Source organism: Populus alba, chromosome 2 (assembly GCF_005239225.2).
Source record: "Populus alba chromosome 2, ASM523922v2, whole genome shotgun sequence".
Taxonomy (NCBI): domain Eukaryota; kingdom Viridiplantae; phylum Streptophyta; class Magnoliopsida; order Malpighiales; family Salicaceae; genus Populus; species Populus alba.
Window position 1 is genome coordinate 12,813,411 of NC_133285.1, and position 72,089 is coordinate 12,885,499.

Here is a 72,089-nt window from a genome sequence, read left to right on the forward strand (position 1 = left end):
AGGTTGAAAGATTGTTTTTCCTGTTTGATTTTGTGTTTTTGAACCAATTTAGAGGTATTTTGAATTGATAAATTGGTTTATTGATATTATAAGAGTATTTATTATATGTTTTTAGATAAAAATAAGTTGAAAGATGGATTTTTGGATCCAAAAAACTCAAGCTTGATTTTCAATAACCGGAATGGTGGTAAAAAATAAAAAGGTAGACAATGAGTATTATTCATCTATTTTTTTAATACATATGTGACATAATTATAAAATCATTACTTTTTAAAATTTGCTTTTATGATTATGATCAAGGAAAATTACATTGAGTCTCCTATAGTTTAGTTGTTTTTTTTCACTTTGCCAACATGATTTGGAAAATGATACTGTATATCTCATAATTTATAAGTTGTATAACACATTACATTTGTACAAAACAAATAAACAAAAAAATTAAAATTATTTACAAACTTGCCATTTTATTTTAATTAATAACTAAAAAAACTTTGCTATGTTAAACTAAAGAAATTTTCACTGTTCTTTCCTTTTCCAAACATAAAACTCTAACCACTAACCACTAAACTCGACTATACTTGTCAAAATCTGGCCACCCAAACCTAAAAATGAATTTAGATTATAAAATCAATTTACAAATATAAATTTAAATCTCTTTTCAATTCCTAAAACTTCTTCAATTCATAATTACAAGATATTTTCATCCTCTAAGATGTGGTTGACATTTCTCTAATTTCTTGAAGAAACACCATAATGAGTGTAATTTAAAATTTGTAAATATATTAGACTATTGAGTAATGATGTTTTAGTTTATCATAACAATGCATACTAAATATAAAAATATTTTCAAGAAAAGCTTAGAGTTCATACAAGTTTAAATCTATAGGCATGCAAAATAATAATTTATGACAAACATACTTTCAACAAAAACATAATAATAAAGAACTAGTATGCAAACTAAGCATATATCCAAACTTACAATTGATATTAATTCAAAGCATTAGCATTTATACTAATAATAAAAATATTTATGCATAATATTTTTGTTGAAGCACTTTAAAGTAATGAGGTTTTTGTTATTGTCCTTAAGGTTTTATTACTCCTTATTTTTGCAATTAGAATGTTTGCAGTATGCATCATGTTGATTTAGATGCACTTTTAAACATCTTTAAATCAAAAAATAGAAACTCAAATATCTCAAATATGAAACAAGATGAACCTAAACTATAAATTGAAAGGAAAATCAAAGCTTAAAATGAGAAGAAAACACTAAAATATGAGGTGAGGAAGAGTATGTAAAAATATAAGAAAATTCAAGTTGGAAACTCTTCCTTCACCTCATTTTTATAGTGAATTTTGAAAGCTAAAAGGTTGAAGAATTAATTCTTACTATAATCAATCTTTATTTAGTCACCATAAATCAAGAATTAAATCTATAAAAATCAAGGGTTCTTTGAGTAGGAAAACAAAGAGTTCTTTGAGACTAATTTATCATTCACCTATAATTTATTTAAATCTTGTTAAATAAAATAAATTTCCAACATCAATTATGTTTATACTTGTAACAGTCAATCCTAACAATGTGCCTCGTATTGTATAACCACTATATCAGAAGTACCTCTTTAACAAAATTAAATATGGAGTTATTATAGAAATAAATTTAAGTGTTTCATATTGTACAATCACGGAGTTAGAAATACCACTTTAGCAAGGTTGAGGAAAATTTATAATAAGGAGAATCTTGATGTTGAATTGGAAGCTCTGGATTTGATTACTTAGAATGCAAATGATTCACTTCGATATGCAGAAACAATATTAGACCATTTGAGTTTGCCTAGGAAAAAGATAGCTATTATTAATGATGTTCTAAAAATCCAAGAAACTTAAGAGGGAAGACTTATGTTTTGGGTAATCAGGTTAATCTCTTAGTTCTAACAATCCGACTCATTCTCATTAACTATGATGACTAGCAGCCAATACTTGGAAAATGTCCATATTGGTGGATTTAGAGACTCTCCGATGCTTAAGTATCTTTTTTAAAGAAAAGATAATGGTGTTTTAGGAAAAACTTTGAAAATAAATATGCAGTAAATAATAGAGATTATGAACCTTTTTTCATTAAAAGATTCATAGGATCTTTATAGCCCATAAATCTTATTTTTTTGTGGAGAGAAGGGGCTGGAGTGTTATATTGCCCTAATAGCATTATCAAGGGAAAAATATATTTGACACATGAATTAAAAAGAGATAAATATCCCTTACATATTATGAAAGAGGGATAAATATCTCTTACACGTCATTAATGCGGGATAAGTGGTAGGTCTTTTATAAAAACTTTTACACACCTAGAGGTGTAGAGAGATAAATAGTATTGACATTAGCATTTTATGTTAAGGATCATAATAAAATAAAATGAAGCTTTGTAGCCTAATAATAAGGCTAGAAAGATCATTAGTTTACATCTATCTGAGTTTGGTGAGATGCTAATCCTAGAGATATTGGGTCTAACAGCTCGTCAAACATATATGTACTTGGATTCAACGCGTAGTTAAGCCTATAGATTGTTGGATCTGGTAGTTCAGCAGATCAAGAATTGTCGGGTCTAGCAACTTATTAGCTCCATATGGATGTAGGCTCAACGCGTAGCTGAGCCAAAGGATTGTTGGATCTAGAAGCTTACCAGACTCACATGTACATTGGCTCTACATATAATTAAGCCTAGAGATTGTTGGGTTTGACAGCTCACTACACTCATATGTACGTAGGTCCAACTCATAGCTAAGCCCATGAAGGTTAGGTTATTACTCTTCATTTGATTTTTTTTTAAAACATGGATTTTATATAAAATAACATGTATAAAACACATTGATCCATCAATTGTTCTGTAAATGAATTAGTGAGTTTTGTCTACCAATCTATTCTTTAACATTTTCTCCTTCCATTGTTCCTTTGAATCATTTTCAAATCTTGCTAGGAGTAGACTAATAGGTGAATGGTTTCATTAATCTCATTGTAACGTATACGTCAATTATTTGAAATCAACTTTCAATCTTTTTAGACGGGGGATGTTTCATTGAACAAATTACTTTAAAGTAAATATATTCTTTCATGGATTATGAAAGTCAATATTACGTGTTGTTATGAGATTTTTGAAAATTCTAAAAAAACCTATCAAATTGATTTTCATTAGTTATAGAGTCCTAATTGAGAAGGGAAGGGAGAGAAGGGAGATAAAGAAGAGGAAAAGATTGGAAAAAAAGAAATTGACTTGACATTTATGTATTTGTGTTAAATTATATATAAGGGAAAATTAATCTTTTTATATAATTTTTAATTTTTAAGTTGATAAAAGATGTAAAGTGTAATTTTTATATAGGTAAAGTGAAGAAATGACTAAATTACAAGAGGCTTAATGTAATTTTTTTTTATGATAATTCACCAATATTAATCAATTTAGGATAAACTAATTGCTATAAAAAAGAATCACATTAACAGGATAGAAGATGTTTTGAAGAAAGAGATTTTTTTTTATCTTATATTTTTGATTGAGTCTTTTTAATATTTATATTAATTGCCTTTGATTTTTATTAAATGATGTTGTACATTGCTCAAAAAACTATGTTTTTTAGTTGAGAAAAATAGACTAATAAAAAAAATTATACTAGCAAATTATTTTATTTTGATAGAACTTGAATGATTACTTTTAAAAAAATTATTGACATATACTTTAATAAAAAAAATTAAAATAATTCCTCACGAAACAAAATTATACATGCAAATAGATATTAGCAAATAAATGTTATAATTAAATTGGAAAGCTGAGTGATATATATAATTTTATTTGCTTATATAATTTTTAATTTAATTTATTTTTATTTTAAACACACGCATCAACTTTTCATAATAAAAAGATTTCTTGAAGCTAAAAATCAAGTTGATGATTCTCGTTTTTTTTTTTTTTTTTTTTTGTTGAAAAGTAACTTTTAATCCAACTCCCAGCACAGTGCAAGCTGGCTTGTATCCTCTATTTCTTCTGAAGGTACATCTTTTCTTTTAACGAAGATTAAATCTTCTATTTAAGTTTTCGTGGTCACTTCACAGATTCCCCCCAGTACACTCAAGATTGTAATACACTATTAGATTTTGTATGTACATGAAACTTATGCTTGTGGTAGATTATCTTCAAGTACACTGCTCATCTAGTTTTAGCTTTTAGCAACAACTTCGCAGTGTCCAAGTGCCGTCACTATTAGATGAGGATTCTGTCGACGAAAAAAGAGATAAAATGCAACGCATATCCATACATTTGCCGCGTGTTGCAGAGCACAGAGCTCGCTAAGTTGGGGCTAGACGAACCATGGTATATAAACCATAAAACATGTGACATGAGATGCTATTGCTGGGAGGATGTGCGAAAACAGCAGTTGATCATAAATATCCAACTTCAAGTGATTGAATCTGCCGCCATAAAAGCAACCCAAGTGAACAAAAAAACAAAACAAAAAATGTCCATGCTAAGGATCAGCAGGAGCGCTGCCCTAGCACAAAGTTTTGCCTCCTCAATGGATCGATGACTTCCTTGTGTAGAAAAGCAGATGCATCAACATATAACTTGACAAAAACATCAAAACCGCTGCAGCCTGTAAGGCCTTGTTCGTTAAGAGCAAACTACAATTATGAAATCATAATTCTTGCATTTAACAGAACTCCATTTTTGTACCAATATCAACTCCTTAGGTTTGCATTCAATAAGCCATCTAAAATGAAAAGAATCATCTCAACAACCTAAACCACATGCAGACATCAGGCACGGTAACATTGCTGAAATTCAGAAGTAAACCATTAATTACCAGTTGACAAACAAAATCATTTGCTTAGATCAAAATATTGAAAAGAAACTGAAACCTTTTTAACTTTTTAACTTTCTAAAGACAATGTAATTGTTCAACATGAGAAGACAAGGAAAAAAAAGATATAAAACAACCAATTGCATATTGGCTTATAGATGCACCAGCTTGGATTTGGAAGAAGGCTGATCTGTATTTTCTGCATGAGGTACAGCATTCAAACCCTAAATCCCTTGCTATTCCTTTTACCCCTAGCCTTCTCAAATTTCCTTCCCTTTGACCGTATGTAGGGCTTGGTGTGGCTGTGTGGCACACCAGGAGCTGGTCCAAAGTGTTTCACAGCCTCACGTGCATTCTTGGGACCTCTGAGAAGAACCTGTAAATTGGCCCATGATGCTTAATTCCTCAGTGACAAGGCTTGGCAAATCAAATTCTTGTTAAACCAAAAAGGAACGGACAAAATCATTTGCACATGCAAAATAGAAACATGGAGCTTAAATTGATCAATGGTATCCTACTCAAATAATATACTTAATTAAATAATGCATACCATGGAAGGCATTGAAAACTAGGAGTCTAGGGAAGTGGAAACTATGGACATGTTTCAAAAGAAAGCTCAAGATTAATAAGCATATCCTATCATGTTCCTTCCACTGTTCTTGCATCATCTTATATCATCATAAGAAAAAATAGAGGCAAGAGGAGTAAAAGTGCAACCAGAGCTTAATGCTCAAATAAAAGAGAACCATCTGCACTGTGAACACAGAACCATTTGGTGGTTAGTTTTGTAGGGAACTGACTTCCATAAAGGTGATACGTTACAAGAGAGCCGTATTTCAAACTTCTAGATTATTGAATCGCTTGAAAGCAGCAAATGCTTCTTTACACATACAACTATCATAGATGTATTTTATCTAGTAAATCACAATTCATGTTTGGGATAAACTTCCCACTTCTGACACTACTAGGCTATATCACCCCTTGTCAAATTACAATAAACAGTATAAGAAGCATCTTAGATAAGCCAAACCTTTAGATTAGTCTTCAATCACAATACTGGTTTCAAATAACATGACAATAATAATCAAGCTAGACAATGATTGTGCTAATGAACAAAACTAGGGACCCTCAAGCTTTAATAAAACCTCTGCATTGGAACATCGTATCAGCAGTTTTTAACTCTACAACCTATTTATGTTCACCATTAAATGCCAACAACGTGTTCAAATTACCATTTTTATAGCTACCATATTTGTGGATAAAGACAACCCAAACTGCAATTCTGAATGCAGCCCATTACATAATTGACAAAAGGGAAAAAAGCAGGCATACCGTGTTCTGACCAAGAGGAGCACGAAGAGCGAGTTGGTCAAAAGTCAAGCATTCTCCACCTGCCTTCTCAATCCTAGCACGAGCAGTTTCGGTGAACCTCAAGGCAGTAACCTTGAGAGCAGGGACCTCATAAACCCTGATATCATCAGTTATAGTCCCAACAACAACGGCAATCTTATCTTCCTGATTGACAAAACCAATAATATCATTAATCAATAACAATAGTAATATAAATGAGAATAAAAGAACAATATGATTAACCAATAACAATAGTAATATAGCCCAAACACCAGAAAGATATATGTATATACAGAGAGATGGACCTTGCCCTTCGTGAAAGTGATCAAACGAGAGAGGGAAAGAGGAGGCTTGTTGATCTTGCTCATGAAGAGTCTCTTCAGTATTACCGCATTGAACTTGCTGCCTGTCCTCCTCACCAAAAACCGGTACAACTGTTCACAGATACACCCGCTTATTTATCATTATATATATATATATATATATATATATATATAAGAAACAGAAAGATTAATATAGAGGGAAAGAGAGATTAAAACCCTACCTTGACGAGGAGCTTGAGGTAGATATCATCGGACTTTGGAGCTGTTCTCTTAGTCTTCTTACTCTTTCCACCGGCCTTCAAATCAATACCCTGCAATTACGTATATACAATGGAGTGTGTAAGAGAAGATAAGGTTCTTAGCATTTTTTTCCATCTTTGTTGCCGGTGAAGGAGATAGGCAGATAGATACCATTGTTGTTGTGCTGTTGCTGCTCGACTGCTGGAGTACAGGCAAATCAAGCGTCCTTCAAATGGAAGAGAAGCAGCGAGAGAGGGAGGCTAGGGTTTTAAGACCCTTCGGTAAAAACACACGTTTGGGCCGGGCTCGTTTGTTCATCAAATCCATTCCACGTGGGTCAACGGCGTCGTTTCCGGAAGTTTATTGTTTGACAAAATGACCCTGAAAACATAATGTCGCTTCTTTAAGTATTTCATATTATGCTTCTTTGATTTATTCTTTTACCCACGAAGATTTCTGAATCTTCTCCCTTTCTCTCTAGATGTCAAAATTGGTGAATGGGGACAGTGCATAGAGTTCAGGCCTAGTAGATGCCTTAGCTGCTCCAGGAGAGATGGTTGATATTGCTCGCAACTGGGCCTCTAGATATATACAACTGTAAGAAACCTTGGGTTTATTGTCTATTCAGATCTGACAAATTAGAACCCAAGTGTTTGGCTCCTTGGTAGCTTTCACGTTTAGATACCACAACAAGTATCAGTTGTTTGGTAAATAATAATGAGACTTATCAAAATTTGTGGACGTGTTTGCATGCCACTGAAAGCAGCCCAAGCTGCTTCAACCTGCAAGCAGTGGAGACACTTTCTATTATTCCAACTAGACCGGGTCCAATTCAACATTAAACCAGATCCGATTCAGTTAAAAAATAATATATTATTTTTATTATTATTGTGTTTTATTCAAAAAATTAATGTTTAGCATTATTTAATAACATTATATAAATTAGAAAAAGATCGTTTGATGACGTAACATTTACAAAATTTGATCGCAATCCCAATTTTGTTCCTAATGATATTTTAGTTAATGTTGTTGTGCGCTTACGAAACCAATTAAAACTATAAATAGTTTAATGGAACAATAAAAAATATTTTATATTAAGTATTATTCATTTCATGATATAATAGTAGTAGTTAAATCTACAATATTTAAATTAAAAACTATCAATATTAATATATGTTTTTTTTAATTATTTTATAACCTCAATTTGAAAACCATTCTTATAACCAAACACATTAAAATACTTTTTGTTCAACCTCAATTTCAACTATATTTTAACCAAACATATATTTTTTCAAATCAACCTCAACTAAAAATACTTTTTATAAAACATTTTTTTTTCAAACCACAAACACAACAACTATCACAATACCAGACACAATAGGTTGATGTTCAATTTTGCAAGACTTTAGACAAAAAGGACTCCAAACCTTCGGCACCTTTTGGTTTGCGCTGATGTCATTGAATAGGGTGTGGTGTCTGGTCCTGAAGTAGAACTCTAGAAGGTTCTTTTTTCTTTCTTTCTTCCTATCTTTCTTTTATAACCTTGTTTTCTAGTTTTAATTGTGTTTGGTATTGTGGTAGCTGTTATGGTTGTGGTTTGAGAAAATTTATTTTTATAAAAAGTACTTTTAGTTGAAGTTGATTTGGAAAAATATATGTTTGGTTAAAAACTGTAGTTGAAATTGAGATTGAACAAAAAGTAATTTAATATGTTTGGTTAAAAGAATGCTTTTTAAATTGAGATTATAAAATAATTAAAAAAATATATTGATGGTTTTTAATTTAAATATTGTAGATTTAACTACTGCTATTATATCATAAAATAAATAATATTGATATCAAATATTTTTTATTGTTCAATCAAATTCTGTAAATGTTACGTCATCAAGCAATCTCCTTCTAATTTTTTTAATAAAACACAATAAAAAAAAATTGTACAGCTTGTGTTTTTTTTTTTTATGTTAAAATATTTGTTATCCAACCACAATCACAGTCTATAAAGTCTTTCTATTATTTTTACCATTAATGAAAATGTTAAAACATAGCTACAGGACCATATTTAGTATGCAAAAAAACTTTCCATGTGATACAAACATGCATAGCTTCCATGTGATTTTTCTTATTTTTACTTGATGGTTTTCAAGGGGTTTAAAGACATATACATAATCTATAAGTGATGGCAATAGCCTCAGTATACGCTCTATGATGAGAGCTAGACTGTTTGTGATCAGTGGTGGAAGAAATTGAGGTTCAGAGTTGCTATTGTTTGTGCAAAGCATAATTTTTATGCTTTTGTTGAACCCTTAGTCCAACCACAATTTTTGGTGGGTCCCACCAAAAAAGAACTCAAAAAATACTTAACTAAATGTTTGGCATTATGGCTGATTCTCAACCGCACACGCAGCCACAATGCCAAACATTATCTTAATTCCCTCAAATCTATTTCACCTTTTTCCTTCTTCTTTTTTTTTTTCTAGTTTTCATTCAAATTGATTGCTTAGACATTACGCATTACATGATTGTGCTCTGATGGCAAGAGTCGGAGGCTCTACTGGAACTTCGACAATCATACACTTGCAAGAGTTTGGTTCTCTTTTTTTTTTTTTTTGTGCTCAGAGTGGAACTACGAAGGTTTGAACAAAATAAAAAAATGCTTTATAATCAAATTGAAACAAAAGAAATGCTTTATAATTAAAAGAGTTTGGTTCTTCTTCTTTTTTCTTTGTTTTTGTTCATCGTGCAATAGCTATATTTTATGTGACCAAATTGGGAAAAAAAAAATAATGCTTCATAATCAACAAATAGGTAAAACATTTTTGGCATCTTGTAACTTAATTTACATGTGCAATTTAGTGAAATAATGTTGAATGCACATGCTTTTCCAATACTTTTTTTTTTATTTGACTATGTTTGGATAGGTCCTCTAAAAGAGTCTAAACTCATATTTGAGTAGATAAAAAGTCAACTCTTGATTAATTGGTTTTTTTCCTAGAGTATAGCGTTCAGGTCATATTCTAGTTGTGACTGAAAGTATGTCAAGGATGAGCAATAGTGGTAATTTGAATTTAAACAAATGACCATTGCTAAACACATCGTTTGATAAAATGATTCGCAGAGTTTTATCTATCTCTCCAGTCTTGTATGCACTGTTTTATTTTGTTCAATCTCTTAGTCACTAAAGGATTTTCTTTGTTTGTTGAGGCACAATATCTAAAAGGAATGATCTTGGCTATATAATGTAACAAATTTTGTCAAGATGTTATAAGAATTAAAAAAGATGAATTAAATGTTTTCTTGAAATCCAAGAAATCCCAACATCTTGCCATTATTTGTTAACCATTTTTATTTTTTATTTTTTTATTGTTGCTCTTTGATAGCAATACTTTTATTTCTTTCTTATCCAAGTTATTTCTTTAGTAAAAGTTCACTATACTTTTTGTTAGATCAAATCTAGATTGGAACTCTTAATATTCAAATCACTCAAAATGGTATTAGAACTGATCTTTGGACTTAAAAGATGGCACCTAACATGAGGTTCCAAGATCTTAAAAAGCTGGAGAACTCTTTACAGTCAGCTAATAAAAAGCAATCTCTGAAATATGAACAAGTGATGAAATTATTGGAAAGGTATGGCTAGAAGTTAGAAAACACCAGAACCAATCATAAAATAAAGATTGATGAGTTGAAGAACCTTATCAAATGGATCATCATTCCAACAGAGCTCTTTTCTGCAAAAGTTACAACTATAAATGAGGGGTGTGATTAGTATTTTAAAAGTGTATTTTTATCAAGGTTTTATATTATCATTTTGCACTTGAAGTATCAATAACTCCTTAACTAGAGCATGTTTTATATTAAAAAATTTCTAATAATATAAGATACCTTTAATTTATGATAAATGTTTATCTTAAATGCAAGACTATCACAAAAATCAAAGGATTGATTGATGAGTTTAACTACCGAAATTGAGAAGACAAAGAGATAGCTAAACCTAAAAAAGAGATGTTGGTTTAGTCCAAACTGGAATACCATTCAGTTATTGGATCATAACTGGAGCTGTAGAACTTGTTATTGAAAAGTGTCATTTTCAAGTTCAAATGGTAGCAATAGCAAAGAAGTCGGAATCTGGAATACTGTTTGGTCATTAAGTTAAATCTGGAGACATAGGCCTTTTTGAGTTTAACTACTAAAATTTAAAAGACAAAGAGAGGGCCAAACTTAGAAAAGAGATGTTGGTTCAGTCCAAACTAGAACACTATTTGGTTATTGGGTTATATCTGGAGCTGTAGATCTTGGATTTAGGTCTGCTTTATATGGATGAAAAGCTAAGACATGGGCCTAAAACTTCTATGGGAGTGCAAGATTCAAAAAGGCCATTTTCAAGTTTAAATTATAGCAACAACGGAGAAGTCTGAATATGTCCTACAACCCAGACACTATTTAGTGTTCAGCCCATATCTCGAGTTCTAAAAGTCCAAATGACCTCAATGTTTTTTCCTCTAAAGCTGAGATAATTTTCTAGAACTTTCATGAGTTAAGTCTGTTCAAATTCAGACGTTATCAATGACGTTTTGTTCAGACAAGAAGATAAGGATTGTCACTAGGTCAAGATGTGGCCACCCACTCAACAATTAGTCATCAAATCAATAGTTCCAAATTTTGGCCTATAAAAAGAGGCATTTTCCATGCATTTAGGCATCTTGGTTTACAGATCAAGATCATTTCTTTGCTTGCTTTCTTCCTTTGTAGTTTTTGTTGTAACTCATTTTCGGATCCCCACGAAAAATAAAATTTTAACGAAATAAAGAAAAAAAATATAACATAAATAAATTTTTAAAAAAAAAAACGAACAATGTCGACATTGTTCCTCTCCTCGCGTGCTTTGATTTGAAGCCTCGCGCCCACTAGCTGACCACCTGCCGCGCGCCCTACCGAAACCGAGGGAGCCGCGCCCAATGGCCGACCAACCGCCGCATGCTCTGCTCCCCATGTGCAACAGTAAAAAGCCATGCTCCTTGGCTCTATAAATAGCACCTAAAAACACTGAAGGAGGGGAGGAGAAAAACGGACAGAGAGGGGGGACAAAAGAAAAAAAGACAGAGAGAGAGGGGAATGTAAGAAAAATAAACAGAGAGCAGCTGGGAAGAACACAAGAGAATTAAAAAAAAAAAACAGAGAAAATAGAGAGGGAGAACGTAAGTAACAGAGGAGGAGGAGAGGAGATAACGCAGTGGGAATACAGGAGATTGAAATGCAAGGGAAGGCTGCACGAAGCAACAAAAACAGAAGAGCAAGGAGAAACCGAGCGGCGAAGCAAAGCTCACAGACACCTCCGATCCTGCACAGCAGTTTCATCGCCATCGTCTTCAACATTGCTTCAGCTAGTGAAAATGCTATTTCACTGTTATCAAATACAATTCATGTGAATAGTGAATGTTATTTCACTGTTCACACGAGGTATAATTCACCACCAAGAACAGAGCACTTCCTCTCCACCGCCACCAGCTGCCATTGCCATCTCAGTTAACAAGAGCCCCGTGAAAAGCAGAAGGAAGAAACGAAAACAGAGGAGAACAGAGTTGAAGAGAAAAACGCACAGAAGAAGAGGAAGAAGGGTCGACCACCATCCAGGCCACTTCTCAGGCCGCCACCACCAACATCTCCACAAAGCTGCTGAAGAAAGAGAAGAACCTTGTTGACAGAGGGAGCAAAGGAAATAAAGAGAAGAAGCAGCGCCAAAACAGTAAGGAAGAGGAAGAGGAGCCGCAACAACACCACCGCCAAACCAGCCACTGCCACTGTCAGAACCACTGTGAGCCCTCATTAGCTTCCTCTCCACCGCCACCAACATCACTGTGAGTGTTCGACATCGTCTTCGCTCCTTTCGGTTCCACATCCAGGTAAGCGTTTTGCGTCTCTGTGCATGTGATTTCCTTTAGCATTTTCACTGTGCAAGTGAATTATAATTCACTTGAATAGTGAAATGCAACTGTTTAAGTGAATTATAATTCACTTGAATAGTACCATATGTTACTATGCGTGGTTTTCTTTTGTTACTGTTTATAGTGAATTATAATTCACTTGAACAATACCATTTGTATATGGTACTAAGCATGCACACGTGAGCTTCCACCCAGGACACTGGCTCGGGCTAGTGACCTGGTTAGGCCTGCTGGGTCCAACCCAGCTATATGGGCCGAACGAGGCCCAACCTAAAAAATTTTAATTATTAAAAATAAAAATTCTTCAAAAAAATTATTTTTGAAAAATCAGTGATTTTTCGCAATTTTGTTACTGCATTTTGATCAATATCCGTTTTGTATTTTTATATTGTAAAGATACAAATCCAATATTAAAATACCTGGTTTTTGTCAAGTTTTCAAATAATGTTTTGTTTTCATGCATACGGCCTAATCTCTCCAATATATATATATACATATATATATATAACATCATATTTTCACACTACAAAGGAAATTTCAAAACAATATATGTATGAGCATGCATTTTAGCTTTAATAACCAGTTTATTCAAGCCATGAGAACTAGGCCAATATTTCAAAAATTCTAAAAAAATTATTGTGTTTTCTTTTAGTATTTGGGGTTACGATCTTATACGTAAGACGTATTCTGAATATTAAATTCTTTTGTTAATGTCAGAATTACCCATTAAGATAAGGATCTGCTTACCGAAGAGGACTTTTCTTGAACCATACCAACAACTAGGAAAACACGAAAAAACCTTAGATTTTATCAGACAATAAAACAATGCAGCTTACCTTAGGTAGGGCGTATTTGGGGTGCTAATACCTTCCCTTTACGCAACTAGTCCCCGTGCCCGATCTCTGAAACCAGTTAGGGTTCCTAGTGACCAAAATACTAGGTGGCGACTCCCATTCCATTTTCCACCAACAAAAGACTATTTTCTTATATCCCCACATTTTCCAAATAGAAATATAGATTTACATTGTAGATAAAAAAATGGAATACATGTAATTTTCGCCGTGACGCCGCACACGTGCGACAGAATGGCGACTCCACTGGGGACCTTGTAGACTAAGCTTTGTTTTTGTCTGATTTGTTTGCGTTTTCGTGTGTTTATTTGTTAATATGCCTTTCCTTTTATTTATTTATGTATTTGTTTTTTTTTACGCATATTATTCATGCATTGTATAAAATTGTCTCATGCATCACTTGCTTTTATTTTGAGAAGCACACACAAGCCTTAAGTTAAGTGGGGAATTAGCGATTTGCCCTAAGACTATTGGTCAGGGTTCAAATGTGTGAAACACCCAACTCATATCTGAGTGCCTGCTTGGCAATGGTGGGCATACGTGCCTTAACTGTTCCTTGCAACGCCCCTATACTGTCTTTACGAAGAACGTCACTTGGCAGATATGAGACCCTTCAAGACTAGATAGAAAACCTACCCATTCTCACTTAATAAATAGAGCTTGTCCTTCCTTAGAATGTGTATCTTACTTTCATTTGCATCAAGATTAATAATGTTAAAATCATCGATACAGGTTTGAGATGAAATTATTTTTGTTTTAGTAAGTTGTTATGATAAGAACTTGGTAAAAGGATTACCAAAGTCATGAATCAGCTCTAAAAAAATACACATCATATGTGCATCATATTTTCATCATGCATTTTGTTTTTAAATTATCATATGCATTCCAGATCGTGAAACATAGGTCCCATATCTTAAGTCCACCACACTTGGTCCAGATCAAGGATGGAGAACGAAGAAAGAGCACACTTAGAGTCACATTATCAGACCGAGTTGGAATCCGTAAAAAACAAAGTTGCTCGGCTGACCAACCTACTCGAGCAACTACTAAGAGCTAAGAATGGGGAGGGAACATCAGCACAACCACCTGAAGGAGCGCCAACAGCTCATGTCCCTCAAGCATCTCAAAACCAGGGGGCAAACTCGGCCAATGAACAACATTTTGTGCCTATCACCCCTATCCAGCCAACTCATCCTCCAATCATTGTTGACTTAATAGTGAAGAGAACCCCGGATAATAGGTTTCCCAGTTTGATGGACCATGACAAGCTATTTGCTTTGGAAGAGAGATTAAGGGCAGTTGAGGGTAATGACCGATTTGACCCTATGCGAGCAGCCGAGGTATGTCTGGTACCAAACATTGTGGTGCCCAAGGATTTTAGGATACCCGATTTCATTAAGTACACTAGTTTGGAATGCCTAAACACTTATCTTCGGTCTTACTGCAACAAAATGACAGAGGTAATCCGCGATGATAAACTACTAATTTATTTCTTTCAAGATAGCCTCGCAGGATCCGCGTTGAGTTGGTACATGAGGTTAGATAGTGTCAGGATCAGGAGCTGGAGAGACTTGGTGGTAGCTTTCCTTAATCAGTACAAGTTTAACCTAGAAATCGCTCTGGATCGAACAAGTCTAATGTTAATGGAGAAAAGAAGCCAAGAGTCAATAAGGGCATATGCGCAAAGGTGGAGGGATGAGGCAATGCATGTCCAACTCCCTTTAATAGAAACAAAGATGGTGAATTTGTTTGCCAATACCTTCAAGGCACCATATTATGAGCATTTAATGGGTAGCTCAACTCAGCATTTCTATGATGCTGTACGCATAGCGGAAAGAATAGAGCAAGGGATTAAAGCTGGACGCATAATTGAGCCATTGGAGATAAAAGGTTTTATTGGAAGAAAAATGGAAGGTCCCGTTAACAACTTTGAAGATGGGTCCAATGACAAGATAGTGGATTCATATAACCCACAAATACCTACCCCTCATGTTGCCCAAATAAACTTTAACAAACCTTTTTCCCCTAATCGAGCAAATAACCAGTCAAATAACCAAAACAACCACCAAAGACCAAACACAAGATACATTTCAGAACAACTACCGCCATTACCCATGCCTTTGAAGGACATGTATGTCAAACTACTTAGCATTGGACAAATAGCTCCTATCCCAACAATACCACTACAACCATTATTCCCTATCTGGTACAAGCCCTAGTTGACTTGCGAGTACCATGCTAGTATTTTCGGGCATGGTCTTGAAACGTGCTATGCTTTCAAGAAAAGGTTGTTGGAGCTCATCAAGATAGGATGGGTGTCATTTGAAAACGCACCCAATATCAATTCAAATCCATTGCCTGGTCATGACGAAAGTAATAGGGGATAAAGGGTTGGAAAACCTTGGTCAAGAATTGTCAATAATGAAGAAGGTGAGACCGAAGGAGATGATAAGGAAACACAAGTGGGGAAGGAAGATGAAGCATTGCCACGATTGACTTTCCACACCCTAGAAGAAGTCTCCACCAAGACCTTCGTGTGCAAGTTGGCTCAGGGTGAGAAGTTTCAGAACGGGGTGACCTAAGAAGTTCCCATAGTTTTCTGAATGTAAAACAACTTTATTTGCCTTAGCATGCTTTTGTCATTGCTTTTATTTGCTTTTATTTACTTTAGTTGACAATCAAGGCTCATGATGTCAGCCAGATTTTGTGTTTGTCTTTAAGCCCATTTTTTCTATAAATGATGAGATTATGCACTTTTTAAACAAGGTTGAGTGGTTACAAAGAAAGTATCATAAATCGATCAAAGATGAAATTTAAGAAAAGTTAACCCTAAAGTACAACCTTACCTCTAGATAGCATAATGAATTGATAAATCTCTTGTAAATTTATTTCAAGATAAAAATAGAGTTTATCAATCCTAACAATGTGCATTTTGAAATAAGAAAAATTCATCGTTAGCGGTCCTGTTTTGAGCCATAATGAATTCCTTCTTTAAAAAAAAAAAAAAAATCTGAACTAGGATCACACTCCACACTGGGGGCAATAAAAGATATTTCATGAAAAGTTTTACATGTTTTCAAAACGGGATGAGAGCCTGTAGATTTGAAAAAGATAAAGCATTTGACAAAAGCATGACAAAGAGGCAATGACAAGTCATACATTCTGAGAAAAAAAGGCTACTTATAAAAAATCGAAGACTTCTTCTCCAAGATATGATAGGTAAAAAGAGGCAACACGAGAAATTAATCCAACATACGACTCCAAAAGCAAGCTCATGTTAAGAGAGAGTTTCATGAACTAGAAAAAGATGATAGGGCCTATGTTTCAAAACCAGGTACGAATGCATTCATGGCATCTAATCATAAATCATTGCATTATTTTTGAATCGTTACAGGAGGAATCCTTAATGTAATCCAACAAAATTATAGACAAAGAAAGAATCATTGAGTTGATGATAGCAAAGAATCACGGTTTTGATTCTGGAACAACGAGAAGAACTTATTAGGAAATTTTCAAAATTAAAAAAAAAAAAAAAAAGAGAGAAAATGAAAGTTTTAAACCTTGCCATCAGGAAGAACGACATCGATATCAGCTTTGGTAATAAGGAATCGCCAGATGGGATTCCAGGTTGACCGATTTACAAAATAGATTTTTTGGTTTTTAATTAAAGGGGTTCGCCAGAAGGGATCTTATATTTTCAGCTTTGGTCAAAGGAGGTCGCCAGAAGGGACCTCATATTTCAGCTTTGGTTAAAAGGAATCGCCAGATGGGATTCCAAGTTGATTAAGCTACAATTATAGATTTTATAGATCGCCAGAAGGGATCTCGTATTTCGCTATTTGTCAAGGGAGGTCGCCGGATGGGACCTTATATTTCATGTTGGTTAAAAGGAATCGCCAGATGGGATTCCAAGTTGATTAAAGGAGATCACCAGAAGGGATCTCGTATTTCGATATTAGTCAAAAGAGGTCGCCAGATGGGACCTCATATTTCATGTTAGTTAAAAGGAATCGCTAGATGGGATTCCAAGTTGATTAAAGGAGATCGCCAAAAGGGATCTCGTATTTCGATATTGGTCAAAAAAGGTCGCCAGATGAGACCTCATATTTCATGTTGGTTAAATGGAATCGCCAGATGGGATTCCAAGTTGATTAGTTAAAGGAAATCGCTAGAAGGGATCTCGTATTTCAATATTGGTCAAAAGAGGTCGCCAGATGGGACCTCATATTTCATGTTGGTTAAAAGGAGTCGCTAGATGGGATTCCAAGTTGATTGGTTAAATGAGATCGCCAGAAGGGATCTCGTATTTCAATATTGGTCAAAAGAGGTTGCCAGATGGGACCTCATATTTCATATTGGTTAAAAGGAATCGCCAGATGGGGTTCCAAGTTGATTAAAGGAGATCGCCATAAGGGATCTCGTATTTCGATATTTGTCAAAAGAGGTCGCCAGATGGGACCTCATATTTCATGTTGGTTAAAAGGAATCGCCAGATGGGATTCCAAGTTGATTGCTTAAAGGAGATCGTCAGAAGGGATCTTGTATTTTGATATTGGTTAAAAGAGGTCGCCAGATGGGACCTCATATTTCATGTTGGTTAAAAAGGAATCGCCAGATGAGATTCCAAGTTGATTGGTTAAAGGAGATTGCCAAAAGGGATCTCGTATTTCGATATTGGTCAAAAGAGATCGCCAGATGGGACCTCATATTTCATGTTGGTTAAAAGGAATCGCCAGATGGGATTCCAAGTTGATTAAAGGAGGTCGCCAGAAGGGATCTCGTATTTCAATATTGGTCAAAAAAGGTCGCCATAAGGAACCTCATATTTTATTTTGGTTAAAGAGAATCGCCAGATGGGATTCCAAGTTGAGTAAGCTACAATTATAGATTTTGGTTTAAAGAGATCGCCATAAGGGATCTCATATGGAATTCCACGCTAATCAAACTGAAGTTAGAATTCAAAGCATCGCCATATAGGGATCTCGAGATGACTAAGTTTTGATCATAGTTTTTTTTGGGCTGAGGAGGATTGCTGTAAAGAAAAAGTTTCAGATCGATCCAGCTTCGATCAAGCTTCGACCAAGATCAATTTTGGGAGTTCATTTTTGGTTTATCTTTATAAAACTTACTGCGCAAAACCCCTACTCCGTAAGCATTATAAGAGGGGGCATCTGTTGTAACCCATTTTCGGGCCCCCACAAAAAATAAAATTTTAACGAAATAAAGAAAAAATAATAATAATATAAAAAATAAATAAAAAAAATTTTAAAAAAAATTATTTTGAAAAATCAGTGATTTTCCGCAATTTTGTTACTGTATTTTGATCAATATCCGTTTGTATTTTTATATTGTAAAGATACAAATCCAATATTAAAATACCCGGTTTTTGTCAAGTTTTCAAAAAAATATTTTGTTTTTATGCATACGGCATAGTCTCTCCAATATATATATATATAAATATTATAACATCATATTTTCACACAACAAAGGAAATTTCAAAACAATATATGTATTAGCATGCATTTTGGCTTTAATAACCAGTTTACTCAAGCCATGAGAACTAGGCCAATATTTCAAAAATTCTTAAAAAAATTAAGATAAGGATCTGCTTACCGAGAAGGACTTTTCTTGAACCATACCAACAACTAGGAAAACACAAAAAGACCTTAGATTTTATCAGACAATAAAACAATGTAGCTTACCTTAGGTAGGGCGTATTTGGGGTGCTAATACCTTCCCTTTACGTAACTAGTCCCCGTACTCGATCTCTGAGACCAGTTAGGGTTCCTAGTGACCAAAATACTAGGTGGCGACTCCCATTTCATTTTCCACCAACCAAAGACAATATTTTCTTGTATCCCCACATTTTCCAAATAGAAATATAGATTTACATTGTAGATAAAAAAAAATGGAATACATGTAATTTTCGCCGCGACGCCGCACACGTGCGACAGTTTTAATGTTCTAGTTTTATTTCATGTTATAATTTCATTAATATCTTATTTATGCCTTTCATTTCCTTTACTATACTTATATAATTATGCTCTCATCTTGTTTATTTATGTTTTTTTTCTTCATAATGTTTAGCTAAGTTTAATATGTTAAGGTGAAAATGTTTCACTAATGGTGTTAGGATATGTATAATATAAACTCAACATGGATTTCAATACTTACATCCAAGAAAGTTTGCTATTAACATGTCTTATCATTTTTATCTTAGTAATTCTTAATACCTTACTTGTTAAATGGTTAATCTAGATTTGTGTTGTATAACACTTGATATAATAAATGCTTGATCTTTTATAGTCTTCGGCCGACATCGTTGTTATGAGAGGAACTTGATTTGTTATTAATATAAGTTCACATCATGATTTCCTGATAATATTTAAAAGTATGGTGTTACTAAAATAAGATAAGTAATATGATCATGTTAAAAATTTATAATGACTATTAATGATAAATCATCCGATTGAAACATCTTTTGTGTCACAGTTTCCAGTTGAGTAATAAAAAGAGTTTATACTATACTTATTTCTAATACCATTAATGGATTCTCTAACATTGGCAACTTTTTTTTTATCATTGTTTAATCCTCACATTAATCTCCCATCTCAAAGATCTCTCTAACTCTTTGTTAATTTATATATATTATTTATAATTTATATAGTTGACCTCCCGTGGATCGACCCTGGTCTTGCCGGGTTATTTATTACTATGACACTCTTGCACTTAAAATAAGACATCAACTGTTTGATCATGTCAATGGTCCAACTTGAGATTCGAGAAGATGTCATCCACCTTAGAGGGTGGAAAAGCTTGACTAGAAGACCTAAGAAATATGTAAACTAGACTTGTAAGAGCAAGACCGCTATATGGAGAAGGAATAATCTCTATATTAGAATCTAAAGGAATAAGGAATCTTCTTCTCTTCCAATGAGAAGCAACCTCTAGAATGATCAAGATTAGCGTTGGCACCCCGAGATCCCTTGATATGGGAGAGTGAGACCCCTTTATTTCCTCTTAACAAACCTTATCAACATAAAAATCAGTTATATGGATGTCTTCAAGAACATCCTCAGCTTAGACTTGGATTATAAGAATCTTGTTAATATTCATTTGAATGAAAGACCTAACCATTTGTCTTGCTCTAATGATTGACTTTCTTCAGAAGAGGAGTCATTACTAGGAGATGACATAGACACATGACTAGGCATAGACAGGGTAAACATACTAAATTTGAATCTAATAGTTCTAGGTAAAGACCTTACACAAAGAAACAATTAGGGAATAAAAGGTATTGAAATCAAAAACCACATGAAAACAAAATTATCTAAAACATTGTATAACCCTTTGGCCATACAATTGATGTTATATTTAGTATAAAGATTATCCAACCTGGTGCAAACCCTCTCCTCCTTTGAGCCTAAGAATGGTTTTTCATTTACACCCGCTGGGGGTGTCCTCCAATAATGGGAACAGTCCTAGATTGGGTTATACCTATCTTGAGGTCTGGCTAAGCCAATATACCTTATTATTACCCGTTGCGCCCTTTATTTTTTAAAACAAGAGGACTTTCCCCTCATGGTATTTTTCATCATTCCTTTTTGCTTATTAATGAAAGTAAAAAACCAAGGGAATGAAGGCTCCATTTCAGTGCTACTGATCAAGGTATAACACTCTCTAAATACCCCAATCGAAGGCTACTTGTTCAAAATCCTCAATAATTTTTCAAATAAGGATAAAATATTCCATCCATTGGGATGAATTTGAGCAAAACTATGGTTGTAGTACCTTGGAACATCCTTTATAAATCTTTGTAAAGAAAACAAGTATCCAAATTCATATAGACATACGAGAGTTGTAATAACAATATTACCCCTACCATATCTACTAGTGACCTAAAAAAATGATCATCAACTTAAGGGACAATCATAGTATAATTTCTTAGCTGACTAGCATTAGCTAGGGATACTTGGTCCCAAGTCACTAAACTCTATGTGTTGTGCATAATAGTCCTAAGTAGTCTTAGTTGTCCCATCAAGTTTGAAACCTCCTAGAGAACATTCTTATCATTTCTTCTAGTAGAAAAAGGCTGGGCACATCCCTCTTAGATTTAAGGCCATTTTTATGGCCGAAGATCTTCAACTAGTGGCTTCAGTTTGAGGCCTAAAACTGAAATCACCTTCAAGAGATATATTTTCTTTTTTTATTTTCTAAAGGTCATAATGGTAAAAGAAAGAAAAGATTGAAAAAGGTTTTACAAAAGCACAGGGAAAGAAGATTTGATTTACCTAGTTAATGAATTCCTTTATACTGACAAATTGCTATTTTCTTGTAAAATATTGGAAATACCTAAGTTAGGAAATCCTAGAAAAAGGTTTAAGAAAAGTACAAGAAGAGGAAAACATAGGAATGCAAGACAAATAACACCTCATCTATAACCCTAGGAAGGCTAAAAGCCTGCAAAATTTATTGTGCGTCGTTAGGTGGTCTTCCCAAAAACCTTTTTCTTTTCCTTAGAAATATTTTTGAATTTACAAAGTCTTATTGCCTCTTCCTAAAGTAAGACAAGACTTCTACTAACTCATTGTCTCCCTCAAAAATCTCTTAAGCCTTTAATGCAAGATTACACATTAAATAGTTGAGGGGGCAACTATGAGTTAACTTTTGGTTAAAATTTTTATTTATAAAAATCTTTTTAAATAAAATAAGTATGGCAAACATATCAGACCCAAAGTATTTGGGTTGGGAGTCAACCAAGCCCAAGGTAATGTGAGTCTAGAGAACATGCAAGACCTAAAAATCTTGGATTTGGCAGTCACCCAAGCCTTAGATAACATAGGTCTGATGAGCATGTCAAATCTAAAGAACTTAAACTTGACCATCGACCAAGTCCAAGGTAATGTGAGTTTGAAAAATATGTTAGACCCAAAGAACATAGACTTGACTATCAGTCAAGTTTAAGGTAACTTGAGTTTAATAAATATGTCAGACTCAAAGAACTCAGACTTGGTAGTCAGCCAAGTCCAAGGAAACATGAGTCTAATGAACATGCCAGAGCTAAAGAACTTGGACTTGGTAGTCAGCCAAGTCCAAGGAAACGTGGGCCTGACAAACATGTCAGACCCAAAAAACTTGGATATTACCCAGTTCTAAGGCTATATGTTTGACCATATACAATCATCTACAATATAAGTATTAAAGATATGATAAACCGCCATGTCTTTCCATCTAAAATAATCATTCATATTAAGGTAATAATTTACCTATACTTATAGGTGTATACAAGTTCTCTTAAAAGACCTACCATACTTATTATTTCGTTAATAATATGTAAAAGATATTTGTCTCTCATTAATGTCACCGAAAACAAAGGACTTTTCAATTTTTTTCTTCTTTGAAAACGACAAGGTTCAAAGGGTATAAAATACTCCTTGAACCATCTAGGTAAAAGGTTCATAATTTTTTCCATCTCTTAAGATAAATATACATATATTTTAGAGCATTAATCAACTTAAAACTAAAAAAAATAAACATCTTTGTTCATTAAATTTAAGGCTTTTTTAAATCATTTATTGCCTTAAGTCATTTTATACATATCTCATAAATATACTAACTTTATTATCAGATGGTCTTTAAGTTCTCTGATTGAGACTATTTTTGTAGGTATTCAAGCTTCCACTATAAGTCAGGAGTTTGTTAGATGTAAAAGAACTAAGAAATCCAATCACAAACACTAAAAATAACTTTTTAGTTACCTATCTTAGATTTTTGTACATCATCAGAAGCTTTTTGGTCATTTTACAAGAAAAAATAGCATATCCTTTCCAGGACGACGATCATCTTGCATGTCCGTCATTCCCTCACCAGATACTATCCAGTGAACTCATCTTTTGAACGAAGCCAGAATAGTTTTTTCTTGTTTCTAGAAATTCTGCAGTGAAGAAATCATGGATGTTTTGCTTGTCTAAAATGATTGTGGTATACTTCTAAATAGTGGCAACCTAGACTTGCTTCATCAAACACACATTTTATCGCTGTTCATCCTCCGCTGAGCACATCATTTCACATGTGTTTGTATTATTCTTTCAGTTTCCTGATTTCGAAATCCTTGGCAGCTATAAAATTATGCGTGGCTGTGCTCGAGTTCCATGGCAGCCTCCTTGTTTTCTTCTCATTCTTCCATTCTTCTGATGTGCCCAATTCTAGATTAATTGATCGGATGAAGAAGATGATCGTGGCTGATGAAACAAAGTTGACAATAATACGCCATCTTCATTATTTCGTGTGAGTGTGACTAAAGTTGTATGCTTAAAAAATTTCATTAAATATAGTTGATTTACGGCATTGTGAGCAAGTAAACTACTAACATTGACAGCATCATTTGTACCTTTTCTTTGTTTATTGCTAGATAGCATCAGTTCATGCCTGGTTTATTTGTGGGCCAGTTCTTTCGTATCTTTTAGTTTGCTTAATTGCTTGCCAAACTGGTCTTCTCCTTTTCCCTTTTTTTTTTTTTTTTAATAACAAATAGTATATGCGCGCACCGTACATCTGATCACAAATGAAACTAAAATATGAATATTTCTTGCTACGAGTGTGTTAGGTAATAGCACTATCAAATTTATATTAAAAAGTTGACAATTAGTGTTTTGTATTTTTTGTTTTTGGTTTTTTTTTTTAGTTTTGTCTGTTCTGATAATTATACTTTATAATTTTTTTTTATTTCTTTATTGAGTTATATACTAGATTTATAGATTTATTTTTATTTTTATTTTTTTTCCGATTACAATCTTCAATGCTAAATTTGTTGGAAATGGAGTTTTATAATTTATTTTGATTTCATGATCCAAGTCGCATGTTTAATATATTAACCTGAATTGACTTAAATTGTTTTATTTTAGATTATGTTTTCTAAATTTTTTTGATTTTATTCTTTAACATTGAGTTAGTTAGAAATTGAATTTCGTGATATTTGTTTTATTGCCAAATGAGACTATTTTGATTTCATAACCTAGATCACGGATATGTTAGATTAACTTAAGTTGACCATGTTTATTTTTTTTTTTGTTCTTTTCTAATTAAGTATTTTTTTTTAATTGGGCTTCATAATTTTTTATTTTATTTTCTTTCTATGAAGTTATATTGATCTCATGACACAAGTCATGAATTTAATGGATTGACTTGGGTTAATTCTGTTAATTTTTTTGGGTCATTTTTTAATTGAATATTTTTTAAAATTTCACCCTACAACAACTCAATTGTTTTTTTTTTTTTTCAAATTTACCTTTCAATATTATGTTGTTTGAGAATTAAGCTTTATAATTTTTTTAAAATTTTGTTTTCAGTTAAGTTATCTCGGTCTCATGAATTTATTTTTTTCTCATGATTTCAACTTCTAAAATTAAATTTGTTAGAAATTGAGTTTTATAATTTCATGAGCTAGGTCGTTTAACAAGTTAGCCAATGTTTACTTAAGCTAGTTTTTTATTGTTTTTTAATGGATTTTTTTTCAATTTCATCCTAAAACATTAGGTTGGTTTGAAATTAGGCTTCATATTTTTTTATGATTTACTTTTTATGAGGTTATCCTGACTCATGACTCAAGTTGCAGGTTTAACAAGTTAATCCGGGTTTACTCGAGTAGTTTTTTTATGTTTTTTTTTAATTTAATATTTTTTTCAATTTTATTTTTCAACATTGAGTTTATTAGAAACTTGATATTAAAATTTATTTTGATTTGTTTTCTATAAGATTATCACGATCTCGTGATTTGATCACATATTTAATAAGTTAATTCAAGTCAATCTAATATGTCATAATCTTAATATTTTAAAAAATCATGAAATATATCATCATATTAATATTTTAAAATGATGTTGTTCAATACATATTATATTTTGAATTTGTGGATAAATTTTTTTTATTAGAAAACACAATAGGTGTCAATAATCCAGTACGAACTAAATCTACTAAAAAGTTTATAACATGACATGAATCTATCGAATGAGTCTATTGCTTACTAGGTGAACGTGAATTGAGAGCATATTATATTTGAAGTTTGCATTATTGAAATTTCCGGTTATCGTAACAAATTCGTAATAATAACCTTGCATTGGTCAGCATTCCCTTTTAATTTTGAACATGGTTCTGCACGGATTTTGGTAAGTTTTTGCCAATGCTATACTTCCCCCATTTTTTTATGACTTCGTAATATACACTTTAGTATCCTTTGGCTACTAAATAAGATTACAGAATATATATGGTGTATCATTAACAAAAACTAAAGTATGGAGGTTAAATACTATAGAATTTTTTACAATTTATCATCTTATACTGAATTGCAGATTGTAGTAGTTTTTTTCTTTTTCAAATTTATCTCTAAACTTTTTTCTTGCATGATTAGGCCATTTTAAGCCTAGAAATTAGCGTCCAATTACATATATTTTTTTGGAAGGAAGAGTTGAATTAAAAGAAAGAGAATTGAAGTGAAAAAAACATGTAAAATAAGTGGTAATTTTAAATTTTGTGTTAAAAATTTATTTTAGTCCCCTATCGCTTTTAGCTTTTAAGTAACTGGTTCCTTTAATTTTCAAAAATTTAATTTTAATACCAAAGTTTATTTCCTTTTTTTTCAGTTCTTTTCTAGTTAGAAAAGATAAAGAGAATTGTCGAATTCTAACGTAAAAAGAAAGTTATTGCTCATGACAATCCTTAACATTAAAATGGTTGATTTTGATGCCAATGGGTTGCATTTAATGAGGAGAGTTTAACCTAAGATTTTTTTTCATTCTCCTTACCTAGAGAGATAGATCTTACTACATGAATGATTTTGGGTTTAAGTTGATTTCAAGTTTTTGAAATGTTTTTTGGGCTTTTGGAAGCCATAAACAAGTTTATCAAGATATTTAGGGTATTTTCTTGATGTTTTGGTTTGAAAATAAATCGCAAAATTGTTTTGAAATTGAAAAACTAAAAAGTTGATTTTCTGGCGACCAAGGGTTTTTAGATTCTACAAAAAAAAAGACGATGCGTTGTCTGTTGTCTTTTATGAAAAAAAAATAAAATTAGATAGATGACATGTCGTCTGATCCTTCGAGGGAAAAAAAAAGGTTGAGCCTATATGTGCAAGCTAGGTTGTTTTCTTTAATGTCCAAGCCCAAGCAACTAGGATTGTTTTTTTTTTTTTTTTTGTTATTTTATATTTGGTTTAAAAATCTTTGATAAAATAAATCATTAAACCCAATTGAGTCTATTAGTCAAGTCTTAAGTTTAACAGGTTAATTTATCATGTTCAAATTATTGTTTTTTTTGATGCTTTTTTTACCCCTCAATTTAAAAAAATATAATTTTACTATTTGTTATGGATGATTTTTTTTTTATTTAACTCAAACCTAAAATAATGTATTTTCACCTTTTTTATTTAAGTTAAACCTATCATGATTTTTTTTAATTTTTTAAAAAATATGTTTCTTATAAAAAAAATTATCATGCATCTTATTATAATATAATTAAATGAAAAAATATCTTGGATAAAACAATTATTAAATACAATAACATCCATGACTTTTTCCGCAAGTTTACTTGGTTGACTCGAGTTTACTTTATTTTTTTTTAATTAATTTTTTTTTAATTTCATCCTTTAATATTGAATTAATTTGAAATTAAGCATTTCGATATTTTTCAAGATTATTCCTATAAGTTTTGCAGGTCAGTCCAATTTAATCCAAGTGGATCAAGTGTTTTTCTATCTCAATATTATTTAACTCATACGTGTTTGGGAGTCTGGTTGCAGTTGCTTTTCAAAGTGTTTTTTACTCATAAAAATATACAATAATATTTTTTTTATTTTTTTAAAATAATTTTTGAGATCAGTATATCAAAATGATTTAAAAATATAAAAAACATATTAAGTTAAAGAAAAAAAAATTAAATTTTTAAAAAACACTTTTGAAACACAATACACGCTAATATATATATATATATATATATATATATATATATATTTTTTTGCAGCTAATTGTTTTTATTACAACCGCAGTGTATGGTAGGCCAACAAACTATTGTTCACTAATTATGAAAGTTAAAAGGTAACAGCGAATAGGTCAAAAATTGAATAGGGTTTGTTTTGAAATATTTTTGTAAATTGATTTAAATTATAATTTATTTTTTTGACTTAAAAATATTAAATATTTTTAGTATAAATAAATTTTGATTTAAATCAAAATATTAATAAAAACATTTAGTCACAATTTTGTTTTAATCAAAAGTTTTTATTAACTATAACTTATACTATTTTAAACTAGCAAGTGAATTTTTTTTAAAATAGTTGAAAAAATAATTTTCAAACCAATACAATTTTTTTTAGATTAACGCAAATGTTCGAATCAGCTTACGCATACCTTGAGTAATCCTACAAGCTCTGAAGTTAACGACTATGTAAATTTTCAATGGCCCTGAGATTTATGAGATTCAAACTGATGATCTTTAGGAAACAAACTCAAAATCTAACCAGTTGAGCTATACCCTTCAAAATTTTAAATTAATACAATTTCACTAGCTACATAGGTGAGACTTGTGCAACCCAAATATATATATATATATATATATATATATATATATATATATATATATATATATATCTATTTCTTTCTCGCTAACTCTTTTTTTTATTTAGTCCCTCAACATTTCACTTTAGTCAATTTTAATTTTATTATTATTGATATTTAATATATTGTTTTTGCAAAAAGAAGAAGAAGAAATTAACTACATTTAATATTTACTTTTGCCCAACTTAAATAAGAATAAGTTTAATCCATAAAATAATCACAATAATAAAACTAGGAATAACTAAACATAAAATGAGAGAAGAAAGTAGAAGGACAGGCTGGAAGTCTGGACCAATAATTAAAGCAAGAGAGATAACGATATACTTATAAATATTAGAAAATTCATGGACACCAAAAAAACACCATCTCTGGAGCTTCCAGACACATGCGTTAGCGAGTCAAATTTTTATTATTTCATGTGCATGTGTTACCGTGGCAGAAAAAAGAAAAAAAAAAAACAGCTTGTCATGCATATGAGACCGCGTGAATGAGTATGCCGTGTTAGTTTAGAAATTTCTTTTCTGAACCATGCTATTTTTTTTTTAAAATCCAATTGTGCTAGAATAGAAAAGTAAAAAAACACTAGCTAGATAACACTAAAATATTGAGTTAAAGGAGAGATTTCAAGATAATTCTCGTATTTCATACCGCCTCAGCCCGGACCGCCGCCGTCATATCTCCAAAATCAGAAAGGTCAAACAAAAACAAGTCTTCCAGTGAATGAAATGACTAGATTACCCCTTCTCCTTTCATTTTTACCAGTTGTCAAACTAGTCAAACCAAAAGGATGGCCATCATTTATAATCTGTCCAAATAACCGTTCCTAATCAAATCCTCTCTGATTCCCTTCTCCGATTATTAGTTGCTATGCTCTCCGCAAAGGTTCGCCGTAAAATAGCTCCGGCGAACGGAGACACTGACAACTCCGCCGACAAACAAGACCAGCTCCTCCTCTCCGCCGCCATCTGCAACGGCGAAGACCTCGGTCCTTCCGTCCGCAAAGCATTCGCTTCTGGTAAGCCGGAGACACTCCTCCACAATCTTCGCCACTTCGCTCGTTCTAAAGAATCTGAAATCGAAGAAGTCTGCAAAGCTCATTACCAAGACTTCATCTTAGCCGTTGATGACCTCCGATCTCTCCTTTCCGATGTCGATTCACTCAAATCCGCACTCTCCGATTCCAACTCCAAGCTGCAGTTCGTCGCTGGGCCCCTCTTAACCTCCCTCGACTCCTACCTCGAAGCTCAAACGGTATCGCATAATGTAAACTTAGCTCTCAGTTTGATTTTCTCATGTATCAAGCTATTAGAGCTTTGTTCCCGAAGTAATTACCATTTATCTCGCGGGAATTTTTACATGGCGTTGAAGTGTGTGGATTCGATTGAGACTGATTTTTTAGATAAAACGCCGTCGTCTACGTTGAAGAGAATGTTAGAGAAGAAGATCCCGGATATTAGATCGCATATAGAGAGGAAAGTTAGTAAGGAGTTTGGTGATTGGTTAGTGGAGATTCGTGTGGTGAGTCGGAACTTGGGGCAATTGGCTATTGGTCAAGCTTCTGCGGCGAGGCAGAGAGAGGAGGACTTGAGAATTAAGCAGAGGCAAGCTGAAGAACAGAGTAGGCTTAGTTTGAGAGATTGTGTTTATGCTTTGCAAGAGGAGGAGGAGGAAGATGGGCTTAGTGGTGTGATGGGTGATGATGGTAAAGATGGGTATGGTAATGGTGGTGGTAATGGATTGTTGGGGTTTGATTTGACACCCCTTTATAGGGCTTATCATATACATCAGACCTTAGGACTTGAAGATCGGTTTAAGCAGTACTATTTTGAGAATAGGAAGCTTCAATTGACTTCAGATTTTCAGGTGTCCTCGATGACCCCATTTCTTGAATCGCATCAGACTTTCTTTGCGCAAATTGCGGGGTTTTTTATTGTGGAAGATCATATCTTGAGGACTGGAGGGGATTTGATTTCGAGAATGAAAGTTGAGAATTTGTGGGAAACTGCTGTTAGTAAGATGTGTTCTGTGTTGGAGGATCAGTTTTCTAGAATGCAAACTGCAAATCATCTCTTGTTGATTAAGGATTATGTGAGTTTGCTTGGAGTAACTTTGCGGAGATATGGGTATCCTGTTGATGCCTTGTTAGATGTGTTGAGCAAGCACAGGGATAAGTATCATGAGCTATTGTTGTCTGATTGTCGTAAGCAGATTGCAGAAGCACTTGCTGCTGATACGTTTGAGCAGATGTTGATGAAGAAAGAGTATGAATATTCTATGAATGTGCTTTCGTTTCAATTACAGACGTCGGACATTGTACCTGCATTTCCTTATGTTGCACCTTTTTCATCCACTGTGCCTGATTGTTGCCGAATTGTACGGTCTTTTATTGAAGATTCTGTGAGTTTTATGTCGTATGGTGGGCAGCTGGAATTCTTTGATGTTGTAAAGAAATATTTGGACCGGTTTCTGAGTGAGGTTTTGGATGAAGCTTTATTGAAGCTTATTAGTACATCAGTTCATGGCGTATCCCAGGCGATGCAGGTTGCAGCAAACATGGCTGTGCTAGAACGTGCTTGTGATTTCTTCTTTCGTCATGCTGCACAACTTTCAGGAATTCCCTTGAGAATGGCAGAGAGGGGTAGGCGACAGTTTCCACTAAACAATGCTCGTGATGCAGCAGAAGAAATGCTATCTGGGCTGCTTAAACAGAAGGTTGACGGTTTTATGACCTTGATTGAGAATGTGAACTGGATGGCTGATGAGCCCACGCAAAGTGGCAATGAATATGTGAATGAAGTCATGATATATTTGGAAACTTTGGTTTCTACTGCTCAACAGATTTTGCCAGCTCCTGTTCTGAAAAGAGTTGTGCACGATGTTCTTTCTCACATTTCAGAGATGATTGTTGGGGCTTTACTTGGGGACTCAGTTAAGAGGTTTAATGTCAATGCTATCATGGGGATTGATGTAGATATCCGATTATTGGAATCTTTTGCTGATAATCAAGCTGCTTTGTTCTCTGAAGGGGATGCCAATCAGTTGAAAACAGCACTTGCTGAGGCAAGGCAACTGATTAATTTGCTTTTGAGCAATCATCCTGAGAATTTTCTGAATCCTGTGATCAGGGGGAGGAGTTATAATACATTGGACTATAGGAAAGTAATGACAATATCAGAGAAGTTGAGGGATCCTTCAGATCGGCTATTTGGAACATTCGGGAGCAGGGGAGCCAGGCAGAATCCAAAGAAGAAATCTCTGGATACATTGATTAAAAGACTCAAGGATGTCAGTTGATTTGTATGTATGGTCCTTTCTTTTTACTGTCCTTTTACCATTGCTGCATTTATTTGCTTCCAATATTTTTCTTCTCATTGTATTATTAGTTTCAAAAATTATATTTCTGTACTTATCATTCTCAAAGATATGCATCAGATTGTTTGATTGAATTCTTTTGAGTTGAATTATGAAAATGAGGGTTGGTACTCATCGTGCCATGTACCCTTGGATAGATCTAAAGGCGAAATTTCTCCTTACCTCTTCTCCTGCCCTCTTGTTCAGGAAGTGGAGATAAAAAAATCTACCCTCCACCCCACTTGTATCAGGGAAGAAGGGGAGAACAAACAAACAAGAAAAAGCACACACTTGCAACTATTTTTTAGTGCATCAAGATGGATGGCATCTTACAGGAGTTGGAGCCACTGTTTGCTGTTGGGATGCCTCTTTAACTCTTAACTTTACTTTGGTCACGATAGACCGTTTCTGTTAGATAACCTTGATTTTAGTTGGCTTAAAATATACCATTCATAATAAAGCTCCTGACTTTTTGCATCTTTTGCATATCTTGTCAACTCTATTCCAAGCCTGTCTCTACTTCTAAGGCACGACATAGCTGTGCAATCCTTGCACAGCTATGTCGTGCCTTAGAAGTAGAGACAGGCTTGGACATAAACTATTCTAATGACCAATTTTCCAAACCAAGATTTTGGATGAACAACATAAGGGAATTTTGAAGCCCGAGTAGAACGAGTTGGGGAAGCTTTAATTGTCCATCTCTTGTCTGATATGACTGTTAGTTTAATATTTGAAGTTAATGGGATGGTTACATGAGATATTATTATATTTATATATTTATTATTAATAAAGATTTAATTTATTTTTAATATTCATATGATATTAAATTAATGAATCTAATATTTGATTTATAAATCTAAGATTAAAGATAAAGTTTATGAGACAAATAATTTGCAAAAAAAATTATAAAATTGTTATAATTATGAAATTTTTATTCCATCAAAGCATTATTTCTATAATGTTCATGATTGATGCTTCTTAAATATTGAATATTATGCTTTCTTTTTTTTTAATAAAAGGAACCAATTGTTCTCATAAGCTAAGGTATAAAGGATTAGAACTAATATGTAAGTGTTTGTAATAAGACATGTACATTGAACTGACTCATATGAGAATTTTATATAAAGATATCACATGTGTTTATGGAAAGACTCACGTGATGGTTATGTAAATGATCCTTATATTTGAAATCATTAAGTTATCTTATATAAAGAGTGTTATGTTTTGATCATGTTACATGTTATATTGGTAAAGCTAACAAATGGACAAGCATTGGATATAACATAAACTACATGAATGTATTTGAGTAATCAAAAGATAATATTAGAAAAAAAAAAAATATTTTACATGTCTTCAAATAATATTGATTATTAAATCCTAATACGCAATGTGAAATTAGATTTAAAGAGAATTTCAAATCTTATTCAAAAAATCAATTACTATAATGTTGCGAACAAATATGATTTAACATGGCAGACAAGCTCCATGCTAAAACGTCTAAATCAGAATATTATTGATGAAGGGACAATAATTACATTGAAAAACTAGTAACTAAAAGGTTAAGTCAAATCACTTATGACTTTTCTAATATTTAGGAGATCATGACATGATGCTAAATGATATGTTTGATCTTCAAATATAAATTAATCAATTATTGAATTGATAATAAATTAAAAATTTTTATTTATTTAATTATATTTATTTATAATTATAATTTTTATTTCGGGCCAACATATTAGATTCGTCATATACATTAAGAATCATTAGTCAGAAATTAAATTGGAATAATTAATTAAGTGTGACTTGATTTAAAATAATTTTAGAAATTAAGTATTAAAATGTATTTAATTTAAGGATTATAATTCTAGTTCTAGAATAATCAAGTAGGAACTTGGTTGATTTCATTTCTTAAAATTATCCTTAAATAACATATGGATATTATATCAGGGAAAAATAAATATTTTTCTATCTATATGGTTTTTAGATTTTCTATAAATATAAAATTATGCCTCTTATTTTTTAAGAGGTTGTCTGTTACATATAGAAAAACTCATAAGTTACAAAATAAAAAGCTAACACTCTATAAAGATAACACTTTTAGGCATAATAATCTCTCTCTTTGAAATAGGAATTTAGAAAATTTCTCACTGGTGATTCATGTAAACTATTGGAGGCTGGACAACTAGATGACTTGTGGTTTGTGACAACGTAGTCTATAAAGAATTATTTAAAGTTGTAAAAAATCATATCTTCAAGTAATAAATCAATTTGCTTTATATTAGGTTATCAAAAATCTCAAATAAATGTCTTAGCAATTGGATGGTGCTTAATTTTATAAGCGTATATTTTTTTTACTATATCATTAAATAAAAAATAGTTTTTAAACTCAGTGGAGTCCATGATCTAGGTTGTAGGTTTAGCGTGTTAAGAAGGTCAATCCAATATATTGTTATCTCGATATTAAAAAAAAAAAAAAAACATCAACTTAATTTTTTTAAAAAAATCAATCCATATTTTTACTAGTTGTTTGGGTTGTCTTTGGTCACATCAAGTCAACTGAGTCACATAAGAGTAACTCTCATGCAGATTAATTTTAAACCTAGGTTAGGTAAGGATTCAACTCAGGAGGTTTCAAGGTTGACCCGTTGGGTTGAGTTTAATAACAATGTCAAATATTTTCTTTTTTAAAAAAATCCATCTTCCATTATTTTATTTCGATTGAATCTTTTTTTTTTGTTCTTTTGTTTTGCGATTTTATGGTTTAATATTTAATTGATTTTCATAATTTGTTTAAGTTTGCTTTCTATGAGGTTATCATAATCTCAAACAAACAACTCAACATTTGGTTGGTGCTTAATTTCACAAGCATATGTTTTTATCATCATACCTTTAAGTAAAAATAGTTAAAAAAAAAAATATAAAGTTGTTAGACTTAGTAAAGTCTATGATTCGGGTAGCGGGTTTGGGGCTTTAAGCCTCAAAACTAGGGTCGATCTAATCGGTTGTTGTCTTAATATTAAAAATTATATATCATCTTGAAATTTTTTTAAAGTCAAACTATGTTTTTTACCGGTCATCCAGTTGACTTTGGATCCTCCAAATCAATCAAGTTATGTTAAGGCAACTACTATATAGGTTAGTTTTAAACCTAAAGTAGGTAATGAGTTGGGTCAATAGAATTTTAAGTTGACCCATTGGGTTAGGTTTAATAACAATGCCAAAGATAATGTTTGGTTATTGTCTCGGAATAGAAGAGATAAAGACAATGAAGATAGATGAGAAAAAAAAAAAAAAACATATAAATTTGTGTTTGGTAGTGATATATAAAACATAATGACTATTTTTGTATCTTGTTTGATTGATAGTGGATAGGATAAAATAAAATAAGAAAAAAAAACTAATTTACCCTTAATATATATCATTATCAAACATACATATTTTTAGAAGAAAAAAAATAGATTTTTTTTTTTTTACTTTAGTTTACATTATGTATTGAAATTAATAATAATATAACCCTAGTTATAAAACTTGTATTGGCCTGTCGAGTTGCCCCAAGATCTAGATAACTCGAGGACTTGACTAGTTTGGATATAAAAAGAGAGAGAGAGAGAGAGAGAGAGAGAGAGAGAAAGGTTGACCTAACCTAATTCTGAATAAAAATCTAGGTCAATCCATGACCCACTTAAAACCCGAGTAAAGAATTGATTAACTTTTTTTTCTAGAAAAATATTTTTAGTCAAAACAACATCATTTTAATCATTAAAAAAAAAAACAATTGGGGTTAACCTGGGTCGACACTTCCAACTCGTGACTTGGGCCTTGTTCATGGCTAACTCTTAGGTAGAGTTTTAAAACTATAATAATAATCAATTTTATTCTTTCATGTCTTAGTTATACAATTTTAGAATTAAAAGTTTTTTACATTAATATTTTACTGATAAAAATAATAAATATTGTTTCTAGAGACATCATTTTGTATCTCTTGTTTTGAAAGAAAAGAAATTCAATCTAAAATTATTACAGTGATATATTTATTTTTTATATCTTTACTTATATTTCATCAACAAAACATATTTTTATCCTCACCATCTCAATTTCATCTACTCCAAACAGTAACCAAACTTTACCAAATAGCTCATTGCTATCTAGACAATTTTATTATTTTCAAAGAATTTTTATTTGACATGTAATGCAGCACAAGACAAAAACTAATATTATACTATACATTAAAAAACTTGGGATGGAAATATTGTCATATAAATAATGAACCACCTCAAGTTTTTTCTTTTTATATGCACCCTTTTTTTTTTTTTTCTTAATTGGGTTTCAAACTATTTTTACCTCCTGAAATATTTTTTTTTATCCTTCTTTTTTTGTTGGGTCCTATAGTTATTTTTTCATTCACATATTGGTTCTTTTTTCTTCCAATTTAACAATTGTAGTTTGGTTTCACAAAATTAATCCTCGACAAACCATGAAACGGTGTTTGAAATCATAAACATGTGAGGCAATGCGAGAAGAAAGAGATATTAAAATAATGGAAATGCAACATAGGAGTTAAGACGCAATTCACTGTGAGATGCAACAGTTACCTACAATGTTTTTTTTTTTTTTAATATTTTTTTCACTTGACTTTTTTATTTTTAGTTTAATTTTTCACATTAAGTTATATTGGGGTTGGAATTGATGTTTTATTTTAGTTTGTTTTATATGGGGCTTTTATGATGTTAAGAATAGGTTTTGATGTTGAGTTAATGCTCTGTTTGATCAAATAAAATTTTTTTTTTTTTTATTCAAACCAATTACAACTTTAGGGATCCATTTTAGAATTTTTTTTCTAGTTAGTTTAACTTTATATTCTTTATTTCTTTTAGTTAGACTTTTAACGGATTTTGATTTTTTGAAAATCCTAGCCATCAATTTCACATAATATAGATCATTAATAAGAAATATTAAAAATAAAAATAAATCCCCAACTAACGAGAATATAGTGGAGGCATGTACAAGATCAAATGAAAAATGTTTCAAGAAAGAAATTTACTTTTGATTGAAGGATAAGATAATTTTAAAATATTCATTAATATCAAATAAAAAAAATACAAAATATCTAGTTAATTTATCAAATAAAAATTCTTTTATTTTTTTGTTAGAAATCATATATTATTTTTAAGATAGTATTTGGTTACTATTCCAGAATAAAAAAGATGAAAACAATGGAATAAAATAAAATAGAAAAACAAAGTCAGAATTATGTTTGGTAGTAGTATACCAGACAAAATAACTCTCTCTATATCAAGTTTGGTTGCTGATGGACAAGACAAAATAAAAAATATATTTTTTTTATTTTATCTTTAATATGTATTTCTATCAAACATACAAATTTAAAAAATAATTAGATTTTTTTTTCACAATAGTGTATATCGAGTGTTAAATTAATAATAGTATAATAATGCTAGTTATTAAACCTAGAATAACCCGACAGGTTGTCTTAGGACCCAGCCAACCCACAATCTAGATTAGTCCGATTTAAGAAAAAATAAAGAAATTATTGATCCGATTTAACTTGGAAAAAATCACGAGTCAACCCGGGGTAAGACTCGATTGTAACTTGGATAAAAAACCTGTTGACTTTTATTAAAATAATTTTGATAAAAAAAAAATATCATTTTAATTATTTTTTTAAAAAAAAAAATTAGAGGATAACCCAATTTGACCCAGATCAACTCGACTAGCCCATGATCCATGCCTTATCCTATGTCAACCGTTGGGTTAAGTTTTAAAAATATAATAATAACCACTTTATTTATAAATATTTTAGTTGAATAATTTTAAAATTAAAAGTTTTTTATAATGATAATTTAAGAATAAAAAATAATAAATATTATTTGACATTTACTATTTATGCATTATGTTTTAGAAATACAGAAATTAACTTTAAATGCTCACAAAGACATTTATTTTTATATCTCTTTACAAATAAATAAGTTTCTATTCCTACTATCTTCATCTCTATAATTCCAAGACAATAACCAAATATTACCTAAAAATTCTCGATAAACATCTTGCATATATCTGTCTATTACAGAACCAGGAGTTAGATTAACATACTAGATGTATGCTTTCTAATTTTAAAAAAAATAGAAAATCCCTTCAACTTCATATCATCATCCAACCAACAATTGCCCAAGTTCTCCATAAATTTCATGAGATGCTCTTGGACATCCCCTTGCCATTGAAAACCTTGAGCTTGGGACTAACATGGCTCTCATGGCAATGATACAGAGGTTTGTTGTTTAACTCACTTGTAGAATTTGCTAGATTTCACTCAAAGAACTTCTCCATGTCCACGATTATTAATTGTTTGGTAATGCTCCAATCGCAATTTTACACTAGTGTCTCACCATTAACAGTGGCACAGTCAATAGGTAGAAGTAGCTCATTGATGCTTCTTGTGATGAGAAAACCCATGGACAGTGGAGCATGGCTCCACTGTTCTGACCGGACCAGTCCGGTTCAATGTTAAAAATATATTGAACCAGGTCTGACCCAACAAAATAAAAAAAATATTTTTTTATTTTTAATTGTATTTTATTTGAAAAACTAGTGTTAAACATTATTCAATAACTACATAAATTTGACGGAGATGCTTGATGACACCGCATTTACAGAAATTGATTGCAATCTTAATTTTGTTCCTAATTATATTTTACTTGATGTTGTTGCGATCTTAAGAAATTTATGAAAAATATAGTCATTATCGGATGTATTTCATACGTGATGGAATTATAGATAGTTTAACGGAACAATAAAAAATATTTTATATAAAATATTATTTATTTCATGATGTAATAGCAATAGTTTAAAACTACAATATTTAAATTAAAAACCATCAATATTAATATATATTTTTTAAAATTATTTTATAACCTTAAATTTCAAAAGCATTATTAATCAAACACAATAAACTATTTTTTGTTCAATTTTAATTTCAACCACAATTTTAATTAAATATATATTTTTTCAAATCAATATCAACTAAAAATATTTTTTATAAAATATTTTTTTTAAACTAAAATTATAATGGTTATCAATACTAAATACACTCTTAATCTGATGATTTGTTGATCACCGGAAACACTCGCATGATGGGCTGTTTGGTGATCATGGATGGCTGCACGACGTGGAGGGATGTCCTTCTCGTCATTCAGCTGCCCGTCTAGTGTTAGGTAATTATCCTAGAGGACCTAGAAGACTTCTTGTTGTAGCTTTGCCTTAGCGTCTTGAAAAACTTTGATATCCGCCACAACATGAAGACTTGGCTATGAGACAGGGCAGTAAGAATTTGAGTTGAGGGTCAAGACAGGTCACCTCTTGGAAGTATACTTCTTGTTATTTATTTCAAAATGCAGCGTTGTCACCTTAGCGTCTTGGGCGAAGTCCTCGCATCACTGTGAACGAATGTGCTGGTTGTAAGGCACTTAGCAATCTTCTTTAGAGGCATTGGAATGTGTTATTATTCTTTCATAGTCATTGGCTTCCCAAAAAAAAGTCGCTAAATTATGTGTGAGGGTATTTGAGCATAGATGATTCCATGTTAATATTTGAAATCAGTAAATTTTTTTTAAAAAAATAACTAGGTAAAATTCTCAATCACAAAACACTAAAGCATGAAATTAAAAAAAAAAATTAATTAAAAAATAACCAAAACAAAATAAAAAAATTGAATAAAAGTTGACACAAATATATATTGAAATGAATGTTGAGTATGGATGACAATGAGTATATGTGTTTTGAATTTATTGATATTCCTATCCTATTCGTTACCCATTGAATAAAAAATATAGATATCCATAAATTATGGATCAAATTTAGGTACCATGACTATTATTTATTATTCAATAAAAAAATTAAATTATATATATGAAGCGTGTGTATTAAATTATAATTTTATATCAATATTAAGATATTAATATATCATATTGCATTAAAAAAATAAAAATGTTCAACAAATATATCTATATAATATATTTGTATAATATTAATATATATTTTGGCTTAGATTTGAGTGGGTTCCAAGTATGTTTTAATAATATTCATATCTATTCATTACTTCATTGAGAAAGGTAACATTCAAAAAACATCAACCTAGTTTGAGGCGGGTTAAAGCGGTATCTATTGATTTCAGATTAAATTGCAATCCTTAATATTGAGGGATATGAATTGAAAAGAAAAATAGAATTAGGAAAAGGCTAAAAATGAAATAAATAGCAATTGAAAGAATGAAAACTAAATTTAAAATAAAAACTAAATGAAATTAAATAATGAAAGGATAAAATTAAAAAAAATAACTTACAATAGAAAAAAAAAATAGATAAAAAAGGAGCATATGGTATAAACAAACAAAATTAAAGAAGCATGTGTACTTTGCCTAAGAGATGAGAGAGAAAAGGAGGGAGGAGAAAAAAAGTCTATCGGAGCCACACCATTTGTCCTCCGTTGTCATGCGCACCATCATTGGAAGGCTTTCAATACATCACTTCAAACACTAGCGTAGAATGTGATGTTTAATGGTAGGAGGAGCTTGCATGCGCAGCCTTGAAAGCACATATTCCTCCCACCTGTTAATGTATGCGATGCAACGCCAATAATCTTTTCTTTTAAAATATATTTTATATATCAAAAGACTCAATCACCTTAACTCTAATTGAAAATTACGAAAAGGCCAAAGGAAAATGACAAAAAACCCTTTGACCCAAGTAAAAGAAAAAAAATTGTAATGGTATTTAGTAATTACATTTTAAAAAAAAATTAAAAACCAAAAATGCCCCTTGCCCCTATATTATATTTTTTTTGTTTTTATTTTTAAATGGTATATTAGTAATTTAACTTTTCAATAAAAATATAAAAAGATTAATTGACCCAAACAAATTGGTAATGCTAATTGAACTCCGTGGAAATATTATTTTGCCCCCAAAACTTGATCCTTTCCTTGCAAATATGGCAGGCAAAATACACGGTATAATGTAATAATCCATATTTCATTGAGTCTTGCTCCAAAGTGAAAAGCTAAAAAGGTTTATTTTTTATATATTATTTTTTTAATCTCCAGACAAATTAATAATGACAATTGAACCATGAAAAGACCATTTTAGCTCTTAAACTCAGTCATTTCGTTACAGATTGAGTCTTTCTCTCTGCGGTTGCTATGTTAATCTTTCTAATACATAAAAAAAAAACTAGATATGAAAACTGGCCTTGTCATAACAACCACGTCCATCTATACGCAGTACGAAACTTATGCCAAGCAAAGCTCATCATCATTCTGTAGTCCTGTGATTTTGATTGTCACAAACCATAAGATAATTGCTAATAAAAATTGATTTGTTCGTGACTTGTATAACTTCAGTGGAAAATTCATGCAAAAGGCCAAGGAAGATTTATTAATAGCCCAAGTCCAGAGGAAAAACATGCCTACACAGTCTACTTTTAAACACATGTCAAAATATGGAAGTAATATTGAATTGATTAAATTTAAAAGTAAATCAAGTATATACAAAAAAATGTTTGTATTAAAATTATATGATAAATGATGCTAAATCACCTCCACTCTAAGATTAAACATGGATGTAGGTCTCTCGAAAGAAAAAAAATGTTAACCAAAACGGGAAAAGTTTGATGCAAACCTCACCACCATCCTTTGCATCTATTTTGGATTCCAGTTTTTATTGGATTTATATTAACATTATAATGCAAAAAATAAATTTAAAAAATATATATATATATATAAAAAAAAAAAAAACACTACCTCCTTTGTTCGAGGATGGCCTTTAGTTAAAAGTAGATCACGGGTGTCCCCCCAAAATATTTTATCGCCACGAGTGCAAACTAGTATTCTCTTCCCCTTGGCTCATTTTGAAGAAGTAAAGGCCATTTCCAGCTCCACAAATTTGACAAAAAGACTTGCAGATCCAGATAGGAGTAAGAAATGGGTTTGCCTTTCCATTCAAGATCCATCTCTTCAATGGCCGTTCTGTGGGCAACTTTCTTTTTTCTAGCCCTCTCAACTTCTGCAGTCGTCAATGCAGACGACGCGCCGACAGTATACGAAGTGCTCCAAGAACACGACTTTCCGATCGGCCTTCTTCCCGGAGGAGTAACGAGCTACGAATTGGACGAATCCACAGGTAAGTTCACAGTCCATCTTAATAGCTCTTGCTCTTACAAAATCGATTCATATGAGCTCAAGTACAAGTCGACGATTGAGGGCGTGATAGCCAAAGACAAGCTCTCAAAATTAAGTGGGATCCAAGTTAAGGTGCTCATTTTGTGGCTGAGTATTGCTGAAGTGATCCGTGATGTAGATGAGCTCCAATTTTCTGTGGGGATTACTTCTTTTGATTTTCCTGTTAGAAATTTTGATGAATGCCCGGCTTGTGGATGTGGCTTTGATTGTAAAGATGTCAACTTGAGGAAAATAACTTCTTCTTCTTCTTCTTACTGATAAATGGCATCGAGAAGCGTGTTGCACATGGATGTGCTGTCTGTAATAAGCAATGACCTGACTTCCTCTGATAGCACTCTACCACAAATAAATTAATGAATGCTTTATCTTTCAGGAGAGGGGGTTGGATTGAAAGATAGAACCTAGATTGAAAAATATGGGTAATATAAATAGTGCTTTCAAATTTATTTATGAAATATATTTTAATTTTTATGTTTTTTTTGTTGTAAGGTGACCGATCACTTTAGTTTAAAAAAAAATGATATTTTGATATTAAATTTTATTTTTTTTATTTTTTTATTTTCCATTTATTTTTTTAATGAAGAGAAAGGGGAGTTGTTAGATTCCTATGAAGAGAGAAAAATCTCTTTTTTAAAGATAATTTTGACCTTCAAACAAGTTAAAATTAGTCGTAATGGATTATACTAAATAAAAGAAGTTTTATGATGGATATTTTAAGCTTTAATGTAGCCTAAAAAACTAAATCTAGGTTAGGGATGTAATATTTTTTTTCCAGTTTGATTTAGTGGTTTGGGTTATTTTGAAGGCTTAATGGGTAAATAGGTTTGTGTTTTTGTGTTCTAATTATGTATGTAAGGTGTTTTATGGTTGAAATGCATTTAAAAACAAGTTTTTTTGGGTAAAAAACCTTGTAGACTTAATTTTCCAACTATTATAGTGGTGATCAGAGTCTGAGATGACAGTCATCTACTACAGTGGGTGACATGTTGCCTATCTCTTTTTTTTTTTTTTGTAAAGGTAAGGCCATGCATGTGGGCCCAAACTTTTTCTTTTTTAGCAATTATTTTTTTTTGAATTAATACCTTTTATGTCTTTTTTTAAAATGTTTTTTTTAATTAATACCTCTCCTATGTCGTTTTTTTTTTTTAAATAATGATTAATTTTTAATTATATGGGATGTCTTTAACTTTTCATGAGATTAGTATCATTATCATCATCTATTATTATTATTATTATTATTATTGGTTTTGGTAGTGATGGTAATAGTAATATTAAAACTTTGAAAAAAAAAAAGCTAAGAAAAAAAAAATCAAAAGAAAAGGATTTAAATTGAAAAAATATTATATATGAAAAAATTAGGAATGAATAATTAAATTGAAAAAAAATTAATAAAAAAAATCACAAAAAATCAAAACCAAAAAAATTAAATCTGAAACACCAATAAGGCATATGTGTTAATTTAAGTGTATAAAAACAAAGGAAGAGACTTAAAATGCCCCTACTTGATAGTGTTAGGTTTTTTTTTATTATTTTTATTTGAGTTATTTTTTTATTTATTTTACTGTTAATTAAAATCTAGAAAAGATAAAAAAAAAATCCCATAAATTTATAATTAATTAATTGGATGAAAAAAATAAAAAAATCCCAATTTTTTTTTTAAAGCCATAAATGTCATTTGAGTATTTCAATTAATAATAAAATATATTTATTGCAACTATTAATATTTTTTATAAGGCTTCTTTTGCATGGAACATCAATTATTTATAAATTTTGTAGATATTACAGGATCGTTTGAAGTATAATAAGAATTGTTTTTTAAAGTGTTTTTTGATCATAAATATATTAAAATAATATTTTTTATTTTTAAAAAATATTTTTGACATCAACATATCAAAATAATATAAAAATAAAAAAATTAATTTAAAATAAAATAAAAATTTAATTTTTTTAAATACTTTTGAAATGTAAAATCAAAGCTCTCATAAATCTCTTGAATTACTTTATTTTTTGTGAGAAAATCAGTAATTACATGGATGGTTCTCGAATTGCGGAATAAAGACCTTTTTCTGTCTTCATTTGATTTAGCACCACACTACCATATATAATTAATAATTGTTTTTGTGAATGATCGAAAAGAAATGCATGAAAATACGACAGGCTCGTGGTTACGAGAGAAAACAGAAACAAAAACAGTGACAAAACATATCTACGTCCTCGGCTGGTGACACATGTAAGAGCTGTGTCCTTTTTTTTCTTCTTAAAATTAAAATAATAAGCATAACGTGCTCTCTCGAACAAACAAACAAGCACGTGGACACCAAACTATATAGCCACAACCTAACAGTAAAAAAGAACCCCGAAACGGCGTCGCAACTCGTAGTCTTCACAGCCAAACGTCATCGTATTCCCCTCTCAATTCCCTTGGACGATTATCCTCCTACCTAGCAGCAATAGCAACCAAATAAATACAAGAATCCCAGTCAAACCAACCACTTCCCAGCAGAAATCAAGCATCTTCATCTCAAATTCAAGAAGAAATACTCCTCCTCTTCCCATGTCTATCAACGCCAATTTTACCTTCTTCTTCGTCCTCCTATCATCGCTCGCCATCTCATCCTTCACCGACAATCTCCCAACTACTTACGAAGTCCTCTCCGGATACAACTTCCCGATCGGTATTCTTCCGAAAGGAGCCACAGGCTACGATCTGGACAAAGCCACTGGCAGATTCCGCGCCTATCTGAACGGTTCGTGCAGTTTCTCTTTGGAAGGTTCGTATCAGCTTAAGTACAAGTCCACAGTCAGTGGTTACATAAGCGAGAACAAGCTGACGGATTTGAGCGGAGTAAGTGTGAAGGTTTTGTTTTTTTGGTTAGATATTGTTGAGGTTGTTAGAAAAGGAGATGAGCTTGAATTTTCTGTCGGAATTACTTCTGCCAGTTTTGCAATTGATAATTTCTACGAGTGTCCACAATGTGGGTGTGGGTTTAATTGCAACAATGTTGAGCGAGCAACCAAGCTTAGATCCGGCTCCGGTCCTTTTGTTTCCTCTTTTTAGGGATTTATGTATCTGTTGATTAAATGGGTATTGAATAACGGAATGGTTTTCTTTTCTTTTAGTTGGAATTGGGATCGGAATTGAAATGTCAATTTTTCCAAGAATAAAAAATGGAAATTGTTGTATATATATTTATGCTGATTTGTGTGATGGGATTATAGGAAAAGATTGCTATATGCTAATGGTAATTGTGTGGTTTGTGGTTTAATGTTTGGCCTTGAATGCACTTCGTGTTTAATCAAAGAAATCAACTAATAGGATCTTGGCTGTCAATAAATAATCAGAACCTGCGATTTGTTATGTTTACACTCTGGGTCGAGGGGTTGTTGAGTGAGGGATTTATACCATTTTCACGTGTTTATGCTATGTGGACACTTAATTTGAACTTTATTAGAGGACAGTTCTGTGGTGTGGAAGAAGGAAGTATGGTTACCCTTCACCACAATAGCGGAAGTGATAAATATTTGACAAATTGTCCATGCAGAGGCAATGCCACCAGCTTATCGTAATGTTGGGATGCGTTGGCATATCCTTCGGTGGTAGCTATAGCATGGTACATCTTCAAATGTGATCATGGAGCATCCATGTTTTAGGTGGATATACGAGGAGCACCATAGCTGGAGCAGTACATTACTTCTCCAAGGCTGTGTTTTTCTGAAGGATGGATGGATGGATGGATGGATGGGTTGCTATCCATCTAGTTTTTGGGCTAACAAGATTAGAGTTAATCCACCTAAACTGAGAGCGTTGGAAATTACAAAAGAGAAGAAAGATGTGAGTCAATTTCTTCTAATTACAAGGATAAAAAATCACAAATGAGGAAGGATCCTTCAATGTATCCTTAATCTCCGTCTTTCTTGCCAATCCCTAATTCTCTCAATCCTTCTATTTTTATCCCTTTTTCTCTCAATTCCTCCTAACAAACACACCCATAACAGGTCTCTAACTCGAGAAATATCAATTTAGATGACTCATGTGGTGCTCTGGTACCAACTGAACCAGTTCTGCATAAGTTGAATGCCTGGGTTCCATTATTATTTGGAAGGGACTTTGTGGTGGCTTGGTTGCTGTGGGAGTAGTGTCCTCCAATTTCATCTCGTTTCATGCAAAGCATGTTATCCACCAAGATGAATTTAACATGGTCCACTCAGCAATTAGCATAGCGTAACTTGCTTAGGGTTTCAGCACGTGTCTTTAGATTTTGATAGATACTTTTAGCTGTCAACAAATTGGAGATGGTGGCACAATTTGTAATTTTTTTTAAAGAAATGGTGGTAGAAGCTACCAAATCATTCAGAAATTTCCAACCGATACGGAAAGCCAGTCTTGATACAAGGCAGAACCGTCGCTGCGTCGAGACATTTTGCAACAAATCACCCTTTCCTCGTTATGTCAGCTTCAGAACTCTTTCTTTTCCTTCTTTTAAAAGTAAAAATTAACTTTTGAAAGAAGTTATTTGGAACTCCCTATTATACGTGTTCAGTTTCTAACCAATATTCCAGAGAAGGTTCTCCTGGAAAGCTTGCATCTCTTCATTTTAAGAAATTATGAACTGTTGGATTTTGTTTTGCCTTTACATGTCAAAGCTCAATTGTCGTCGTCGTCTTCTTCTTCTTCTTCCTTTTCCTTCCTGATTGGAACCTTGTCTTTTCTTACTTGAATATTAGCACTATTATTTTGCCCATGAGTATAAGAACTCACAGTACCCCTTTTGAAGCCATAGCTACAGCCAATTGTACTGCAGTCCTGGCATTTGGCCGTGGCATTTCTAACTTTTGTCGCTTGAGATGCAAAGAAACCCTGGCCGTTAATCTTCTTCACAAGTACATGTAACTTGCTATAGTCTGTGAGGTCAAGAATCTGTTTTCGCTATTTGCAACATGATGTTACAGTACGCAATGATAAATTCCTGAAACAAAGGCTAAAGGCATCAGAAAAAATCTAATTTCACTGAGAAGATTAAGTGTTCTGATGATATCCTACCAGGTTCAAGCAAATACAGACAGTAACTTGGTTGAATGTGATGGGACACCAAACCGGAAACATTATTTACGCACGGGAATGATCATAGACGATGGAGGATAGCCCAAACAATTGAAAGATCGGGCTTTAACTTATGTTTTGGGTTTAATTTATATGAACTTTTAGATGAGTTTTATTAATTTGTCTTTATTTGTTGGGCTTGATTTAATTATTGTTAAGTATTTTATTTAGTGGGCTATAAGCCCAATCGCTTATTGTAGTTAGGGTTTTAGTATTAATACCCTATTTTTCTAAATGTTATGGGACTTTTGATGATTAATAAAAATTTACAGATTTTGCATATCTACAATCACCTTTCTTCCTCTTCTTTAACTTCTTTCTTTCTCTAAAGCTTCTTTCTTTTCTTGCTTTAATTCTTATTATTTATTGTCTCGCATCAAATTTGGTATCAAAGCACGACTTTTAATTGTTCTTACAATTAAATGATCTATGTGTTTATGTTTAACCCTAGATTAATCTGGAAAAAAAAAATCGTTACTGTTCAAAAAAAAAAAAAGGTTCCCTGTTCAGAAACCCACTGTTCACTGTTCAAAATCATTGTTCATCATCGAAACTGTATGCATCAACACTGATCGGAAACTCTGCCTCAATGCCAGTCACACCAAGACCCATGGTGGCAGATTCTCCTACAGAAGGCCGCTCCCTACACCAGCAGCGCCTCCACAAAACCATAGCAGCAAAGGCAGCACCTCAGCCAGTGTCGTCCTCTTCAGCGCTAACGACCGCCCACAGTACCATCATCGCACCCCACCATTAGCGACCGACAGAGTCGGACAGTAGAATCGACCGGCAGTGACCACCATTTTCAACAAACTGCAGTGGTCCTCGCCTTCGGCAGCCACGCATGCGCCGCCAGCAACAACACCGAAGGAGACAGAGAAGAAGGAAACAGCAGCTTGCAAGGAAAATTAATTAACCCTGCCACGTCAGCGCCACATCACCTGCCACATCACCATTCAGAGACATCATCTAGCCACATTATCGACACGTCACCTGCCACGACATCATGTCGAGGCAGCAACTGTGTCAGCAGCCACGTCAGCAGATTATGCCACGTCATCTTTCATTGCCACATCACCTGGTCAGAAATTATTTTACCCATTGAATATCATCATCTCTGCATGCTCCACCATATCATCCAATCTTCCACGTCAGCGGCAGCGAGTTCTGGCTTCCTCCATTATATATAGTTAGTGAATCAGTCTTGCTTTTGATTTATTGAATTTTACCTTTTCTGGTTTTGCAATTTTCATTTAAAGGTATCATTAATATTACTTTTGTGCCAAAAAAAAATCTCACCTAGCATTTTTAATTGTTAATTTATTCATCAATCTCTTTCGTCAGTGATAGCTAATATCTTATTCTATTTGATAATTATGAGTTTTTGCTTGCGACATCTTTTTTGATTAATCATTTACACTTAAGAATCTAGTATTACATGCTTATAATTTTATTAGTGTAATTTGTTTTTGATTAATCTCCACAATTTTTTTAAAAGAAAGATAAAAAAAAAATTAGCTTTATTTTTGTATTGTGATTTTACATGCAAGAACCATTTGTGATCTCAATTCCATTTATAAGTTAGTGTTGCATGCATTTATATCACGATCATCTAGTGTCCAAGCTTAAGTTTACATTTACTGTAGACTCAACCTTTAGTGATACTCTTATGACCATTTAAAGGGAATTACAAACTTAGGTGATCAACATGTTTAAGAGAATTGAGCCCCAAGAGAGTTTTCGAATAAGACACTCAAAGACTAATGAATATCATAAGAACAATCATTATGGACAAGTTCACTCTGAGCGCTACCAGTATGACTATCATTTAGGTTACTCTAAACACGATGACTTTGATGAGCGAGTATTAAGTATTAACAAAATAGAAGCCCTCACTTTTGACGGTCGTTATGACCCTTGGATATTTGATATGTGGATTTGTGATATGGATAGATTCTTTGAGTAGCATAACTTGTCTGATAATAGGAAAGTTAGATTTGCTAAGATGAAATTGATTGATGAAGCCAAAATTTATTGGATAGATGTTGATAAATTGTTTTTAGAGATGAGAGGTAAACCTTCCTATAACTAATTGGATTAAAATGAAACAAAAACTTCAGGAGAAGTACCTACCCCAGTCTTATAGGAATAAACTCTTAGATCAATGGAACAATCTAAGACAAGAGAATAAGTCTATCAATGAGTATATAACGCAGTTTAACAATTACATGATTAGATGTGCCATAAGAGAGAATGAAACCATGACTTTGTGTAGATTTTGTAAAGGCTTAAATGATGATCTTAGAAGAGAAGTTGTATCTCAAGGTGTATCTACCCTCAACCAAGCTTATACCTTAGTTCAAGATTACAAATTGGTCACGAAGAATCAGAGGTTGAATCGTCAGGGCTCTTATAGTATCCCTACTATGTCCCAATTCAGAGTAGTGATTTCTTTGTTAGTGCTCCACCCCATAGACCTAATCCTAGTAGCGCCAACTTTGTAAGAAAGATAGGGGCAAATGAGTTGTCAATGAAGCGTCTAAGGTGAGTTCAAAGGTTAAGTGTATCAATTGTTTAGGTTTTGGTCATATCTCTTTATATTGCACCTCGAAACCCTTAGTCATCCAAAAACATAAGGATATAGGTAAAGAGGAATATTGTAATATTGAAGTGTATGAGCCTAATCTTGAGGATTTTAATGACTTAGATGATGAGGATGTGCAAGAAGAGGGACCTAACACAATGAGTCCCCATGAGCTTGAAAACGAGGTTAAGAATGAGTCTGATAGGTCTGTTTTAATGGTAAAGAAAGTTTTAGGAAACTCTTCAGTGGAATCGCCTATAGAGATAAGTATGGTCTTAGAAGAGTCTCATGATATTAGTCCTCCTAAATTACTTGATTCCTCACCCCATATGCTTGATGTCCAGCACATCATAAGTTTAGAGCAACATGTTGAACTTCTTAACCTCTTACCACATGCACGTGATGAGAAAGATGAAGATAATCCTAGGTTACTTGATTGTGTCCATACCATATCTACACAGGTTTCAGACAATGCTTGTCTCATTCCACACCCTCAATCATTTAGTGTTCATAGTTACAAACTTGAGGAGCCGATAGAATACCTTCCCATATCTCCTCACGATAGGATGTCTAAGTTAGCTAAGTCGTTATTCATAATTTGCATATTGAGATCATAAAACAAATTCAAGCAAGTAATGAACAATACAAATTTCGAGCTGATTTGCTTAAATATCATGATGCACTTAATGTTGGAGATTATTTCATGATACAGATTAGACCTGAACGGTGTCCTTTGGAAATCGATCATAAATTGCAAGTAAGTAGTGCTAGACCATTCAAAGTGTTGAAAATGATTAAATCAAATAATTATGTCATTAAATTGTCATTAAACTTTGATATTAACTCTACTTTGAACATGAAAGACCTCAGTATTTATAAAATACAGCCTACCCCTGATGCTCCTTTTGATACCCCTACCTCATTATCCATATCTTTGGCACAAAAGGAACATATTAATGCTACTTTAAATGCACAAATTGTTTTTACCAGGGATGGTGAACTTCAGCAAATCCTAGTATATGGACTCGACGACCAGATTCAGACTATACTTGGATTATCAGAGAGACATCACAACAACTTGGTCCTTATCTTTGAGAGCATTATCGGAACTGCCTTGACCTCTACTCGATGGGGTCGAGTTCTTCCAACCCCGGGAGAATTGATGGGGACACCAAACCGGAAACATTATTTATGCATGTGAATGATCATAGACGATGGAGGATAACCCAAACAATTGAGAGATTGAGCTTTAACTTATGTTTTGGGTTTAATTTATATGAACTTTTAGATGAGTTTTATTAATTTGTCTTAATTTGTTAGGCTTGATTTAACTATTGTTAAGTATTTTATTTAGTGGGCTATAAGCCTAATCGCTTATTCTAGTTAGGGTTTTAGTATCAATACCCTACTTTTCTAAATGTTATGGGACTTTTGATGATTAATGAAAATTTCCAAATTTTGCATATCTCCAATCCCCTTTCTTCCTCTTCTTTAGCTTCTTTCTTTCTCTAAAGCTTCTTTCTTTTCTTGCTTTAATTCTTATTATTTATTGTCCCGCATCAGAATGGTTCAAGCTAAGTGTGTGTGTGTGTGTGTTGTGTGTGTATATATATATATATATATAATATATTATATATATATATATATATATATATATATTATAAGTTAATGATGTGTCATCTGATACAACAAACGATACATTGCCTCCTTCCTAGTTTCAAGCCATCTCAAGCGACTTGAAAACCAATAGATAGGCGGATTTTTAATTTTGGATTAAAAAAACTCATTTTCTACTAATTTTTCATATAAAACAACTAAAAAACATTTTAAAAGCCTTAATAAACTCATTTATGGTCTAAAAATAGCAAGAAATGGTTAAAATCATAAAAACAACCCGAAACCAAAAAACATTTCAAAGCCTAGTCTTTTTTTTTTTTTTGACAAGATGAAGGCTGAAAAACACCATCATCAAACTCCTATTGTTGAATGAGCCTTTTAGACCATGCTTAGCCATTTTGGTCGCTGGAATCGTGACAAACAATAACTTTCTCTCTCTTCATTATATTTCAATGACTTTCTCTCATGTATTTTAAACCCAATGACTGAAATATAAACAAAATGAAATTTTGTATCAAAATAAAAATTATCGTAGATTCAGGATTGATCATGTATTTTTCTATGTTTTACAATCCAATTCCTCATCTTTTTTAATTCAGTATTTCTACAATACTTTCAAATTTAATTTCATCTAATTAGATCATTAAAGGATTCAATAAAAAAAAAATTAGAAGATGATTTAAAAAATAAAATAAAAGGGTTGGACAACTCTTAATTGTTCATTGAATGAGGAAGGAGCTAGTAAACCAATTCTTTTATTTTTTTTTATTTTATATAATATGTAGGATATAATTGAAATTAACAAAAAGTGTGGAGAATACTTTTTTCAAGAAAATTCATTACCTTGGAAAAGGTTCTTTTTCAAGGTAGCACGGTAGAAGAAACAGGGAAAATAACACAATTCAAAATTTATTTGGCAAAATAGTATCATTTAGTGAGTCGTAAAAGTTATTTCCAACTCTTTTGAAAAACTTAGTTAAAGGAATTTCAAAAGCTATTTTAAATTAAAAAATAAATCAAACTCTATTCTTATATAATAAGAATGTGTTTGTCTTTATGGTAATTATTGTGGTTGTGGTTTGATAAAAGTAATTTTGAAAACATCACTTTTACTATGGTTGATTTATATAAAATGTGTGTTTGGTTAAAATTGTTGTTTGCAGTTTTTTTGTCCAAAAACCTATCATATTATGTTTGGTTAAAATTGTGGTTAAAAGGACATAAATTTATTTCTTATGTTTTAAATAGCAAAAATAACAAATTTTAGAAACAATGAGCGACATAAAAAGAAATTGTTTATTTAAAAAAACTATTATTGCCCCATCAAACTTGCTACACTGCCATCACAAACATAATGTATATATGAAGCCCTCTGGTGCCTACGTGTTTGTGATTGTGGAACCACATCGGTTAAAATATCATTATAAACAAAATGAGGATGGCAATCAAACTCATCAAATGCAACATCTTGGATGGACTTTCTTTGAATGTAATTATAAAGGCACATTTAAAGGAAGCGGAAAAACATAAATTTTTCAGGTGGCCTAATTCTCATGGGTGGCCTGCCTAGGTTGAAAAATTCTCAAAAATGAAAAATTTTCAAAAGCAATTTCAATCTTTGGTCATTTCAAGTTGGCCTTCCACTTGAAGGATTCCGCCAGAAGTTTCTCTTATGGAATTTGCAAAACTCATTGTCCATTGTCTCAAAGTTTAGATGATATGCATGCATCTTTACCTAATTTGAAATATAGCCCCCCATTTCTTCTTAATCTTTTTATTGTTTGATTGATGAGGACTTGCTACCTCTGATTTGGGTCATCTTTGTCATTTAGCTTCTAGCCCAATGGAGTTGGCCCATGTAAGTCTATTTCCAGATTTGTTTACACAACTCAGCCTTTGTGGTGCCCATCGTGACCCACTTGCTTACTAAAGATTTTCTGACTCATCAAATAATTTGAGAGGACCACTCATTTCTCCTTGTTTCATTGCTAGAAACATTCGGTGTCACTTTGTGAAAGGATCAAGCTGTCTTTTGTAAACCAAAATGCCTCTTTGTCTGGTTGAAGGAAATTACCATCTCCTTTTCTAGAATTTTTCCTTCTAAACACAATGTTGCCCCCTTGTATTGGTCATTTGCCCTAAGTGTGCTTTGTTAGCGACTTAGACAAATAATGGTTTTAAGAGGCCATTCTCTCATTTCTCTCCTTTTTGATTTTGGTGAAGGAGTATGGGTTTAGAATAAATCTTGAAATCTTGATCTTGCATTTTGAAAACAAAAATTATTTCGATGTGAGTCTAAAACAATTTGCTTTTAAAATCTTGCAACTCCTTTGGTTATTTTCTTTCTTGGAAAAGAGATTATTTGCTCTTATGTTTGGAAATGAGGTCTTCGGTGGAAATATGTCATGAGATGACCTTTTGTTTTTATAGTTTTTCAAAGTGAAGGGCTCGAGAAAAAACTCGAGGTTTTGTTTGAGGAAAAAAAACTTGTCTCCTTTTTAACATTCATTTTTTTCAGCATGAATAATAATGAGTAGTTTATTCTTGATGTCATGAATCTCATGAAAAAGTATTCTTTGCATTTTGAGAGCATTGTTTATTGTTCCAGGTTGCTTGTTTGCTTGCTTGATTATAAATGACTTCTATAGGCACGTAACATAGGCTGTGGTTTTTTGCTATGAAGAAAATGATTCATAAGGCTCAAAGAGTGTTTCATGGTTTCAAAGACTTAGCATCACTATCAACAGTTTGACTTTTGACATCATTCATATTTTCTTTTGCCACTCTTCTTTGATTTGCTACTTTTGTTTTTTTGCTTTGCTAGGGCATGCTCGTTTTATCTTGGATGTTACTTTTTCTAGTGAGTTGGGTATGCCCCTTGGCATTTGAGTTTCTTGAGCTCTTATGCCTTTTTGGCTTTCTCACAGGTTTTTTTTTTGTTTTTCTTATTGAAATTTTCTCATGCCCCCCAATGTGGGGTGTGATCCTAGTCGGGATTTTTTTTTCATGAAAGAAAAATTATTCAGGCTCGAAAAAAGATCGTAAGGGATGTACTTATTTTAAAACGTGAAAGGAATAACAAAGATGACCTTTCCTCATTTGAAGTGCAAACAATTAAGATCAATAAACTTTGACCTTATCCAATATGATGGTTTGGTCTTTGCAAAGATGCATTTCATGAATCATGAGCAATGAGTTGCATTTCATACCATTATTTATACATTTAAAAAAACATGATTCAAGAGTCATAGGTAAGGGTGTTTATTCACTTCTTTTTTTCTTTTGGTTTATAATTTAGTCACCTCAATGATAGAGTTGTTTGATTCACTTGTCATTCTACAAGTAAGATGTCAAAAATATCATTTTTGAATAAACATCAAATTATTTTTGAAATCAAAATACCAGATCAATTTTTCAAAACTCCAATAGAGAGATTGATTTTGGTAAAAGAGATGAATTGCATCTATGAGATCACGTGAAGCTTCAAAAGTGTATTCGTGAGTTCTTATAAGAAAGCTCTCTAAAGAAAATGAATAATGCTTGGTCGTAAACATGATTAAATGACAAACTTGTTATTTCATTGAAACTTTGAAAAAGAAGTTCAACAATAAAGAACTTATGCTAACATCTTGAGCCATGAATACTACCATTGTAACACATAAAGGGGCTGGAATCTTTCAATCATTCATTCTCCTCAACAAAAGCATCTTTTCAACAATCAATTAAACTCATATATAGTTCATTCTTGACCTAATATCACCATAGCTTTATCTTCAAGATAGTTGATTTCTGGGAGTTGGTGTGAAGAAATTAGTTATAGGGATGATAAGTGACTTGGCAACCACCTTCAATGTCCTTCTATTTTCCAGCCAAAACTGTTATTCTTAATTAGGTCAGCAATCTTACCTATCCTAATGGCTTGTTCAATCCTCTTAGCTATGACAACCAGGTCAGTGAAATGTTGTGTAGAGCTTCTAACCAAGTATTCAAAGTACGGGGTTTTAAAGGTGTTGGAAAATAAACTAATCATCTCTTTTTCCAACATGGGAGGGTTAACTTGTGCAGCTACCTCACTCCATCTTCTAGCGTATTTCCTTATGGACTTCTTGTTGTCCTTCTCCATAGCTTGCAAGCTTAACCGATTAGGGCCCGCATCTATATTGAATTTATATTGCCTCATGAAGGCATCAACTAAATCCTTCCATTTTTTAACCTTAGTATTGTCCAACCGCATATACCAAGTGAGGGTAGCGTCACTCAAGCTGTCTTGAAAGAAATGATTTAGCAGTTTTTCATCATCAACCACCTCAGTCATTTTGTTGCAGTATGGCTTGAGATGAGTTACAGGGCATTGGGTTCCTATATATTTAATGAATTCTAGCACCCTAAACTTCTTAGCAATGACTATGTTAGGCACCAAACACATATTGACAACTTTCATCAAGTCACACAAATAGTTTCCCTCAACTTCCCTTATCCTCTCTTCTAGGGTAGTCCATTTTTCCAAACCCTCTTCTTTCACCATCTTGCCCTTTCGAGATTCTTTCTTTGTAGAATCAATGGTAGATGAAATTTTTGCGGGGTATACTGGCTGGAAATGCATATTTTGTTGAAATTCATATGACAACCTGTTTGCCCCCAGATTATGTGGATTGAAATGAGTTACATGCATATCTTCAGGATGAGCTATAAGTGTTGCTTTTCCGGATTTATCTCTCCAGGCTTGCTTGAGTAGACTAGTAAGCCTTGCGACTTCTTCTTTAAGATTGCCTATCTCTTTTTGATGTTAGGCTTCCAATTGGGTTTTTTCTTCATTTTCCATTTGTCTTTTTTCTCGAACAAGTGTTATAGATGAGTTTCAATGGGAAACCTATATTTCAACCTGCTAAATGCAAATCATGCAATTTATGCAAAAAATGTTGAATAAAAAAAATGCATATGAAATGCAAACTTGCCCCTTCACGGGTAGAAAGATCCTAATTGTTGAGTGCATCAAGGGGTTGGTCATTATCTAGTTTCAAAAGGTCTCTCGCATGCTTAGTGATTGTCTTTAAAAGATCGATATGAGGCTTACAAGTAGTGTGAATATAGATGCCCTAAGTAATATCAGTTTAACATATCAACCACTTTTAAGTAAACAATCAAACGAGAGTTGGATGGTTTCACAAGTCTTACCTAGGCTAAAGCTATTGGGGTACCGTTACTCCCTCAATTAAATTAATTTCAAGCTTAATTAAGTCTTAAAACTTATCAATTCTCCAATTAAACCCTTGATTGGATTAATTAAATTAATTTTAAGCTCAAATAAGTCTCAAAACTTCCAAACATGTTGCCTTCAACCCAAATTTTAGTTTTCTTCATTTATTTCATTATTTTTTTCATCATCTTTTTTTTTTTCATTATCATTTTTCAGTAAATAATAATAATAATAAAAAAAGATAAAAAATTGGGTTATGACACCTTTCTTCTTCTTTTTGTATCACTTGTTTTTGTACATTGTTGAACTTCTTTTCTTTTTCCACAACCACTACTAGGATTGCTATTATTATTGGCAAAGTTAACATCAACAACCATATTATTGACATCCTTTATAAAATTTAGTAAAGTATCCTCCTCTGAATCACCACTACCTTTCTCTATATTTAAATCCTAAGTAGTAGCATTCCTTCTCTTTTCACCTATACCATCATCATAAGAATTCCAACCCTGTGATGGAGCCCAAGCATATTAATTGATAGGCACAATGTTTGTAAACATGATATCATATTTACAACACAATGCGGGATCGATACCAGAATGCCTAAACTTTCGAGCTCCTTTTATCTTCTACAACAAGGAAAAATAAAGATATAAATGAATCATAATAATTGTAATAACAAATAATAAAACAGTTTATAGTAATTGTACACATTTTGAAACAAAAATAGACCTTGATTTTATATTTTCACCACACGTCAGTTGCTAAAATTGTTCTAAGTTCAGGACTCTAGCCTACTCTTGTTTCGAAAATCAACTTTTTTTATATTCTCTAATCTTTTTTTTTATTCCATCCCACTTATTCTTTAATTGTGCTTACGTTAATGCTAAAATATTTCCATCCAACTTTGTTGAAATGTATGTTTGGTAGCATACCTTGCTCAATTGCTTTGATAATGTCACAAAATGTGTTCGACACCTCTCTGGTCCAACAAGCCTTATCTTGTAATTGAGAAACTTCCATGTTCTTAGTTAAATTTTTTTTTCTAACATACAATTAATAAGTTAATTTCCTAGATGCAATGTAATAAAAGACGATAACAACACAAAAGTTTGTGTGAATGCTGTAGCAGTTTTAGTCTGTGAAGGTAACAATTACTAATGGCTACTTGACAAGATACGGTGTTTGATATAGTTAATGATACGAATTTAACATTAATAATAAATAAAATGATCTTATCGCACTTGTTGCAACAAAGAAATAACACACGTGGATTGAATCAAGTTTCTAAAAACAACAATTAAAAGAAACCTATGCAAGTGTATAAAAGAGAGTTACAGAAAAAGAATACGAAATCATAAAGGAAAGAATTAAGTCCAGTAATTCATGAGGATGTTGAATTATCCCATATAATTGAGCACACCCACACACTAACCATAATATTATAAATAAAATCTACAATATAGATGTCACTAATAAGTTACAAGAAATCCTACAATGTCAAAAACATTTTTTGGGAAGTCATTTTATGCATATATGTTAATTTCATATGTTTATAGCTTGAGACATAAAAACATCAAACATTAATAAATTGCAGAGTTACAGACAACATTGTTAAAATATCCTAATGATGAACGACATCTAATATTTACTTTGCAATGAGGTGATATAAATGATAATGTTATTACTGGAATTAAAATGCTTATGCATATAAAATAATCCAATTTGTTGGTAAGAACATATATTGACATATGCAGTGACCATGCAGTAAGAACATATATAAAAATATGTCTTTAATCTTTGCCCAATTATAGTTAAACTTCAAAACATTTAATTAAAAAAATAACAACAAAGATCATGAGTCTTGTAGTGTAGGATATACCGAAACAGTGTGAATCGAGGGTTTGTTGTGCTTTTCAGGAATAAAAGATGTTAGATCTATGGTTCCTGAAACAAAACAGAACACATAAATTTAGAAGAAGAAAAAGAAGAAGAAGGGAATGATTTTATTGATATTGGAAACTTTAATTACATGAAGTTTTTTAAATATCTTCTAAGGAAAATTACCTTGAACATCATCATCAATTTTAGCGTGTCTTCAACCATTTCTAGGTTATAAAGAAGCATGAAACCACGAAAAGAATAAAAGACGACAGCAGATCTAGTGTATTATTTGAGTTCAGGATGAGATTTAGGTTGGAGATGGGTAATTCTTAGTCTGAATGATTTGTTAATAAACAATAGTACATTTCTTAAGATTGTACGATCCGATCAGTGAGAAAGTGAGAGTGTGTGAGGTTTGTGAGATTGGAATGAAAGGCAAGAACACTAGAAAGAAAGGAAAGGCACACTAGAGAGAAGGCCAGGAAGATGGATGAGAGAGAAGACACGTGAAGAGTGAAACACGGTTCTTTTCAACAATAGAAAATTCAATAGTTTAATTGTGTTGGTGTATCTGTGCAATTAAAGTTGTGTTCAGTAAAAAAAAAACGTCACGGTTGCTCTTGCTTAACCTATGGTTGCAACATAGAAATTGTGGGCCCCACTAGTTGAAAAGTGTGGTTCAGCGGCTAACCAAACAATTTTAATTTGTGGTTTTAACTGGATGTGAAAGTTACCACATAAACAAACACTATGTGTGTGTTTTATTCATACAACCTCTTCAAATAAAAAGAGTTATGTTTTTAGTATGAGATTAAATGATTTAAAACAAGATAGATTTTCTTTTTAATTCTAACTACTTTTAACGTAAAATAACATAAGATAGATAAGTTTTAAAAAATCAAAATAACTTAAAAATTTTTGTTGAGTTTGTATAAGAATAGGACATTTATTATTGTATAAAAATCAAGTTTAATTTATTTTTTTAATTTAAAATTTAAAGTAGATATCAAAATTTCTTCTACCATTTTTTAAGGGAGTCGTGTGAGTTGTAGATGTTAATGGCAACTTGTTAAATTTTGTTATTTTTTCTAAATAAGTTTTAAATTGTTTCGAAAGAAAAAGAAAAGAAAAACTCTGAAAATGACGGTCAAACACGTTTTCCAGCTTGTTCTTGCATAGGAGAAAATTTTTGAGAACATGACAAAGCTGTCTTCCAAGTCAGTGTTTTGTAGCGGAAAGATAGGCAAAAGGGTTTTCGTTGATTCATTTTGTAAAACCTTTAAAATATGTGAACACGAACTATGTTTTCCACGTGTTTTTGTATATTTGAAGCAAATTACTTTATTTTCTATAGCATTGCGAGCATCCTAAACCACTCTTAAGGAGCATGTAAAGTACAATGGTATAATTATTTGTTTTTATATTTTAAAAGTATTTTTAAAAATAATTAAAAGTTTTTATTTATTTTTATTTATTTTAAATTAATTTTTTTAAATTATTTTTGATATATCAATATTAAAAATAAACTTTTATAAAATAAAAAATATATATTATTTTAATATATTTTCATAAAAAAACATTTTAAAAAATAATTACTATTATAGTAAGATATAAGAAATAGATTGGAAAGTATAATCTAGTAGATAGTTTAGTAGTAAGAGCTTGGGATCAAGAGGTTTGCTTCTCTTGTAGTCTCAAGTTCGAGCTCTGTAGTTACTAATATAATAACAACTAGAGGTTTATATGGTCGTTAATTTCAGGGTTCGTTGGATTAGTCGAGATATATACAAACTGATCCAGATATCTATTTTAATAATAATAAATAAATAAAAAAAAGAATTAGATTGTAAAGGAGTGAAATTAATTTCTGACGCAATCATTCATCCCACTGAAGGCCACAAGAATCTTAGCGATTCTAATTTCAATTGAGTGTCGATTCTGTCAAATGTCTCGGTTTGCAAGGAAGCCAATATTATAGGGAGAACCCGCCACATAGTCAATCTCACGTGAGCTGTGACGACTCCAAAATGCATGCACTTCGATCTTCTTGTTCGTATTCGAATAATAAATCAATGTTTTAAAGACTGCCTGATCAAAGTGTGATGAAACCTACAGAAAAGTTGTGCATGTCACAATCACAACATGACGGGTTTTATTTTTCTACTTGCCCGACTCCACATTCCACCGCATCTAGACAACTCAAAAGACGAACTTTGCCTTCTCACCATCCATTATCGATTTTTATTATAAAAATTAGTGAAATAGCACCCGTGAAAAAAAGAAGTTAGGATCTAATACAATTCACTTTATCGATTCATAGATAGTATCTATGATTTAATAATTATATTTTTTTATCTGATTCAATAATTGTAAATATTAATTATGATATTTCAATCCCAAATATTATACTTAACTCAACTAAGAAACTCATCTTGAAACAGTTTCTTCTGTCATTACTCCTTAAGGAAAAAAAAAAAAAAAACAATTCGTACAATTCACGTAAACAGCACACATTTTCAATTATAAATAACAAAATTAGACAAACAATTAAACATAACATAATATTTTATTAAAGTTAAACTAATTATATATCTATTCATAATTCTCATAATATATAATAACATGTAACTATATTTTTATAGAGTTAGTTGATTGAAACTATGGATAAAATTACAAGAAAATCAAAAGTTTAGGGTTAATTAAGAGTTAAATTGAACAAATTCACAGCTAATGACCTTTTTGAAAAATGCGTTAAACTTTGGGGAGTTAATTCTTTTGAAAACAATGGTGAAATTGAAGAAAATTAAAAGTATAATGGTCAATTAAAGGTTAATTTATATAAATCCAAAACCAAGAACCAAAATGAAAAAAAGACGTTGAAATTTGGGGTTGATATTGAAACTTGGCAAGGTAAAATTGCATAAAATTAAAAGTTTAAAGTTACTTAGGGGTGTGATTAAAATAAATCAAAAGCCTAAAGACTAAATTGACCTTTAGTCAAATCCCTAATTAAAACCCTAAGTAGTCAAAATGGTGCCATTTTATTTAAATAAAACGTTGTGTTTTGATCAAAATAGCTTTGTTTTGACTAGCTGAAACAAACAAAAAAATAGAGAAAGCCAAATGACATGTCATATAGTTATTGTTCATCATCTTTTGCCTTTTGTACTAGAAAAGTTGCTCGAGTGGCTGCTTTTTTAAAGTATTTAATGCTTCATCTCTCTACCAAACTAAACAAGTCATATATACTTATGATGGCCTGACATTGTATCACTTCCCAGCGTAATTCTCACCGGGTGATTGCCCCTATCGCCACCATTACATCGCCCCAAAGAGGCCAACCAAATAAGCCTTTAGCAGTCCAAATTTCACAAATTATGATGACAACTTTGAGCTAATGGATGAGATCCTTCCTTCTTAAATCAAGGCCTAAGATTGGCTCCCGATAAATACAAGAAATCTCTCTTCCACCCTCCATAAATAGGAGTGGATTTTAGGCATTGAGAAGCAAGAACTTTGAGTGCAAAGTGGGCTAAGAATTAGCCTCTCCTTAGTTTTTTTTTTTGCCATTACTGCTCTCATCTCCCTCCATCGCAGCCTTAGCCACTACAACCTCACCAATGTCAATCTTCTCCACCAAGAGTCGTGCATCTCCTCCACTAACTCATCCTTTCCACCTCCCCTCATGAGTAGCCACATCGCTGTAAAGTTTTTTCTTTTTCCTCTACGCGATAATCTCCATTAACATCTCTAGCCTTATCGTGAACTATCAGCTAGACCTCCTCCATTAACAAGCACACCACCTCCATGCCAAGTAACCTTCATCTCTTCCCCCCTCTATAAACCTTCCATGGCCACTGTATGTAGAACATGAATTTACATCCTGTATGTAGTGCAATTAATTAACATAGTCATTAGGTTGGGCTAGTGACCATGTTAGCTGGGTTGGACTCATTTCAACCCTACCTAGATGGCTGGGTTGAGTTGAGCCCAAAAAAAAAAGATAGAGGATTGTTCGGCCAATAGTCAGCCCAACCCAATCTGACCAGGCCGAGCTTGGGCTTTGGGCCCGAGCAACCCATTTCTTCAAAACAAAAAAAATTTAAAAAAGAACTTTTAAATTTTTCAAAAGAGCATTTTTAAAATTATGGGTGGGCCCATCATATTTTTTTGGTAGAACAATTTTGTTTAATATTGGGTTATAGATTTACACAGTAAGATACAAACTTAGTATCAATATATTTGATTTTCTTTTTTAAAAATAAAAATATATATTTTTTTTTTAAAAAAAAGATATTTTGCTTTCATCCATACAGCCAAATCCTAAAGGTTTTTCATGCATATTTTTTTTAAAATGATAAAATCACATTTTTATCATGTTTAAAAAAGCTAATTGGATATTGTAATCAGTTTAGGAGTATCTATTAGGGTTTGACTAAAATATCAAAAATCCCATAACAATTAGTTTGTTATTCAGAATGTTAGGAATTAATTATATCTAAGAAATAAATGCGATGTTAAATATGAATATTAGATTTTTAGGACTTAATCTAATAAGGTAGAAACTTCTTCTTGAAAGGAGATCTGTCTTGAACCTTAGACGAGACCAACAAATAGAAACATAACTTAGAAAAATAATCAACATGCAATGCAGTTTATCTTAGGTAGGGTGTGATGCATCCTCCACTTGCACAACTAGTTCCCTTACCCAAACTCTTACAGACCATTAGATTTTCTAGTGACCATAATACTAGATGGCGACTCCTGAACTTCAAAATCATAACTTTATGATTAAACCTAAAACCTTCTTTAACTTATAGGAGGCACCACCATCATTCAACATGGTGCACACCATGACAGGATGGTGACTCCATTGGGGACTTGTCTGACCGAACTAAGGTTTGCTTGTTTGCTTGTTTTCCTATTTATTTATGTCTGTTTAATCTTAAGATATATTTTCTTTTACTACTTTACAATGTGATGCGAACCTCGTGATCACGTGGTCACGCAACCCATACACAAAGACACCAATTCCTGGAAAGCCAAGGAAATCAGGTTTGATAGGAGTGTGACACAAAGATAACTTGTACCTAGCCAAGGAAATCAGGTTTGATAGGAGACCCCCACCCAATGAATATTGATTCGCGAACAAGAAGTATAAGGATGACGCCACGAAGACAGTTGTTCTTCGATAAGTCGTTTTCAGTTCTGTAGAGAACCATGGAAGGAAGATTATCTCACCAACACACACACACACACACAAAGTGCGGCAAACAAGAAGTTTTATTAATATGAATTGTCTGACCTTACATGTCTGGTTATGCCCATATTTATAGTGACTGCAAACTAAAATAAACCCTAATGGACCCCTTATGTGGACTTATATGATGCCCACTTACAATTAAACCCAAATAATATAAATAAACCCTAAACTAAAAAGAAAATAAAATAAATAAATCCAAATTTAATATCCTAACTATGATAGGATCAGATTCTACCACTTTAGAAGTCTTATATAAGTTAGGAGAATCAAATCTGAAGGTATAATTAGTTCTGAAATCTTCTTTCCTTCTTGTAGCTAGGATGAATAAGGAATCCTTTTAAGAAAAGGATTCTGAAATATTTATAAATCCTTGCCACACTTGGAAACTATGTTGCAGCCCATTAAAGACCTTTGTAGAATTAGGGGATTCCCAAAATAAGCTGCTGCATCCTTTTAGAAAAAAAACATAGCCAAATAGGAAGTCCACAAGTCAAAAGGAAGTAAATAACAAAACTCGTACAGCCTCTGTTGACCCGTTTTTGGTTGCCTTTCCGAACTCCAATTGATATGATATTTTAAACCAAGGTATGAAAACATGTCAAGAGCCTCCACGTAAAATTTTAGCCCGATCCAACGGTAGGATTGAGAATTATGACTATTTCCGTAAAACTGGATAGTTGCTCATTTTATGTTAAAATCCGAATTTGACCTTGCCCGGATCGTATCATTCCCTCTCTCTTCAAGATAATTCATCCTCGAATCACTAACAAGTTGAATGGACAATTCTTTAGCGTCATTTTGAAGTCTTTGGAGTTCTTTTCTTGCTAAATATCATCGCCAACAACTTTGGATGGAAGTAACAACCGTTCTCTTTCGTGTTTCATCATTGCAACATTTTTTCTCCTCTCTTTCTAAAGCTTGCTGCACATTGATTACTGCCGTTAACACATCAAGTTCTTGCTTCATCTCTCTGAGAATACAAGATAGACTCTTTGGAACACTAATGTCTTTATTTTTGTCCCTTTGATACCACCTCTCCTTTTGAATCCTCCTTTTTTTTGCCATAACAACTCATCAAAATACATGAAATCCCTTCGGTTTCTAGTCTGCCGAAAACCTTCCTGATAGTCTATGGTCTCATCCTTAAAACTACCATCACCATTATCATCAACATCCTCCTCAAAATACTCATAATCATCCCACTTTGGTCTTCCAGCCCCATTGCCATGGTTTGATTTCAATTCAGCCCCAACCTTTCTCACATCTTGGGTATATGTTCCAGCCATGTTACCATGTTTTACCACCTTCTCAAGTCTGTCACACACGTTCCCCATCGTGAAATTCATTCTTACCATCATCTTCGTCATGGCTTGCATTTGGAATTTAAGTTCTACATCGAGAGGGTGCAGTGTGTTTTTTTGTTCTGACATAGTACCTGCAAAAATTGGTTAGTGGAAAAAAAAATCCTCATATCGCTCGTGTTTCGCTCAAACACTCTTAATATCCTCACACTCTCATACCTCTCGTCTCAACTTCTTATGGTTATTGCAGAACTGAAACCAACACCAAATAGAACCAATCTTAGCAGCACAATTCAAATATGTATATATGACTCAAGAGGCAATAAAAACCAGAAAAACAAGAAAAAACAAAACTATGATGATAGTCTTGCGAGTAGCAAGCGAGTCTATCCGAAATATGAACGAAACTTAAGACTCGAATAAAAAAAAACATAAACAAAATAAGAAAAAAGATGAAACAACACCCAGATATGTTGGATATGATGAAAATAAACTGAAAGAAATGAAAACAATAAAGAGAAACTGAATTTTAAAAGTTGACGCAAAACAGACTCGTTTACGACGAGTTAAGTCTGAAACTGGAACCTAAAGTCAATGATGTCCAATTGAGCTAAAATTTCAGATATAGCGCTCTACCAACCTAAATAGACAGAATATGAAATTTGAACAATTTACGATAAGGTTTGATAGACTGACGCAAAAACGTTATGAATCCGACCTAATTAGACCCGAATTTGAAACCCAAAGCAAACGATATCCAATTGACCCCAAAATCAAAATGTGGTGCAATTAGGGTCCCAGTAATAATAGAATCAAATTTGAGCTCATTCCGAGTTGATTTGGTTAAATTTTCATTTGTTTAGTTTTCTAGGGCTGAAACAAACGAATGCCTTTTTGAATGACTTTTTTCTTTTCTTTTTTTTCTCTTTTTTTATGCCACTGATATATTTTGGTCAGGAACCAAATGAAATAAATTTTTTTTTATATATATAATACCAAATCAAGAGAAGAAGAAATTGGATACTAAGGATTTTTTTTTTTCCTGATATGATACCAAATCAAGAGAAGAAGATATCGGACATTGAGGAATAATTTTTTTTTTTTTACGGAAACAACAAGAAATGAAAATTTCAAAAGGATATAACCTGATTAATAGAGCCAAGCTCTGATACCAAATGATGCGAACCTCGTGATCACGTGGTCACGTAACCCACATGCAAAGACACAAATTCCCGGAAAGCCAAATAAAATCAGGTTTGATAGGAGTGTGACATAAAGATAACTTGTACCTAGGCACCAGTACTATTGGAAACGGAGACCCCCACCCAACGAATATTGATTCGCGAACGAGAAGTATAAGGATGACGCCACGAAGACAGTTGTTCTTCGATAAGTCGTTTTCAGTTCTTTAGAGAACCATGGAAGGAAGATTATCTCACCAACACACACACACACACACAAAGTGCGGCAAATAAGAAGTTTTATTAATATGAATTGTCTGACCTTACATGTCTGGTTATGCCCTTATTTATAATGACTGCAAACTAAAATAAACCCTAATGGACCCCTTATGTGGACTTATATGATGCCCACTTATAATTAAACCTAAATAATATAAATAAAACCTAAACTAAGAAGAAAATAAAATAAATAAATCCGAATTTAATATCATAACTATGATAGGATCAGATTCTACCACTTTAGAAGTCCTATATAAGCTAGGAGAATCAAATCTAAAGGTAGAATTAGTTCTGAAATCTTCTTTCCTTCTTGTAGCTAGGATGAATAAGGAATTCTTGTAAGAAAAGGATTCTGAAACATTTATGAATCCTTGCCACACTTGAAAACTATGTTGCAGCCCATTAAAGACCTTTTTAGAATTAGGAGATTCCCAAAATAAGTTGCCGCATCCTTTTAGGAAAAGAATGATAGCCAAATAGGAAGTCCACAAGTCAAAAGGAAGTAAATAACAAAACTCATACAGCCTCTGTTGACCCGTGTTTGGATGCCTTTACGAACTCCAATTGATATGATATTTTAACCCAAGGTACGAAAACATGTCAAGAGCCTCCACGTAAAATTTCAGCCCGATCCAACGGTAGGATTGAGAATTATGACTATTTCCGTAAAACTGGATAGTTGCGCATTTTATGTCAAAATCCGAATTTGACCTTGCCTGGATTGTATCACCATGCATTTTACATATTTCTCATGCATAAGTACGTTGAGTATAGATTAATGTCTTTATGCATTTTAATTTTTGCAAATAAATCAAATTCTTAGTTAGGTGAGGAGTAGTGGTTTGCCTTATGACTTTTTATTGGAGTTCAAATTAATGAAACATCCAACTATGAGCTGAGCGTTTACTTGGTATTGGTAGTCACATTGTGTCTCAATCATTCCTTGTAAACATTATAATAGCGATCACACAAGCATCGCGATCATCTTCACCGTCACTTAGTTTGGATTCTTCATAGCAATATGGAGCAGATATCATACCCAACTAAGGTTCCATGTTAACAATTTCCCGTACCAATATTGTTTTACTTGCATTACCATCTAACCTAGATGAACTAGCTACTCGTGATGCTTGTGTGATTCTCTAAGAGTTGCTAGAAACCTCGGTCATCTCCATACTATAAGAGTTTTCTTGTTTAGGTTTACTATTCAAGTAAAGCTTCAACATATTAATCTCATTAAACCTTGTAAACCCAAACATTGAATTTACACTCCCATCACTCCAGATTGGTACATTGACATAACAAACTTGACAGACTCCAGTTTATAATATCCTCCAAGTAATTTCAACTTCTATTTTGAACATAGTCCGCCCAAGTTAATAACATAATATTTTATATAACTCGTTAAGGGACGTGTCTAGTGTAGCAGTTAGGAATTCATAGCAGTGATATCATTGTTGATATTGATAATGATACCAACATGAAAGCATAATATTCAAAAAGCACTAAACATTCTATCAAACAACATAACAAAACACAATTCTAATTTATTAATATCTTGGGTTAATCTAAGTGTATAATTTATCAATAAAATCATAACACTAATATAATTGGCTACAACCTAAATCCATCAAATTAATAGGTGAACATTTACATTCATCAAATTTCGCTATCATAACAAAATTATCAATCAAATTCATTAATTTCATAACTAATATTATTATTTTATATGTAATTCGGTATAATTCATAATTTAACATAAATCAACACTAACTCTTCTAAAATAATTTTGTTGATTCACAATCAACAACCCAACATCATTGATTATTTTATAAAATAACCTAATTATCAACTCAAATTATATCTAATTAACCTAATCTCTACTTCAGAACCCTAACATGGTATGAAATCAAATTAAAACAAATTAGCATAAATGACATCAAATTAATAAAGGGGAAATGTTCAATATACCTCTAAATGTATAATATGAGTGGTTATGATGACCGATGACATCTATTTTGGTCAGACATTGGATGAGTTTGCAATAAGAAGTGAGAAAGAGAGGGGGTAATATAGGCTAGAGAGAGAGAGAGAGAGATGGGTGATATTGATGTTTTTTTGGAGGGTTTCGTTATGGAGGGGGGGGGGAGGGTCGCTAACGGTAAGGAGAGGGGAGGGGAGGGTAATAATTTCGAATAAAATCGTAAGTGTTTATCTACAAACTCATGAAATTATGTTAGATCCTTAAATATTTTTTTTTCATTGTGTTACTTTACTAAGTTTTAGAGGAGAAGGTCGCTAATGGCAGGGAGAGGGGAGGGTTGCTGTGGGGAGAGAAAGAAGAAAAGAAAAAAGAAAAAAAAAAAAAAAAAAAGGGGAAAAAAGAGGCTTTCTAGGAATTAATTTCGAATAAAATCATAGATGCTATATGCCACTCATAAAATTATATTATATCCTTAAATATATTTTTTTCATTGTATTACTTTACTAAGCTTTTTTTAATTGCGCTTAAAAAATGTCAGGTAAAGGATTAAAAAAAATAAAATAAAAAACCCACTAATGTCGCCGATTATTGTATATGAGTTCAATTATTAAACCATTTATTGGTATAGAATGAATAGACAATGCGACTCTTAGCGGCCGAATGTTGCGTAAAACTATTAGGGAAGGCAGAGACAACCAAAAGAGGAATTTATGCAATTTTTGTATTATACTACACGTTGTAATAAGACAAAATATATAGTATTAGTATTAGTGCGTGTATTATTTTGAGGTTGCAGTTTGAAAAGGTTAATAAAAAAAAAAACTGCAATTTATAGTTTTTTTCTAATTAAGATTTTAAAATAAAATTTTCAGTTAGATCCATTTAAAATTATAATATACATTAATTAATCAAACACATTCCAAACTATAATTAAAACAAAATATAGGTTTAACAACACCGCGCCATACTTCAAGTTTCAACTGTCCAAACTATAATTATTTATCACATTGAAGTTTCTTCAATCGGCACTGTAGCTGATGCAATAAGAATATATAAAGTGGAGATTGGAAATTATATTTTTTATTTAATCTGTTTATTAGGGAAAATCTGTTTTGTAATTCCAAAATTATATTTTTGAAAATGATAGGCTTTCCAAAAATGAAGCGCAACACTAGCTAATTAAAATACAGACATACAAACAATATAATAAATAATTTAGTAGCAAGAATTTGAGATCAAAAATTTTATTTTTATTATGGTTTTAAGTTTGAGTAATGTGGTTGTTAATATAATAATTATGAGTGATTTATATAATTATTAATTTTAAAATTTATGAGATTACTTAAAATATACCTAAAAGTTACCCAAACAATTATATTAATTAAAAAAAAATGCAGACATGCAAGTTCATCTAAAAGCTGGTTTCCAGGGGGTTGCCGAGCATAGCGCCATCAATAGAAAGGCGAAGCTTGGCCCACCCATGCATGCTGCCCACGCGAACCAAAATAGATTGGGAAAGGCAATTCGGCCTTCAGCTTTTCGTTTTTCTTTCCCTTTTTTCCCCTCAAAAACTGCTAACAAGCTGTTTTCCATGAGGGAAAAATCACATCAATCAGGCCATCACAATGATTGCACGATAGTCAATATTATGAGCGATTAATAGTTTTCGCATTCAAAGAAGAAACAAGATCGATAATCTGGGATCATGTGCAAGAATATATTGTAATTAACCATCATTAAACTTCTAAGAAGAAAAATTACATCAATAAGAAATCTGTGAAATCTTTTTTTTCCTTAAACAGAGAGGGCTAGAGATGCGTGCCATAACAATAATCAAATCAAGCCAGGATCCGCTAAACATGTCACAGCACACGCCGATAGCCCGCGAGGCCAAAGCATCAGAACCACCCCACAACCCACATATATCCATGGATCCCTTTTCTTTTTTTTTTAATCATAAAACATGTTGTAGTAGTAATCAGATTTTATTAATAGCATGAATTAGTAATTTCTTCAATGTTTCTTCAAGAAAGCAGCACGTAATTCAGCCGCATCTATTTCCTGAGCAACATTCTCTGGTCTGTAGAATCCAGTACGAGGATCTGGAACCCAGGAAATCTTCTCGGTGGTCTTGGTAACCTCCTCCCCTGTTTTCTTCATTACAGCAGCACCGCTTCTTGCCTTGGACACAGCAGCTCCTTGGGATGCAACAGCTGAGAATCCTCTGCCGTTGATTGCCTCGCTGATCAGGCCAGAGATGACCTTGGCGTTTGAGAAAGAACGAGCCATTCTACAAATAAAGTGTGTGATTTGATTCAAACTTTGTTAAAGAAGTTATGAAAACAAGAGGTGATGGATCTTTTATATATTTCAACTGCCGTAGAAACTTGTTTGTTTCTTCTTCGAGAAACTTTCTGCAGCAGTTGAAGGACCCAAAAGACTATCTCTCTCTCTCTCTGTTTAAGTTTGCAAGAATATATGCGAGTGATTACAAAGGGGAGCGTCAAGGGGTTTATATAGAAGAGAAGGAAACCGAGATGCGTGAGGATTGAAGACTAAATCCCGTCCACTAGGACGAAACGGCCGGACCCCGTCAAATTACGCTTCTAGATATACGCAGCGAACCTCTCTTTTCTTGCCACGTGGTGACTGTTTCTTACAGCCGCTGCTTATCTTTTAGTGCACTTAAGATCTTCTTTTATTTTTTAATAAGAAAAAGAAAATATCCATTTTTAAAAAATAACTAATAAACATCGCTGATTATTCAACACGGTAAAATCTCTTACCTGTTTATTATTATTATTATTATTATTATTTTGTCTCTTTATAATTAAACTGATTCTGGTGATTAATCAAGGCGATGAAGGCACCATCAATGATCAGACGGTCGAGAGAGAGTCAGGAAAGGAGGGATGACTTTTCTTACATCAAAATGAAGCCCGTGGAGAAAGAAGGAAGCAAACTGTTTCGACAGGAGAAAGGCCGGCGTGAGTGCGGTGTCCGAAAAAGCTAATGGACTACAGCCGATGTTAAGTGCGCAACAGTCCACGTGTCAGGAGCTACTTGGGAGAAACAAACATGTTCCAGGCCTCATGAAATCGTGAAAGGTCTAGGAGATTTCCAACCAAGTCAAGAGTCAATAATTAGACGAATGAGCTCTAGCTTGAGCTGCCCAATTTTGAATTGAATAATGGAGAGAGACGCTACTAGTGGCTACCGCCATAACTCATGGGCACATGTTGTTGAGAGTCGCTGTCACGAAATGGGCGTCTTTGGGCTTTGAGGAAACTATAACTTCCTTTCCCACGTTTCTCGTGCTCTCAAAGTCTTATCTTTCTCCGTCCTTCTAGATATAAGATTCTTCCACGTGAACGCTGCCTGCAATTCCGCCTCTGTTTCCCTTTACATTTTGTTAATTCTGGGATCACTGTATAATTTCACAGGATTATTTTTCCAAGTAGTTGTATGTGTTTAGTAATGTGATGTATAGTATTTTTGTATTTTTTTAATTGAAAATATATCAAAATAATATTTTAAATAAAAGACACTTAAAATCATCAATTTAATGTTTTTATTAATTAAAAAACATTTTTAAAAAACGGGCTGAATCTTATTACCAAACAAAGTAGACAATTTTAGTTTAAACTTTGCCCCTTCCTTCTTAATGTTACAAATATACTTCTAAAATCAATATTTTTCTTTTGAACACATTTTTTGTATAATTTTTTTTTACACAAATAAGTAAAAGTGTATCATAAGATTATTATTTTTTGTTAATTATGATTATATAATGTGAGGGGCAAAAACTACTTTTATTGTTGTTCGGTCATTTGAACTTTCAAAATATAATTCTGACTTTACTATCATAAACAAAATAAATTCATAGTATGATTGTGAAAACCAAGTTGAACCCATGAGAAATTTTGTTTAATCTTCCTACAA

At 32.4% G+C, this 72,089-nt stretch overlaps 5 protein-coding genes and 1 long non-coding RNA gene across 6 annotated transcripts; 3 read left to right on the forward strand and 3 right to left on the reverse strand.

Moving 5' to 3' along the window:
- Positions 1 to 4,887: 4,887 nt before the first annotated feature.
- LOC118046811 (large ribosomal subunit protein eL18y) lies at positions 4,888 to 7,086 on the reverse strand. Its single transcript, XM_035055855.2, has 5 exons — positions 6,932 to 7,086; positions 6,742 to 6,831; positions 6,503 to 6,631; positions 6,180 to 6,362; positions 4,888 to 5,223 (listed from the first exon to the last, which is right to left on the reverse strand). The coding sequence occupies exons 1-5, from the start codon at positions 6,932 to 6,934 to the stop codon at positions 5,065 to 5,067; spliced, it is 564 nt and encodes a 187-aa protein (XP_034911746.1). The 5' UTR covers positions 6,935 to 7,086; the 3' UTR covers positions 4,888 to 5,064.
- Positions 7,087 to 28,753: 21,667 nt separating this feature from the next.
- On the forward strand, positions 28,754 to 31,608 carry LOC118046810 (exocyst complex component SEC15B). Its single transcript, XM_035055853.2, has one exon. It carries the CDS (start codon positions 29,030 to 29,032, stop codon positions 31,454 to 31,456), a length of 2,427 nt encoding a protein of 808 aa, XP_034911744.1. The 5' UTR covers positions 28,754 to 29,029; the 3' UTR covers positions 31,457 to 31,608.
- Positions 31,609 to 41,498: 9,890 nt separating this feature from the next.
- LOC118046809 (uncharacterized protein At5g01610) lies at positions 41,499 to 42,014 on the forward strand. The gene has a single exon (XM_035055852.2). It carries the CDS (start codon positions 41,499 to 41,501, stop codon positions 42,012 to 42,014), a length of 516 nt encoding a protein of 171 aa, XP_034911743.1.
- Positions 42,015 to 44,222: 2,208 nt separating this feature from the next.
- LOC118046808 (uncharacterized protein At5g01610) lies at positions 44,223 to 45,027 on the forward strand. The gene has a single exon (XM_035055851.2). The coding sequence runs from the start codon at positions 44,311 to 44,313 to the stop codon at positions 44,812 to 44,814; it is 504 nt and encodes a 167-aa protein (XP_034911742.1). The 5' UTR covers positions 44,223 to 44,310; the 3' UTR covers positions 44,815 to 45,027.
- An 11,555-nt stretch (positions 45,028 to 56,582) lies between these two features.
- On the reverse strand, positions 56,583 to 58,657 carry LOC118046807 (uncharacterized). The gene is made up of 3 exons (XR_004687238.1): positions 58,323 to 58,657; positions 58,138 to 58,202; positions 56,583 to 56,884 (listed from the first exon to the last, which is right to left on the reverse strand). It is a non-coding gene; the product is annotated as an uncharacterized lncRNA (long non-coding RNA).
- Positions 58,658 to 69,855: 11,198 nt separating this feature from the next.
- On the reverse strand, positions 69,856 to 70,645 carry LOC118046805 (protein SENESCENCE-ASSOCIATED GENE 21, mitochondrial). The gene has a single exon (XM_035055850.2). It carries the CDS (start codon positions 70,434 to 70,436, stop codon positions 70,161 to 70,163), a length of 276 nt encoding a protein of 91 aa, XP_034911741.1. The 5' UTR covers positions 70,437 to 70,645; the 3' UTR covers positions 69,856 to 70,160.
- Between the last annotated feature and the right edge of the window lie 1,444 nt (positions 70,646 to 72,089).

Excerpts from the sequence above, each read along its gene's own strand:
- LOC118046810 (XM_035055853.2), top strand. The coding sequence starts at position 29,030 with ATGCTCTCCGCAAAGGTTCGCCGTAAAATAGCTCCGGCGAACGGAGAC.
- LOC118046809 (XM_035055852.2), top strand. The coding sequence starts at position 41,499 with ATGGGTTTGCCTTTCCATTCAAGATCCATCTCTTCAATGGCCGTTCTG.
- LOC118046808 (XM_035055851.2), top strand. The coding sequence starts at position 44,311 with ATGTCTATCAACGCCAATTTTACCTTCTTCTTCGTCCTCCTATCATCG.
- LOC118046805 (XM_035055850.2), bottom strand. The coding sequence starts at position 70,436 with ATGGCTCGTTCTTTCTCAAACGCCAAGGTCATCTCTGGCCTGATCAGC.
- LOC118046811 (XM_035055855.2), bottom strand. Across the intron at positions 6,632-6,741 it reads ACCTCAAGCTCCTCGTCAAG|TTGTACCGGTTTTTGGTGAG; the intron begins GTAGGGTTTTAA and ends ATCTGTGAACAG. Across the intron at positions 6,363-6,502 it reads TCACTTTCACGAAGGGCAAG|GAAGATAAGATTGCCGTTGT; the intron begins GTCCATCTCTCT and ends TTTGTCAATCAG.